The sequence below is a fragment of the Indicator indicator genome, chromosome 3 (assembly GCF_027791375.1).
Source record: "Indicator indicator isolate 239-I01 chromosome 3, UM_Iind_1.1, whole genome shotgun sequence".
Lineage (NCBI taxonomy): Eukaryota > Metazoa > Chordata > Aves > Piciformes > Indicatoridae > Indicator > Indicator indicator.
Window position 1 is genome coordinate 47,085,621 of NC_072012.1, and position 71,540 is coordinate 47,157,160.

The 71,540-nt window shown below is 43.9% G+C and overlaps 1 protein-coding gene across 1 annotated transcript; it reads left to right on the forward strand.

Moving 5' to 3' along the window:
• The first annotated feature begins 8,113 nt into the window (after positions 1 to 8,113).
• On the forward strand, positions 8,114 to 39,686 carry SLC6A15 (solute carrier family 6 member 15). Its single transcript, XM_054399416.1, has 11 exons — positions 8,114 to 8,402; positions 20,701 to 20,858; positions 22,317 to 22,443; positions 25,211 to 25,392; positions 27,016 to 27,126; positions 32,534 to 32,775; positions 32,887 to 33,079; positions 34,093 to 34,285; positions 35,112 to 35,271; positions 36,529 to 36,691; positions 39,315 to 39,686. The coding sequence occupies exons 1-11, from the start codon at positions 8,114 to 8,116 to the stop codon at positions 39,684 to 39,686; spliced, it is 2,190 nt and encodes a 729-aa protein (XP_054255391.1).
• The last annotated feature ends 31,854 nt before the right edge of the window (positions 39,687 to 71,540 follow it).

Below are 71,540 nucleotides of genomic sequence, written 5' to 3' on the forward strand. Positions count from 1 at the left end.
AATATGAAAGAGATGCAGTTGTCACTGAGGTCTGTATAAACTAGCCATATTTGTAGCAGGTGTGAATTTACTCTTGCATTTTTAAATAGTTTTGCTATAGTCTAAAGAGTTTAATTGTATAGAGACACTAGATTTAAAAAAAAAAAGTAACTTTTTCTAATGCTTTGAAGTCTCCTGTAGCCCAAAGATCTCTTAGGTTTTTGCAATGTAGTGTAGTTTTGGGCTTCCCAGCTCAAGAGACACAGGGACCTGCTGGAGAGAATCTAACAGAGAGCCAGGAGGATGCTTAGGGGACTTGAGCATCTCCCCTGTGAAGAGAGACTGAGAGCCCTGGGGCTGTTTAGTGTGGAGAAGAGAAGGCTGAGAGGGGATCTGATCAATATCTATCAAGATCTGAGGGGTGGGTGTCAAGTGGAGCCAAGCTCTTGTAGGTGTTGCGCAGTAAGAAGACAAGGAACAATAGGTACAAGCTTCAACATAGAAGGTTTCACCTCACCATGAGGAGAAACTTCTTTCCAGTGAGGGTGCCAGAGCACTGGAACAGGCTGCCCAGGGGGGTCGTGGAGTCTCCTTCTCTGGAGACTTTCAAGCCCCAGTTGGATTCATTCCTGTACAGAGTACTCTGGGTGATCCTGCTTTGGCAGGGGGATTGGACCTGATGATCTCTTGAGGTCCCTTCCAACCTCTAATGTACTGTGATAACAGAGGCATCGGATAAGCTGATACTTACTTACCTTATGATTTTTGTCCAGTTTTTCGGTAGGAGGAGCAAAATCCTGGGGAAAAAATTAGTTCCAAAGACTGAGCTTCATGTAGTATCAGAATTCTGTGATACTGTGATACGTGTAACATGCATTAGGATGTCATTAGCACATCTCTGAAGAATGCAGAGAAAGGGATGTTTCAGTGTACAGAACATAATTATCTTTCATTACAGTTGAATTAAGTACCTATTGAATCTGTATCTGTTACTGACTGGCTGTATTAAAGCAGTTAGGGCAAAATGCTGGATCATGCACTTCACACCAAAGAGCAGCATCGTAATGGGCTGCTTCAGTAGGCAGATAAAAATGGGCTTGACTAGGCAAAAAGAAGGCTATGGTGCATGTTCTTATTTCCGCCAAAGAACACAATGCTGCATTGCAGCAGGAATTCAGTCTGTGCTGTGAGTACTGTAACACAGTGTAACTCTTGCTGAAATAATTATCTGTACACAGATTCCCCCAGTGATAGCCATTCCTCACAGTCACAGCACTCCCACAAACCCTGGTGTTCTCCTGCAGTTGTCTTTCTCACACAAATGTTATGGTCGTAACCATCCCCCACATACTCTCTGCACCAGCGGCCTGATTCCTTTTTGTAGGCCCACAGCAATACTTGGCTTCTAAAATTTTGCTTTTCCTTTTTTCTGTATTGGTTGTTCCCATCATGCCTCCTTCTGCTAAGCTCATAGACTTGTATTAGAGATGCAGGTTTTGTTCACGGTGCAGAAGGTTCTCTTCTCTGCTTTTTTTCTCTAGTTGTCATCCAGTGATTTCATATAACTGGAAGCTTAGGCATAAAGATCAGTCCAGATCATTTCTGAACATCTGCCATGGTGAAAATCATGACTTCTAGTCTAGCAGTCCTTTGCTGGCTCATGCTGGTTTCTTCACTGGAAGTCAAGGTGGAGATTTCAGGAACCAAGAACGCAGGATGTAAGCTTGTGGGGCTGGACTGCTCCACTGCGGTATCACAGCCTGCCTTCAAAGCAGACATTACAGCAATGTGAGCTTGGCTGCAGCTTCATATTGCATTTTGCTACTCCCACAGCAGCATGTTGGTACGTTAACTGCTTCACTGGAGAAGAAAGCAGGAGTTCTGAAGAACAGAATGCATTAAAATTTGAATGTAGATAGTTTTGTCAAATCTCTGCGTTTTCATCAGGTGTAAAAGGAAGGTACTAAAAGAAATAAAGGACACTGGTTTGGAAAAGAATGCAGGGACTTTTCCTACCAAAAATCTACTTGATTTAGTATGTTGTTTCCAGCTACTTCAGACTATGACTTAATGTAACAGAACAAAGCCTTTTTCCTTGGGCTTTGCAGAAAGCGGTGTTGGTTTTGAGAAGGAATACAACGTGAAAAATAATTGTGTTTTAATTTGGCAAAAAAGCATTGCTAAATGTTCATTAATATCTAGTTGTTGCAATGTTATTGTGGGATGTTTGCAACGTGAAATTGCTTTATAAATGGCTTTTTCTAGGGACTTTTGCTGCAGCTGCAAAGAACATGGGGCAGTTGTAATCATATGTACGAATTCATAAGCAAGTGAGGTTTTTTTGTGCCTGTTTTTCTCAGCAGTCTTCATCCTCGTAACTTGAGTCACCATCCTCATAACTTCATTGTTCACTGTTCAACTATGCAGTTGAGAGAACTGGAAGTATGATTTTTGTCTAGTAAATGGTTGTATATTGGTGTGCAGATCTGTCTGACAGAGATGTGGCAAGAGGGGAGCCTGGCATAAAATTCATTACCAGTGTAACTGTGAAGGGAAGCAGGCAGCGTTGGACAAACCTAGTCCAACTACCTTACTAGGCATTGTGTAGAAGAAAGATTGGGAGAAAATGGCATGCAACAATCTTTTTTCTGTGTATCTTTTGGTGTTTCAAATAATGAAGTTCCTTTGAGTCTTATTGCAAATGCTTGCAGCTTGGTCAGTGGGGGCTTTACAGGTCTTATCTCTTGTGCCAGCATTTCTGAATGCTAGCCTGAAGCTGAGGTAAAAGTTGTATAGCAAGCCTAGATCTCCCAGGGAGCTAATTTGGGTCTGAATTCTCTGTTGCAAGGGATTATTATTGCTTAATCTGCTAATAATGTGGCAGCCTAATCAGGTTACTTTACTTCCATGTGCTGATGCATTAAGGGCTGATTATATTTCTGTAGAAGAAAATAACAAAATTCCCCACTGCGTTCTGAGAAAGTAACTTTGGGTCTGCAGTTTGCTTGATGTGTCAAAGACAGCTCAGTGTTTTATCTTTCAATATGAGTAAGAAAGACTTTAATATACCACGGACAGTATGAGTAAGATGTCATAAAAATGTCTGATCATCTTGAAAATGATGGTCAGAGGGCTGGAGAAGCTCTCCTGTAAAGACAGGCTGAAAGAGTTGGTGTGACATGCTCATCCTAAAGAAGGGAGAGCTCTGGCAGGACCTTACAACAGCCTCCCAGTATTTAAAGGGGGACTATAGGAAAGATGTGGAGAGGGACTCTTTATCAGGACCTGTAGCAACAGGCCAAATGGTTTTAAGTGGAAAGAGAGTAGGTTTAGATTAGATATTAGGAAGAAATTCTTTACTGTGAGAGTGGCAAGACACTGGAACAGGTTTCCCAGAGAAGCTGTGGATGTTCCATCCCTAGGAATGGTCAAGACCAGTTAGAATGGGGCTCTGAGCAACCTCATCTGGTGAAAGGTCCCCACTCATGTTGAGATTGGATGACTTCTAAGGTCCCTTCTAGCACATAGCAATGTGTAAAACAACCTTAACTGATTTGATTTAATGATTTTTTTTTCCAAAAGTTTGTTTATGCAGACTTAGGTTATTGATTAATGGTAATTCAGTGACAGAATAACTTTCTAAATATTCTTCTCACTGTACCATGTACTGTTCAGCAATTTCTGTTAAATTCCTTCAAACAATACAGATGCTTCTCAGATCAGTTTAAGATTAATTTTTAGATTTTTGTTTGTTTGTTTTTTAAAGAGATTTTACATAAGAAAGGAGAAACCATCTTTTATTTGTTCATTTCAGTTGTAGAAAAGTTTAAGATTAATTTTTAGATTTTTTTTTAAAGAGATTTTACATAAGAAAGGAGAAACCATCTTTTATTTGTTCATTTCAGTTGTAGAAAAGTTTCCTTCAGTAAATGTGATAATAAAAATTTCCCTTCATTGTCTTCAGCTGACACATGACATCATTTGAATTATGAAAAGGACGAGTGAAGCTGCCTGGAAATCAGAGTGAAGTCAATTGATCAGATTGCATGATCTAGATTTTAAGAAGAAAAAAAAACCCAACCCAACTCGATACAAAACACAACCCTCAAACAAACAGCTTTAATAAGGTTAAGTTGTATTTTAGACCTCTTCATCCAAAGTGATGGTTGTATCTAAAAAATACATTACAAGATTTAGGACTTGGGAGGTTAAAATTACTCCAGTAATGGCTGAGTCTACAGTACTGATTTCTGTAGGCCATTAATAAAGATGGTTTGTTAAGTAGATATCTTTTTAATGATACCTCAGAGAAGCAGCCCTGTCATATAATGCTGTATTGCTGCATAAAGCTCTGTAAAAGGTAGCTAGTAATGAACCAACTGAAAGAGCAGTTTAACAGAATTTGCCATAGTATTTCCTAGTTACTATTAGATGCTAATGAGGAACTTCAGTACTGAACTAGACCCAAATGGTGTGGGAACTTAAAATGACATTTTTAGGCGTGGAAGTGCTGAAGTTTAATACTGTGATAGTAAAAAACCCAAACTTGTTCAGTGCTTTGTGTTTACCCTAGCTGTGCTGGTGAGTTAGTTCACTAGGTGTTTCCCTATTCAGTCTTCACTTGGAAGCATTCATATCTAGACCTAGCTTAGGCTTAGTAGCTTGGTATCTGCCTTCTCTGCAGGTTTCATTTGGATCAAAGAGTGAGGCTTCTGTGAATATCTTGGAGTGTGTTCTGGAAGTGCTGAGCATGGGACCTCTGGACCCACACTTTGGTAGTGTCTGGTGAGGTAGGAGTCCTTATATTTTTGGGTACTGACTCCTTTACTTCCAAGATCAGATTGCTAATTCTGACAGTTGGGGATCACCTGTGGGTTTGTGATGTATCCTGAAGGACTGTCCTGCATCCTAGATGCAGTCTGTCCAGTTGGAACCCAACACCATTCTGCTGACCATTCCCCCAATGTTTTCTCAGGTCCCGTTAACTGCTACCAAGTCTGTTCAGTTACAGTGCTGTGGGTAACACCCTGCTAAATGCAAGGTTAATGAAAGGGGAATGAATATGATACTGTGCTAGGAATAAAAGTATCAAGCCCAGCTTATTTTGAAGTGTAATAATGCAATGTTTAATGCATGACTTGACAGAATGATGCAATTTCTGTTGGAATTGACTCATCTGTGAGAGTTCCAGATAAATCATCTTGCTGTGCTGCAAGTTACTGTATCTGAAATGATTAGTACAGGTATGACCTTTTAAAACATTTTAATAGTGATAGATGGCTTGTGCTTTTTGGACCAAAAATACCTTTTGCTTATTACAGTCAGAGAAAGATTTCAGACCTACAGATGAATTGTTGTAGTTTCACATGTGCAGCTCTTATATTAAGTACAGAGAGAAACTGTTTAATTATGATATAGTCCCTGAACTTATTACTAATTAACTGAGAAGATGCTCTAATTTACATCAGTGGAAAAAAAAGGAAAAGTTTGAGATGTGACTAAAAGTAGTGGTTGAAGTACTAGGTGCTGTGGCTTGTAGTCCTAAAGCTACATTAGGACTGCTTAAATGTTTCAACCACATGTTACAGGCATTTGCATTCTGGCTCTACCTACATTATCTCAGAGCTGAGAGCTACAGAACCGTACATGGACTAGAAGGGGGTGTAGACCTTTGAAGGTTTTATGACCCAAAAGGCAGCATAAATAAAAAGAGACCTGATTAGACAATGATTAGCCTTGGGTGTGTGGAATATGGTATTAGGATTTCTCTATTGTCTTAATTCTTTTTCCACATTCTGCTGTTCTGTGTAGAGCTGAAGCACCTTTTAAGGAGCTGGTATTAGTCAAAACAAAGCCTGGTACTAGTTCTACCACGTATCCAAAGGAAGGTTTACAGCACCCTGAGCCCTTCCAGAGACAGTGGTGAGAGTGAAGCATATCACAAGCCAAGGCTCTACCGTGCTTAAAAAATGTGGGCTGACTGCCAGAGCTGGAGTTGCTGAGAGGAAGCAGTAACAGGAGGGAGAGGGAAGGTGAGAAGGCAGTGACAGGAGTCTAGGGAGTGAATGAAAAGAGTTTATAGTGGAGTTCAGTAGACAACTAGAGTGAAGGTCAACTTCCAAATCCTTGGAAACTATTGAAAAAGGTAATTGTCCTGTCAGCTAGGAGGGTGGTAATGTTGTGGTGACAAGAGGTTGTAGTTCTGTTGTTGTGAAGTCTCATTTTGATATGCTGTGGGCTGGATTCCAGTGACTTCTTTTCTTCTGGACTGTCACTGAAGCAGCCAGGAGTTGCTGGATCTCTCAGTTACTGTGCTAACAGTCCAGTAGTAACTTGCAGTCCCCAGCTGTGTGTGAGTTCATTAGAACATGGTACAGCCTTCATTCTGTGCACCAGATGTTGCAGCAAGTCCATAAGCAAAAGCAGAAAGGTCTCATGTATGTCAGAGTAATTTCTGATTCCCATCAGTTAGCAGTTCTTGATTAGCCTTCTTGTCTTCCCTCTTTAGGGTTTTCATGAAGCTTAACACATAATCTAAATCCTCTTAAGACTCTTAATTGTCCAGATGGCTTTGCACTACTAGTTTGATGCCATGTGATTAGTGAAGAATTTCTCAAAAAAGCATTCCTCCCCAAAAAATCTTGTGGTTACCTTAGTAAGGCAGCTGCAAGCAAGTCTGTCTGTCTGTCTTTTTAAATGATTCATTGTGTTAAGCACGTATTCAGGTGCAGGCATTTTTGTGTCTGTAGAAACATGTTTGAAACAGCAGTTTTAGTTACAGCTTTTCAGATAGGTTCTTAGAAATAGGAAATAAACACATCAAAGCTCCTACGAGGTGAGCATCTCACCTTTGAAAATAGGATTGTGGTTATATAGTCTGTGATGAAGAATACAGGAAAATAATTCACCCTTGCTTTTGAAGCATTAGGTGCCTCCTATATATATATAAATCTTAACTGCTGCATGGCTTTCTGAAACGATTAGGAAAACTTAATCTGCTTTGTTTAAAATGTATTTTCCATAAATTCAAGTCTGGCTGTTAAGTCAGGAAGTAAATGTAATTGGGCTCCTAAATTTTATGTAAAGTACATACCCCATATTATGCCTGATAAGATGAATCTTGTTATGCCTTCAAAATACAAGCAATTAGCCTATCAATCTTCAGGAAATTACCCAAACCAACCCAAAACTCTCAGCAAGTAAATAAGTATGTTCTACATAAATCTTTTAAGACCAAACACTGAACTTAATTCCTACAATTTGTAAGTGGTTTAGCATCCATTTCTTCTAACTAGAGAAGAGCAGATTTAGATTGGACATTGGGAACAAGTTCTTTACCATGAGGGTGGTGGAACACTGGAATGGGTTGCCCAGGGAGGTAGTTCACAGGATCACAGGATTCTAGGCATTGGAAGGGACTTGTGGAGGTCTTTGAGTCCACCCCCCCTGCTAGAGCAGGACCATGGAATCTACCACAGGTCGCACAGGAACACATCCAGACAGGGCTGGAAAGTCTTCAGAGAAGGAGACTCCACAACCTCTCTGGGCAGCCTGTTCCAGTGCTCTGTGATTACTGGGCAGTCTGCTCCAGTGCTTACAGTAAAGAAGTTCTTCCTCATGTTGAGGTGGAACTTCTTGTGCTGCAGTCTACATTCTTTGCCCCTTATTCTATCACAGGGCTTGGAGATACTCAAGGTGAGGCTGGGCAAGACTCTGGGCAACCTGATCTAGTTGAGGACGTCCCTGCTTACTGCAGAGGGGGTCGGCTTAGATGACCTTTGGAGATCCCTTCCAACCCAAGCCATTCTATCATTCTGATTCTTTTTCTTCTCTTGTCAGATCATTGAGATAAGAAGACCTGGGTAAGCTAAAGCATATGATTTCTAATTTTTTTTTTCTGCACAATGCTGTAATACATTTTTTAATTTGCTCTTTTTATTTTTTTTTTTCACAGATCCTTTCAGTAGAACAAACATTTAGAAGCAGAAGTCCTTACTCGTGATTCTGTGGTATCCAAGGCGCATCAGGCACCATCCTCAGTTGATTCCTTCAGTATTTTTGGCCAGAGGGAGAGTTTTCTTCAGCACTTGTCCATCTCTGAAGTTGACTTCTTACTGTTTTTCTTGTATTACAAATGCCTAAGAACAGCAAGGTAGTGAAAAGAGAACTAGATGATGATGTCATCGAGTCAGTTAAGGACCTTCTTTCTAATGAAGACTCTTCAGATGATGCCTTTAAGAAGAGTGAACTGATGGTTGATGATCAGGAAGAAAAAGACACAGATGTTGAAGAAGGCTCAGATGTAGAAGATGAAAGACCTGCTTGGAACAGCAAACTCCAGTATATTCTGGCACAAGTTGGATTTTCTGTGGGATTGGGGAATGTGTGGCGATTCCCATATCTGTGTCAGAAAAATGGTGGAGGTAAGTCCTGTATTAGCTGTGAAAGATACCATGGGAAAACCTGCTCCAGCATGTCAGGGCTTTCTTTTAATTTCTGCCAGAGCCTATGAGGAAAACCACATATTCTTTTTATTTAGAGAGACACATCAGTTTTAAGTAGCAAGTCTTACAAGATTCCCTTTCCACATTTTAGGGACAAAATTCTTGATATGACCCTGACTAGTAGCTAAGCAAAACACATTTATGAAGGAAAACCACATATTCTTTTTATTTAGAGAGACACATCAATTTAAGTAGCAAGTGTTACAGGATTCCCTTTCCACATTTTAGGGGACAAAGTTCTTGATATGACCCTGACTAGTGGCTAAGCAAAACACATTTATGAAGAGGCAGAGTTATTTAGGACGTGGTTATTACTGTGTTAGTGTTCTTTACAGTACTTGGACAATAAATCAAGGCATTAAATCTGGATCCACTTAAAAGTCCAAATCCACTTTTAAATACCAAAGCAGTTTTCAGTTGTTATTATTTACACCTTAACTTTTCAATTGCTTTTAGCTCCTAGGCTATTTAATCACAGTTTACTTTCTGGAAGAAGAACAAAATAATGTAGGAGTGAAAAGGATTTTTTTTTTTTTCTGATAATGAATAATTGAAGTCATTACATTAAGAAAATGCATCTGTTTTGTGCTGTTATACAATTAACTACTGTCCTAAATAATGAGTTACTTTTCTCTTAGAACAGTTTTTTAGCTTTCCATTTATGATCTTGAATGTAGTATGAAGTAGGAGGCTGAAGACCTTCCTTCCTTGGTGAAAGATCTGCTCTACTGTACCTTACTATGCTACATTCATGCACATCCTATCGTATGTAATTACTTAGATGAAATCAAAACACACCTGTCACTTTTAATGGTAGAAAAAGAGAATCTGTACTACAAAGCAGAAAATAAAGAACAATGTTTTCATTCCTGCTGGGTTTTAAATACTGAATGACAAAAGTGATGTAATTGAGGAGTGTAGAAATGAGCCTAGAATATAATCAGAGTATAATCCTGTAATTTATTTGTTGGTTTTTTTTTTTTTTCTCTCAGGGAGTTCAAGCATTAAAAATCGAGTTTATACTTTCAAATATTCCATCTCCAGGATAAAGTCTAAATTCTTAAATATATACTTACTGTAAAATTTGGGGTTTCACTCTCATTTCACTTTTTTTTTTTTTCCTTCCTCTGTTCTGGAAAGTTGATTTAATAATTTGCATGAAACCTAAAATTATCTTTAACTGTATTAACTGAGCAAACGAATAGTTTCTCAAAAAACATGGTTTTTCAGTGAGTGACAGTCTCATCTAGTCTACCAGATAAAATACAGGTTTGATCATGTATCCCTGCTAGTTGGAAAACATAAATACAGTTGATAGCTAACAGTTTTTAAACCAAACTGCATCATAGCTTAGGTATAGCTATTAAAATGTTTAGTTTCTGTACCAATGCATCCTTAGTATGGTATCAAGATGTGGTCCAAAGGATAAAGCATTCCAGAAGTTTGTTTTGTGTAGTTGTATCTGCTTTGAAGAGTCTGTGTTTAGTGTAGTATTACTAATTTTTGCAAGCCCATTGGATTCTCCTTTGAAGCAACAGAAAAGATCTCTTGGTGGTGTTCTTAAGCTGCTGGTTTCCTGTTGTTAGGTGCTTTTAAAGTTACTGTGCCCGTGAGTGTGAATTTAATTCAGACAAGGTATAAATGTGTTAATTACTTCACAGTTTAGACAAAACCCCTTCAACCCTCAGGGATTATGGCATTTCATTAATCTAACTTGAAAAAATACGTACAGAGTCATTTCAGGTTGAAATGAAATGTTTTGTCCTGTGCTGTCATTGCAGGAACTTGCACATGTAACATAGTCTGTGGGCACAATGTTTTCTGCACGTAGCTGAAACAAGATTTATTTGGCTTTTAACAGTCATTTTGTACCATTTTAGCAAACAGCAGCCTTCAGAGCAACAGAGAAAAGCAAGTGGTCATTAGAGCTAACACTTTCTTGGTTTTCAGGTTAATTGTAATGCAAGATGGAGAGGGTGGCACAAAACACTGAAATGTGCAAAGTCTATTGGTGCCTGTGCAGATAGAGAGGTAATATTTAGGAGTGGGTATAAAGAATAGGAGAAGGGAGGTAAAAGTTTAAATGCATGGTGAAAAAGCCTACACAAATTTTACATGGGGTTACAGTTTTCTGCTACACATTATTTCTTTATGTTTCCCTCTAGGTAAAATTAGAGTGGGTTTCTGCAACCTATTCACAGAATCACAGAATGTACTTGATTAGAAGAGACCTTCAGGATCATCTGGTCCAACTTTTGACCCAGGACTGAAGGGTCAACACTAAACCATGTCCCTAGGTGCCAGGTCCACATACTGCTTGAACACCTCCAGGGATGGTGACTCCACCACCGCCCTGGCCAGACCATTCCAGCGTTTGAGAACCCTTTCAGTGAAGAAATATTTCCTAATATCCAGCCTGAACCTTCCCTGGTGCAGCTGGTAACCATTTCCTCTGGTTCTGTTGCTTGCCATCAAGAAGAGGCTGCCCCCTCCTCACTCCAACCTCCCTTCAGGTAGTTGCAGAAAGTAATGAGGTCTCCCCTCACCCTCCTCCTCTCCAGATCACACAATCCCAACTGTCTGACTTGCCTAGATCCCACTGTAAAGCTTCCCTACCCTCTAGCATTCTAAATATCAGTCAGAACTCTTCTGTAGTCTTTTCCTGAGAACACTTTCCTACAACTACCTGTTGAAGTCTGTGAGTGTAAGGTGAAGACCCTTTCTGTGGATTTTCATTTGAATTGTTTCAGTGAAGTGTTTGGCTAAATCCCCACCTTCATTTTGTCCAAACATTTTTTCATTCTCTTCTCCGTTCAAGGAACTTATAACTGGCAAATACATTTGATCAGGCAAGGAGAGTATATTAAGAAGTCATAAATGAATAAATATACTTTGAATTTAAGCCAGAAAATAAGTAAACATATAGTTACTCATTGGTTTCCCTCACAGGTTTCTTCCAACATTTAATGTTCCAAAGCTCCCAGTAAAAGATAAGGCAAATTCTAACCATGCAGTAATCTTCATTTTTGTCTTTTTTTTTTAAGCTTGTCTGACAGGAACAACAAAATTAACAAAATAAACATAGTAAAGACACAGGATAGCTCCAATAGATGTGGATTATTAGAGGATTTTGTGGGGAAAAAAAATTGGTTACCTCCAAGTTTTCTACAGGGATTGGGTTTGTGACTGGGCTGTGACCTGTGGTACACCAGCACTCCTGACTTCACAGTTCTGTACTGCTTCTGAGATACCACCTTTAAAGGTGTCTTGTTCACTGTTATGCTGCACTGATGCTTGGACCTCCATAGGTATCTTTTCAATCTGTTTCTGACTGGTCTGGACCACCAAATCAATTTCCTTTCCAATCACTGTTCCCGACTCTGGTCTGTACCACCAGACCAATTTCCTCCACTTTATTTCTTGAGATCCCTTAATAGTTTTTCCTATTGCTTTAATTCATATAAACTTAAAAAAAAATATTTAGGGCAAGTTCTACTACATTTTATGTTCAACTAGGTTACAGCTAGATTAGGTAGCTCTTCATTGGCTCTTTCCCAGGAAATGTTCGCCATGAAAGGGGAGAGAAGAGGCCAGTACAGAGCTGGGGTGAACTTCAATTCACATTGGAGAGGTAGTTGCAATGCAGGAAGTGTCAAGAGAAAAAAAGAAGCTGGGAGGAGACTGAGAACACTCCAGTGTGCTTGTTTTCTTTATTTGGGTTGAGGGGGAGAGGGGAGGCAAAGGAGTTTTAGGCCCTGTGAATGAGGGGCTGGAGGTGTTCAGTAAAGTTTTGAGGAACTCCATATGGATATCTTCACCTCCTTCACCTCTGTCCTCACCATAGATCCTTCTTAACCCTCACAGGCAATGCCCATTTGGTGCTTCAGGCACCTCTTCCATCCATTGCAACCTCACAGATAAAACCTTTTTTCTTCCTTGATGCCTTACCAAGGGTATTTGCATTGGAACTGGGTATGCTCTAACTGCACTTTCAAGAATTTCAGTATTTCTCATCCTGACACTGTAACAGTTTCTTCATTACTCTTTGCCTAGCTGAAGATGAGTATGTGTGTTTCTTCAGATAGGTGCAGTTCCTATATAGCAATTTCATAACCTGTGTTAGCATGCATTAGGTTCAGAGCTGCCTCATCTTCCTGTGATTGATAGCCTTGGCAGTAAACCACTCAGGTCTACTCAGTCTTGCCATGAGGCTAATAAATAGTGACAAATAGAAGTATATTTTCTGCTGCTCATTGCAGTCATCTAGTGAATAACTTGCATACCTTTCAGTTTTTTTCCAACAAAGGACATATTGAAAGTTTGTTCTGCCTAGTTGTAATTTCCCTTGATGATGAGCAGAGGTAAAATGGTACCTTCACAAATGGAAGTAACAAAAGCAAGCTGAATCAGCTGTTCTGCTGGATAAAGTGATATATGAGTGAGTGTTACTATGAAGACAAGTTACCTAAGAGATGATTCTAGTGTTGCAGCTGTTATTGGGAGTCTACAATCCACATCCAGGGATTTTCTGTTGCATTTTCCAGAGCATTAACTTCATTTCCCTGATCCTATTTTGTTTGGTGGTTGGTTATTCTTTTTTTTAAGGCCAGCCTCTTTAATATCTCTGTAACACAAAACTTCAAAAGAACTAGTAAGCAATGCTAAACAGATAAAAGCTGTGAGCAGCATAGGGAAACCTGTAGCAGATCATCTTGCTCTTCTGTTTTGAGAGGATTGACATGAGTGGAGTCATATCAGAAGTTTTTAGAGTTAAGTACCCTGAATTCTATAGTGAAACACCAGCAGACTGAACAGTTAAGTTCTTGCAGTCTTATAAAAAATCACAGCAGCTATTGCTGAGAACTTCTAAGGCAATAATAGGTCAACTGTTAAAGACTGAGCAGTCATTAAGAGCTACAGACTGCCTAACACAAGCAGAATGGTAGCAAAGCAAGAATTCCAGCACTTGAGTATGGAGTCACTGACTTCATTATTTAGCTCTTCCTCAAGAATTTGTAGTCTGTTCCTAGAATTCAGGATTCTTTTGTAAGTTCTGGTGTAAGGCTTATTATCAGACTCAAAATTTAATTGCGCTTCAGGGTGCTGTAAGTGTCCTTTTTATTCTAAGTGTAATTTTTCATTAAAATTTATTGGTGAAAGGGATTTTAAGCACAGTCTTGTAGGACAGACTACAAACCTACAGATAAACCATAAACAGTTTTAGCAGGATTTTTCTAATAAAAGTTTGTGTTTTGTCATGGTAAATAATTTCTCTTGTAGGACATCAGTAGACTGAAAACTCAAAACCCTTAATAGTGTTTCATTGCCCACTTCTCATAACCATGAAAATTTTGCCATTCAGCAGGGTCCAGCATCTGGGTCGAGACAATCCCAAGCAGAAATCCAGGCTGGGCAGTGACTGGCTGGGGAGCAGCCCGGAGGATAGAGACTTGGGGGTGCTGGTGAGAAGCTCAACATGAGCCAGCAGTGAGCACTTGCAGCCCAGAAAGCCAAGCAGAGCCTGGGCTGCATCAGGAGAAGTGTGGCCAGCAGGGCAAGGGAGGTGATTCTCCCCCTCTGCTCTGCTCTGCTCTGCTGAGACCCCACCTGGAGTACTGCATCCAGTTCTGGAGCCTCTATTACAAGAGGGCTATGGACATGCTGGAAGGTGTCCAGAGAAGGCCACCAGGATGATCAGAGGGCTGGAGCTGCTCTGCTATGGAGACAGACTGAGAGAGTTGGGGCTGTTCAGTCTGGAGAAGAGGAGGCTCCGAGGTGACCTTCTTGTGGCCTTCCAGTATCTGAAGGGGGCTACAAGAAAGCTGGGGAGGGACTTTTTAGGCTATCAGGGAGTGACAGGACTAGGGGGAATGGAATAAAGCTGGAAGTGGGGAGATTCAGACTGGACGTGAGGAAGAAGTTCTTCCCCATGAGAGTGGTGAGAGCCTGGAATGGGTTGTCCAGGGAGGTGGTTGAGGCCCCATCCCTGGAGGTGTTTAAGGCCAGGCTGGATGTGGCTCTGGCCAGCCTGCTGTAGTGTGAGGTGTCCCTGCCCATGGCAGGGGGGTTGGAACTGGATGATCCTGGTGGTCCCTTCCAACCCTGACTGATTCTATGATTTTCCTCTGAATATCAGCTTCTTGCTAGCTTTCTTTTAATCATGTGTCCAGTAAGCTGTAATAACTGGAATGTCTCTTCAAGGCAGTGCTAAAGCTCACCTTCATTTAATAAGAATTAATTCAGATACTGGAAACTTAATTAAAAGCCAGCACAGCAGCAGTCGAACCAAATCTAGAAAGTTACTGTATTTTACAGGTTGCATTAAGGATGACTAGGAGAAAAAAAGTTCTTCTGTAGTATCAAGATAGCAATGGTTATGTTGTCTTGCATTATGGCTTCTGAAATTATTTCAGAAGGAAGGAGATGGACCCGATGGAGCAGGTCCAGAGAAGGGCCATGAGAATGCTCAGGGGGTTGGAGCAGCTCTGCTATGAGGCCAGGCTGAGGGAGCTGGGGGTGTTCAGCCTGGAGAAGAGGAGGCTCTGGGGAGACCTAATAGCAGCCTGCCAGTACCTGAAGGGGGCTACAAGAAGGATGGAGAGAGACTGTTTGCAAAGGGCTGCAGGGACAGGATGAGGGGCAATGGCTTCAGACTAGAGCAGAGCAGAATTAGATCGGATGTTAGGAACGAGTTCTTTACTATGAGGGTGGTGGAACACTGGAACAGGTTGCCCAGGGAGGTGGTTGGGGCCCATTCCTGGAGATCTTCAAGGTGAGGCTGGAGAGGGCTCTGGGCAGCCTGATCTAGTTGGGGATGTCCCTGCTGACTGCTGAGGGAGTTGGACTGGATGACCTTTGGAGGTCTCTTCCAGGCCAGACCATTCTGTGACTGTATGATTTTCTAAGTCTTTGATCACTATGAGTCACATCATCTTATGGTTTGTTTGTTTTTCCCCAGATACTTGCAACAACTTAAATCAAACCCACTGTTTATATTTCACTTCTAGCAGTAATGTTGCCAAATGTAGAAATATCGTAATACCAAGGGAGACAATTTACCAGCTAGCCCACTATGGTGGTTGGTTAAAGGGAAAAACAAAAGGAAAAGGAAATTAAAAAGTAGCAATCAAAGCAGTGTCCATGCACTGATTTATTAAGATTTATTACTTCCTTCTACTGAGAAAACATGAGGTATTTTTTCTAGATTTTTTTTTTTCCTTCTTGAAGTTGAGGTGTGTTTTTTCATGCAGAAGTGTTTAAGGCCAAAATGTACCCAAAAATTGACTTTTGATATACCAAAATGTACCCAAAAATTGAATTTTGAAAATGTGGAAAGGAGACGTGGGGATCCTGAACTATACAGAACTGCACTATTCAGAAGGCTGATGGGCAGATGGATGTGGCAGACAATATAACTAACTGTAGGGTGGTGCTCAATGCCTGCCTGTGTAATTTATTCTTCAAATTCAAAAATTACCCACTTTTGTAACTCCAAGGACTCGTGCACTGGTGATTAAGAGATCTGCTGAGCTGTATCTGTGCTGATTCTGTTTTATGGTGAAGATGTCTTAAGAGTTCTTGGAGATATGTCTAGCTTCAAGGGAAGGCTGAAACAAAATACTTGTTCAGAGATGCCGTGGTTTCATGTGGACTCTGGAGTGCAGAAGCCCTCTGCAGCTGTGTTTAACAGCTGTATAATGCATAGATGTGTAATCCATCTATATCCAAATGATATCACACTGAAACTTAACACTGTTTTCCATTATGTCCTTCTTTTGTGGAGGGTCACAAGGTCAGAATTGGAGCTCAGCAGGTTTGAATGATCAGAGGACCAGTGCTTAAGGTACTATGCACAAGCCCTGCAGTATTGAAGTGAACTCTGCTGGCTGCTCACACCAGGGTTGTGTCGTGTGTGATGTCATGTGGAGGTTTAACACCACATTTATTTAACTCATTTACTTGAATCTAACTGATAAATGCATTGATACTGCACCATAAAACACCCACCTCAGCCCAGTCTTTAAACATGTGCTTAACTTTGCAGCCTTGTGATTAAGGTTGTGGACTGGGACACTGAAGAGCTGGGTTCAGTTCCTGCTCTAGTACAGTTCATCCAGTGGGATACAGGGTAAGTCACTTAGGCCCCAATTTTCTTGAGCTGTTTAGGTGCTCAGCTATGCAACACCTGTCTAATTGAGACCTCAGGTATCCTTTACAGTAGTGCTATATGAAAAAAAAAACAAAAAACAACTGTGTACTGTTTTCAATTAATTGTGTGATCAGCTTTTTTTAAGTTAGTGATGCCAAAGTTTCTCGTTTGCAATTTGAGTTATCAGCATACAAATCTCAACAGAAGTGTTGAGGGAGTGTTGATGATAAACCAAGGGGGTTTGGTGGTGTTACTCATCTTGCATATTCTGAAGACAGTTCCCCTTGTTCTGGAATGTGGTGGTTACTCTATTTCAGTTTCCCTCACATTTATTTCCTTCTGGTTTTGTTGTCCCTCCATAGCAAAAAGTAAGACTTTTATGTTCTTTCCATTTTATGCACATGCAAAGGGAACCAGAAGAAATACTGAGTGGGAATTGTGGTGGGTTGAAAATTCCACAGCCCCCACCTCCCAACATTAAATTGCCAGACCAGCTCAGTTGGAAGCAACTGAAAGCTGTATTTACAAGCAAAGCAGCAACCTACAATGGAATGCAATGAATATGTTCAAAATATACAGGATTTACAATGTTTACAGGTAATTACAATTAATGAACAGCACAGTGGACCCCCGCCCCGGCCAAAGACCAGGGGACCTACAACAGCTTCTCCCTTCCCTGCCTCCTCCCCTACCCCCCTGTACACAAGGGACAAGAGAGAGAAGCAGAGAAGTTCATAGCAGTCAAAACAATGCAGCCAAGGTCAAGCAGAAGCCAGCAGAAGCACAAAGTTAGCATCTCTCAGCCCCATGAAGCAAGAAGAGAGATTGTTTTGGTACAACTACTTTAAGTCCCTTATTTCTTCCAATGAGATTGTTTAGAACTACCATTATTTTCCTTTTTACACCCAATAGTGATTTATTTACATTCTACTACTTTCTGTTCAAGATCCGTGGAAATTTTTTTAAAGGCATAGCCTAAAACTACCACAAGGACTGTAGCTGCTACCTCAGTAGAAACAATACCTAAGCAGGCACTTTGTAATATGATGAAATGGGTAGACAGACCGTGGTGGTTAGCTCGAGAAGACTATTGTAGGCTCAAAGCTGAGAGATTGTTCAGAGCCTGGCATAGGTTTTGCCCCAGATGGCATTGTTGCATGTCATTATATGAAAATAGAGAAGAAAAGCAGCCTACAGACTGAGGCAAATAAGATCAATGTTCTTTGTCTGGTCCACTAGTAGTTTTTCTCAGATTTTATTTGTCTTTTTTTTTTCCTGTTCTTCATAGAGTCAGGATTGTGGTTATTCCATTCTTGGGATCTGTTTAAGATCTTTAAAATGGAAGGTGATGTCCAATTTGTACATATTTCATGAAAAGTGAAACAGGAATGGATAGGAATTGATAGGAACGGATAGGAATTGATAGGAATGGATAGTGCCAGAAAATCTAAGGCACAGCTTAGGAAAATGTAACTTTTCTAAACTAAACTGCAATCCATGAGATCAGCTGCCTGCTAAGGATATGAAATGACAGTGGATTTCAATAGACTCCTAAAAAAAACCCTAGAAAGTTGATGCTGGATGAAGAAACTTCAAAAGTAGGACTTCGCTGGAGTTGAGGATAAATCCCAAATTGCTTTCCAAACTTTGCTCAGCTGCTCTCTCATCAGAGATGAATAAACTGATTATACAACTTAATAGCTCTGGGTCTAAGCTTTCGCAGCCTTTAGATCTTTGCTATAGAGCTTGCTCCACCATGCTGCAGTCTGCATCTCTCCACAAGTGCTTTTCTTTAGCCTTACAATGGCTGCAATCACAAGTCCTAAGCTCTTTGAGTTAGTTGGCCAGCACAGTACTCTATATTGTAGCATGGGAGCCAGGCGTTAGAAAATTAGATTCTATGCTGCTAATTGCTGATGTCTAAATGTTTTGTTAGCTCTAGTACTAAATACTCTGTAGCACCAGGGAGAAAGTTGGACTCTGAACTTGTCAGTGTGTTTAGTGTAAGGATGTATTTGCTTGCAGTTAGTTTTACGGAAAGAAATGAGCATTTCTCATTTTGAGCATTTCCTCGTTTGAGCATTTCCTGAGAATAAGACCTTAAAAAAATATATATATATATATTCATATACGTATTTCTGCTGGGCAGTTTCCAGCCATTCTGCCCCAGGCCTGGGGCAGTCATGGGATTGTTGTGACCCAAGCACAGGAGCCAGCATTTGTCCTTCTTGAAGCCTATACAGCTGGCCTCAGCCCATGGAATCAGCCTGTCTAGACCCCTCTGCAGAGCCTTCCTGCCCTCCAGCACATCAACACTGGGTTGATGATCAGGGGGCTGGAGCTCCTCTCCTATGAGGACAGGCTGAGAAAGTTGGGGTTGTTCAGTTTGGAGATGAGAAGGCTCTGAGGAGACCTTCTTGTGGCCTTCCAGTATCTACAAGGAAGCTGGGGAGGGACTTTGTAGATTGTTGGATAGTGATCGGATTAGGGGGAATGGATCCAAACTAGATTGGACAATAGGAAGAAGTTCTTCCCCATGAGGGTGGTGAGACACTGGAACAGGTTGCCCAGGGAGATGGTGGAAGCCTCATCCCAGGATGTTTTTATAAGCCAGACTGGATGTGGCACAGGGCAACCTGATCTAGTGTGAGGTGTCCCTGCCCCTGGCAGGGGTTTTGGAATTAGGTGATCCTTGAGATACTTTCCAACCCTGACAATCCTCTGAGATTCTGTTTGTGATACATATATAAACTAAAGGTGAAGTAACAGTTGCATTTTAAATATGTATTTTAGTAGATTTAGTGAGTACTGCAAGATCTGGATCTACAGTACTCCATTTCCACCTCATGTCTGTGATCTCTGTTTGGAGCCTGGGGTAATCGAGTCAGGGCAGTGAAGTCCAGCCCTCCAGGTGACAAGCAAACTGAGTCCTGCATTCCTCTGCTATAGGAATAGAGAATTCCCTTGACAGGACAAGGGGTAATGGATACAAACTACAGCACAGGAGGTTCCATCTCAACGTGAGGACTGTGAGGCTAACAGAGCACAGGCTGCCCAGAGAGGTTGTGGAGTCTCCTTCTCTGGAGACTTTCCAGCCCAATCTGGATGTGTTTCTGTGTGACCTGTGCTGGATTCTATGGTCCTGCTCTGGCAGGGGGGTTGGACTCGATGATCTCCAAAGGTGCCTTCCAACCCCTAACATCCTGTGAGGCTGCAAATCAAGTTATGAATGGGCACCAAAGAGTCACCGTTGGTTCTGTCTTGCCTGTGGTGCACGGTTTGAGAGGCAGCTGGCAGTTTCACATCCTCTATCTCACATTGTCCCACAACTGCAGATTCATATGAAAGTTCATGCCTTAACAGACAACCTTAAGTTTTCCTCCATCAATTTCCACAGTTGCTATTCCAAAAGCCTTAGGGTTTTTGAAACACCTTACTCTCAGAAAGTCAGTTCCCAAAATGCAAGGTGTGTCTGGTCCTGTTGCAGCAGTGTGTTTCTTCCACTCTTTCCCAGTTAAAACTTATTTCCACCTGCAACTCCAAATCCTTGTTCTCTACGTTGTGAAATTCCCCTTTCTGAGCACCTGAGGTGCACACAATCAACAGTCTGCTGAAACCTCTTAAGATTCAATGAAATTTGGAATATCTTATGCACAGTATTATCTGCATTTACTTTATGAATTCAGTCTTTCTGTCTGTTCCAAGTCAAGACATGGAGTTTTTTTAAGAGATGTTAATCCAGCTCCTGATGCCTCGTTCTATTGCTAAAATGTTAAATCAAATGGCCCAAATTTTACAGGAGCAAACAACTAGTTCAGGTAGTAATTCACTTTCAACAAGGTTTGCCTCGATGGTACAGTGCTTTAGAAATTCAGTGGCTCTGGGGTTTTCATATCTTAGAAGTTGTGTGGCAAAGATTGAGGTAAGATTACTCTTCCCACATGTGATCAAACAAGCTCTGCAGTGAATGATGCTAATTCAAATTTAAAGCTATTGGAAGATTTCTTCTTTGTTGTGTGAAGTTCTAATTCTCCTTCCACTCTTATCTATACTGTGTTCCTTTTACAGGTGCCTATCTTGTGCCATACTTAATCTTGCTACTAATCATAGGAATTCCACTCTTTTTCTTGGAGCTTGCTGTGGGGCAGAGGATCCGCCGGGGGAGTATTGGTGTGTGGAATTACATCAGCCCCAAGCTTGGAGGAATTGGATTTGCAAGCTGTGTAGTAAGTTTTTAACATCAGTTGCATGGTTTGCTTTCAGTCTGTGTGATTCACACTTTGTTTTGATGCAGAAAAAGGCCTCTGATTTGTAGCTGGGCATCAAGGTCAACTTAACCATGTTTCAGAAGATCTTCAAACGTTAGTTAAGGCACTAAAAAATGTTGATGCAGTTGTGTCAGTAAACCCAGGCAGTTTGTGTTCTGTGATAAGGTTTGAAATTGGGGATTAAGGAGCAGAGTAGCCTTCTGGAGGAAAATTGCCTATAAAATCACAGAATGTTAGGGCTTGGAAGGACCTTGAAAGGTCATCCATTCCAACCCCCATGCCAGAGCAAGATCACCTACAGTAGGTCACACAGGAACTCATCCAGGCAGGTTTTGAGTGTCTCCAGAAAAGGAGACTCCACAACCCCCCTGGGCAGGCTGTTCCAGGGCTCTCTGACCCTCGCAATGAAAAAGTTTTTCCTTATGTTCACATGGAACCTCCTCTGCTCCAGCTTTCCCCCACTGCCCCTTGTCCTGTCACTGGACATCACTGAGCAGAGCCTGGCTCCATCCTCCTGACACTTCCCTTCACATCTTTATTAACGTGAATGAGGTCAGCCCTCAAGTCTCCTCTTCTCCAAGCTAAAGAGACTCAGCTCCCTCAGCCTTTCCCCATAAGGGAGATGCTCCAGTCTCTTTATCATGTTTGTGACTCTGCACTGGACTCTTTGAAGCAGAAAGTATAGGAGTTACATGAATAAATACAAGATGAGCAAAATATTTACAATTGAAAATATTTAAAATATTTATTTATTTAGATTTAGATTAGCAGGTTTTTCTGTATCAGTATGTGACCCTAAATTTTCTGTAACCCAATTTCACACTTGTTTAACACTTGATCTATTTGGATTTGTGTACAGGAGAGACAGATGAGAATAATTTTTTTCTTGGTTGTTTTTTTTTTTCTTATTGATAGCTAATAAATTCCTCTTGTCTGAATATAACATCTTCTTGTCTCTTGTTTGAAAACAGTTTAAAAATTGTTGCCTGTTGTGAGAGCTCTCACTGCTTGACAATCAACATCTCTTTTTTTGTTGTGGTTTTTAAGGGTGAAACAAATAAAGGAAGACCTCCAAAACTTCCTTGTTGTACTCAGTCCACCCTGTTACAGGATCAAAAATAATTTTTTAATCTATGCCAGGGTTGACTATACAATAAATGAAGAGGGAGCTTTAATTTAGATGTTAATTTGTACTCTGCACTCTTTAATGAATTAAACAAAGAATGCTTAGATATAAAAGGTAGAAAATTTTAGGTAGTTTAATGGAGCAAGCCATTCAGTTCTTGCTTGAGTTAAAATTAGGTTCAGTGGCTGATGTGCAGAAATAGGCAGTTCAGTGCATTTATTTTTTTCAATGTAATCTACAAATGTAGTTAATAAATGCAACATTTTCATCTTTTTGGTTTTTTTTTTTAGGTATGTTTCTTTGTGGCCCTATACTACAATGTCATTATTGGATGGAGTCTGTTTTACTTTTCCCAGTCATTTCAGCATCCATTACCATGGGACCAGTGTCCTTTAGTTAAAAATGCTTCTCATACCTGTAAGTCTATATTAATGTTCTTAAAAATTTAATATCAAGTAGATAGAATTTGAGATTTTCAACAACAACAACAACAAAAAAAAAAACAGCAACAAAAAAAGAGAAAAATAACACCACAATTCAAAGAGATATTTGTGGGGGAAAAGTGTTGTATGTAAAGCTGGTTCTGTATCTTGTTAGGATGTCACATTATAATACTTGGGGGAAAATACAACAGAGAGACCTCATCAAAAGTGAATATATTGCATTTGGAAAGGAACATCACTGCCAACAGCATTTTAAAGTGTCATGAAATTAAGAGTGCTGCTTAGTGGAGTGAACAAAAATTTCTGATTGCTTTTTTGATGTTGATACTGCTTTTCATGCTTACTTGCTGAAAAACAAAGGTGGAAGAAAGAATATTTCTACATTGCAGTTGGTAGGGTATTTCCTGACAGAAAGCACTGCATTGTTAACAAAGAAAATGGAAAACTATAAACAACTAAATGGATGTGATAAAAGCATGGTTTGCTTTGTAAAGCAACAGAAATGAGATAAGTGATCATAGGTTTGTTGCTATAATGAGATGGTTTGACATGAAAACATTATACAACAGCATTAAGGTTCTTTATTCCTTTTTTTTATTATAATAATTACATCCTTTGCATTATCCTTACTATTGAAAGATGAAATATTTCTTTTAATGTCAGATCTTAATTATCTGTTGTGGGGTTTGTTTGTTGGGTTGTTTTTTTTTTTTTGGATTTTTTTTTTTGTTTGGATTTTTTTTTCACCACTTTAATGAAGAATATAACCAGGGACATTTGAAAAGTTGTACAATGCTTCTATAGTGTCTTTGTTAAGAGTTGCTTGCTTCAGTTGTTTGAAATAATCAGTATTTGTGAATGCTGGCACACAGTCCAACTGATTGTATTTCATGAGCTATTGTTCATTAATCAAGTCATAGAATCATAGAATCTTAGAATGGTCCAGGCCAGAAGAGACCTCCAAATGTCTGACCTCCCTGCAGTCAGCAGGGACATCCCCAACTAGATCAGGTTGTCCAGGGTCTCGTCAAGCCTCACCTTGAATATCTCCAGGGAAGGGGCCTCAAACACCTCCCTGGGCAACCTGTTCCAGTGTTCCACCACCCTCATAGTAAAGAACTTCTTCCTGATACCCAATCTTATTCTGCTCTTCTCTAGTTTGAAGCTATTGCCTCTTGTCCTGTCCCTGCAGGCCTTTGTAAAGTCTCTCTCCATCCTTCCTGTAGCCTCCTTCAGGTACTGGCAGGCTGCTATTAGGTCTCCGTGGAGCCTCCTCCTCTCCAGGCTGAACAGCCCCAGCTCCCTCAGACTATCCTTGTAGCAGAGGTGCTCCAAACCCCTGATCATTTTCTTGGCTCTCATCTGGACCCTCTCCATCAGGTCCATGTCCTTTCTGTATTGAGGGCTCCAGAGCTGTACACAGTACTCCAGGTGAGGTCTCACCAGAGCAGAGCAAAGTGGCAGAATCACCTCTCTGGATCTGCTGGCAGTGCTGCTTTTGATGCAGCCCAGGATGTGATTTGCCTTCTGGGCTGCAAGCTCACACAGCCTGCTCATATCCAGTCACAGTCCTTGTTTACATGCTCTTATCCTGGCTAAATATTGAGACATAGTGTGTCAGCCTAACTTAAGCAGAGGTGATCCGAACGAAGCTTGAACAGGGAGAAGTATCACATTTGATAACATCCTGTAACTTTTGAAAGTTTATCATCACAGAATCATAGAATGGCTTAGGTTGGAAAGCACCTCCTTGATCATCTACTCCAACCTCCCCACCATGGGCAGGGACACCTCTCAATGAGACTCAACTGCTCAAGGCCTCACCCAACCTGGCTTTGAACACCCCCACAGAGGAGGCATCCATAACCTCTCTGGGCAGCCTGTTCCAGACTCTCATCACCCTTGTACTGAAGAATCTCTTCCTAAGATCCAATCTGAACCTACCCTCCCTCAGCTTAAAACCTTTCCCCCTTGTCCTGTCACAAGACACCCTTATGAAAAGTCCCTCTCCAACCTTCCTGCAGGATCCCTTCAGGTATTGGAAGGCAGCTGTAAGGTCCCCTGGAGTTTTGTCTTCTTTAGGCTGAACAACCCCAGCTTCATCAGCCTATCCTCATAGCAGAGGTGCTCCAGCCCCTGGATCATCTTTGCGGTCCTCCTCTGGACTCACTCCAATAGCTCTGTGTCCTTCTTATGATGGGGACACCAGAGCTGGATGCAGTAATTGAGGTGGGGTCTCACAAGAGCAGAGGGTGGTGGAACACTGGAACAGGTTATCTAGGCAGGTAGTTGAGGCTCCATCCCTGGAGATATTCCAGATCAGGCTGGACAAAGCTCTGAGCAACCTGATGTAGTGGAGGATATCCCTGTTCATTGCAGGGGGTTTGGGCTAGATGACCTTTGGAGGTCCCTTGCAATCCAAACCTTTCTGTGATTCTATGACAAGGTCTGCCTATGTTTAGCACTTCAGTGAAAAGTAAGTTCTGCCTAGGACTCAGATTGACCATATGCAGAAGAACAGTTACCCAAAATGGTGTTTTAAAAACTTGTACCCAGAGCCTTTCACAAATATCAGACACCTTTTATGTTAGATGATGCCTTAAGGCTCCTTGTAAATTTAGTTCCACAGTAAATGGTGACACAATTACAAACATTGGGAACTGGCAGAACGTTGTTATGAAATGTTGGAAAACTACTCCTTGTCCTGAACCCATTCTGTGCTTGCTAACATCTCTTGACAGTTGTGGAGCCTGAGTGTGAGAAAAGTTCTGCAACCACTTATTACTGGTACAGAGAAGCACTGAATATTTCTAGCTCTTTGTCTGAAAGTGGGGGTTTAAATTGGAAGATGACTATCTGCTTGCTGGCTGCCTGGGTCATGGTATGCCTAGCCATGATCAAAGGCATTCAGTCTTCAGGCAAAGTGAGTACACTGTTTACTTAAGTGACAATGTTTTGCTTTGAAACCTTCAGCAGCAGTTTTGTTCACCACACCCTCTTGTTTCCTCTCTTGGTGAAATCTGTAGGAGCAGGTTGGGAGCTGTGACTCACCCGAGTGTTCTGTATAATCTCAAGATGAGGACTCTCAGTAGTTAAGCATCAAAACTGTAGTTATTTTAGTGGGAATTGTAGTAATTTAGTGGGAATTGAGATCTGAAGAAGAATCAGTTCTTCTTGTGCCTCAGCTTGATTGTGCAGCATAAGGAATTAAGGTTTCCATGTATGATCGTAGTGCAGTGAGGTCCTCAGAATGCTTTCCTGTTTATTGTTACTGTCCTTGGTATCTAGCTTCTGTCATTAACACAGATGCTTTTTTCAGGGTTCTGCATTGTTTCTTTTGATTAATGTCTAACCACCCCTTTGCATCTGAATATGTCACCTTGACTTCTTTCCTTTACCTGCAGCCAGCTGGACTGGCTCGTGAACGATTAGCGAGCTCTGTTGATCTCAGTGGGATTTACAGATGAAAAATAATCTCTTCTAATAGAAAAATTCTTTGCTAATAAAAAGTTTGGCACTGAGGTGAAATACTTGATCATGATTTTTATTTTGTTTTGTTTTGGCAGTAAGCATTACTTAGTGACTTGAATCCTTTGGTTCTGTACTTTCCATTGACTCTTGCCATTTCTCCCTCCTGAAGATGGAATGCTGCCTGTCTACCATACTGTGTACTTGAATCAAAGAGCAGTTGTAAAGCTGTGGTGGGTTGAAATTACCCCCATAACTAATTTGAGAGAATTACCCCCCCAAAATAAGTTGCCAGGCTAGCTCAGTTTGGGATGGAAGCAAATGAAGCTCTGTTTACAAGCAAACTGAAATGCAATGAATATGTACAAAATATACGATAGATGTACTATATATATACATGCAATTTATAAATGACACAGAAACTCCTCAGAACCCCCTTGGGATGGATCCAGGGGACTTGTTCACCTCTTCCCCACTCCCTCCCTCCTTCCTGTTACCTCACACAGTAGTCAAACCAGAGATAGCCCTGGAAAGGCCACGGGAGAGAGAGAGAGAATTTGCAAACAGAAGCAACAGAAGAAGAGAGCAAGAACTGTTTATACCTCTGCTCTGTATTCCCATTAGCAATCCAATAAATTTCTGTAGACCTTATCATTATTTTCCTTTTTTATCCAATGGTAATTTACTTTACTTTCAGTCTTTGCAGTCAGGGCCTGGGCTAAAGTTCCCCCTTCAAACTGTAACAGAAGCCAAGCGTTTCTAAACCAGTCTGCTTCTGTCCTGGGCATGGTTTCATTGAACTCACACTGCATTTCCCTTGAAGCCCAGCAGTTTGTTGTCAGTTACTCAGCACCTTGGCACCTGTATAGCTTTGATACAACGCAGATTTTCATTTGGAATTGTGTGATTTTGCTTTGTGCTGCAGAGACCAAGGGGGTTGGGAAGTGTTCTGCCTATTTGTTAACAGCCTATGATTATCAAATTCAGTCATATATCCAAAAGATACTGAGCAGTGCATGAAGCAGCTGAGAATAAAGTCCATGGACATCATGTTAAATTTCTTCTTAATGTTTTTCAGATCATGTATTTTAGTTCCCTTTTTCCTTATGTGGTACTTTTATGCTTTCTGATCAGAGGACTGCTCCTTAATGGGTCAGTGGATGGAATTCGCCACATGTTCACACCCAAGGTAGGTGCTTAGTTTGCATTTGCAGTGTACTGAAAACTTCAGTTGCAACTTGACCATTTGTGAATGCTGTCATTTAAGCTTGCTTTCTTCATAGGACATTTGGCCATTTTTTCTGTTTGATTCGCTTGCAAAATTGTTTGTTGACCTCAGTGGCACAATACGGAGCCCTAAAAGGGTCTAAATGTTCCAAGGGTCTGTGTAGTTGCCACCTCCCTTAGGTGAAAGGCCATGAGGATGATCAGAGGACTGGAGCACCTCTCCTATTGAGACAGACTGAGAGTGTTGGGGCTGTTCAGTGTGTAGAAGAGAAGGCTCTGAGGAGACCTTGTGGCCTTCCAAGTATCTGAAAGGGGCCTACAAGAAAGCTGGTGAAGGACTTTTTAGGCTGTCAGGTAGTGATAGGACCAGGGGGAATGGAACAAAACTAGAAGTGGGTAGATTCAGATTGAATGTTAGGAAGAAGTCCTTCCCCATGAGGGTGGTGAGACACTGGAACAGGTTGCCCAGGGAGTGGTGGAAGCCTCATCCCTGGAGGTTTTGAAGGCCAGGCTGGATGTGGCTCTGAGCAACCTGATCTAGTGTGAGGTGTCCCTGCAGGGGGTATTGAACTGGATGATCCTTGAAGTCCCTTCCAACCTTAACAATTCTATGATTCTAAGGTTTACCAGAGTTGGATGCCTTTACAAAGCTAAGCAACTGAAAGTGCTGTTTACAGGGTTCAGGATGTTAGGAGAGGTCCAAATAAGGAAAACAGAAGTGAATCTTAAATCTTGCCATTCTCTAGGACTGAAATGCCTGGTTCCAGGGTGCCACAGTGACATGCCATACCTTGAACACTGCCATGGCTTTACATAGTTAACTTGTCCCTTTGAAAAGGGGGCAAATTTGATCCTTTGTAGAAATAAACTAATTCTGTTGGCATAGTAGTCCAAAAGTACAGGACACCTGTCTTTAATACTAGCTTAAGTACTCACCACTCAGCTTTTCTTGCCATATTTCTTCTTCTTGTGCCAAAAGCAGCACATCCAAGAATACATTTTTCACTTTTAACCTTTTAGCCAGTAACGTGTCTTACAGAACTTTAGATTCTGTAACTACAGAGATGAGAAGGGATGTTATGAGTCATTGTTTAGACTGAAGATTGAAATTCTACCCACATCCATCTCAAATGCTTGTAATTGTATCTATACTACAGTGTAGTTAGAGCCATACTCAGGAATGAGTAATGCTGGACTTCATATTGTGTTATGAAATAGACTTCCAGACAAGACCATTTCATAATACAGTTGAACAGAACAAGAGTGATATTTCAAAAATGAAAGCCACATAATAAGAGAGGAGCTGGACATGAGCAGATAGTGTGAGCTTGCTTCCTGGGCTGCATCAAAAGATGCATTGCCAGCAGATCCAGAGAGGTGATTCTACCACTTTGCTCTGGTCAGACCTCACCTGGAGTACTGTGTCCAGCTCCAGAGCCTTCAGTATAGAAAGGACACGGAGCTGATGGAGCAGGTCCAGAGGAGGGTCACAAAAATGCTCAGGGGGTTGGAGCACCTCTGCTATGAGGACAGGCTGAGGGAGCTGGGGGTGTTCAGCCTGGAGAAGAGGAGGCTCTGGGGAGACCTAAGAGCAGCCTGCCAGTACCTGAAGGGGGCTACAGGAAGGATGGAGAGAGACTGTTTGCGGAGGCCTGCAGGAGAGGCAGGACAAGGGACAATGGCTTCAAACTGGAGGAGGGCGGAATTAGATTGGATGTTAGGAGCAGGTCCTTTAGCAAGAGGGTAGTGGAACACTGGAACAGGTTGCCCAGGGAGGTGGCTGGGGCCCCATCTGTGGAGATACTCAAGGTGAGGCTGGACAGGGCTCTGGGCAACCAGATCTGGTTGAGAATGTCCCTGCTTACTGCAGAGGGAGTTGGACTAAATGACTTTTGGAGGTCCCTTGCAACCTAGAATTCTATGGTAAAATCAATTCACATAGTAGCTAATGTCAGATGGCAGGATGTTGCCAGTTTTTTGGTTCCAGATGTTTTGAGTCTGTGGACAATTGTCATCCCATTAAAATGACCTTGCATTGTGACCTTGCATCTGCTTCCCTCACTGCCTCCTCTTCAGAGAGTCCTGCTTCTGCATGAACTTGCAGGCTGCTCAGACAAATTTAGGAAGTTTGAGAAACAGAGAAATGTGATGGTTAGTGATGAAGAGGAAGTCTATAGCAGAGGTGGAAAACAGACTTCCTGAAGTTGTAATTTGGTCTCTCAACCACCCTGTTTATAATCTCTATATTTAGAGAAGTACCACTAGAGACTGAAAGAAAGTAAACACTGAAACTCCCCTGCTATACCAACATCTCTTTGCTATCTCATCTTTCATGAGTTAGATTTACAATAAGTTGCAGCTGATGCTTACTTTAGGTTATAACTTAATTATGCAGTTGTTTAAAGTGTCAACATAAGCAAACTTGAAAGAAAAACGGTTTTAAATTTCTTCTACTGGTTTCCAGTTCTGTATCTTACAATTAAAGTTGGAGTTTAAATTTGAGATTAGGAGGCCTGTCTGCCATATGTATAATGCAAATAGAAACCTTTAGAGGTATTTTCATTATAATCTCTGATTGATTCTGTACTTGAGCACTGATTTGGATTCGCAGGGTTGTATGAATCTACCTGAAGAAATTCAGTCTCCCCAACCTGTTGTTTGCATTCTCTGCATTGTGTTAGCAGTTTATGTGGGGCAGGCAGAATAACTGATACAGGTTGAAAATTATTCAGGTGGATATTATACACATGAGAGGGGAAGGGGAAACATCTTTTCAGCCTTGATTAGTTCAGCAAACAACCACACTGATGACAACAGATTCCATCAGAGGAGTTGTGCCAGCACAGCAGAGGATTGGCAGACCTAGGGGTGGGTGTGAGAGCACAGGGCTAATGAACAAGGGGAGAGCTTTTTTGGTAGACACTTGCTGAGCAAAGCAGAAATTCCAAATAATGCCCTTAAAGAAAATCCTAAAGAAAGGTCTATGAAAGAGAGCCACGTGGATGATTAGGGGACTTGAGCTCCCTGTGAAGACAGACAGAGCCCTGGGGCTATTTAAAAGTCTTGAGGAGAGAAGGGGATCTGATCAATGTCTATCAATAGCTGAGGGGTGGGGGTCAAGTGGAGGGGGCCAGGCTCTTTTCAGTGGTTCACAGTGATAAGCCAAGGAAGAATGGATACAAACTTGAACATAGAAGATTTCAGCTCAACATGAGGAGAAACTTCTTTCCAGTGAGGGAGACAGAGCCCTGGAACAGGCTGCCCAGGGGCGTTGTGGAGTCTCCTTCTCTGGAGACTTTCCAAACCCACCTGGATGCATTCCTGTGCAGACTACCCTAAGTGATGCTGCTCTGGCAGGGGGGTTGGACCTGATGATCTCTGGAGGTCCCTTCCACCCTCTGCTTGATACTGTGAGACTGTGAAAAGCCCACTGAAGTTAACTACTGCAGCGAAACCAGAGAACTGTACAAAGCTTAAATACACAGGCCCCAAAATTTCTCAAGAAAACAGCTTAGAAAAGGCAAATCGATTAGAAACTGATTTTGAAATGCTAGGCAAGGCGTATCTGAGAGCACAGTGCCTTTGATGATGCCAAAGGATAGGCTGCAGCCAGCGTTTGGAGACTTCAGCTCTTGTCGATGGCGCTGGGCAAGAGTACTCCTCGAGCGCCCTCTAGTGGCCAAACTCTGCGATGCAGGCAGACTGAACGACCTGCGATAGCTCCTGGTGCGTTGGAAGTAGAACCGAAAGGTTAAGGCAGAAACAGGGTTTTTTTCACTTAAATACTTTCTTTCTTCTCCCCCCTGCCCCCTCCCCCCATATTCTATTTTAGCTATTATAAGTGAATGAAGAAAGTATCTGCTACCTATCTATTCTAATACTATACCTTTATGGGAAACTAAAAATCTTTCAAGATATTATGATAATAATAGCAGAGTGTTGGGGTGTTTTTTTTCTGCTGAGCAAGACAGTCAGTCTAATGATGCTGACATCTGTGCTGATGCTTTTTATGTCTACTGTTTCTGTTAAGGCTAAGGTTTAAAAAAAAATGCAGATTGCATGCACAGATGTAAGGTCTTTTACTGTTAAATAAATGGAGGCCCTGAATCAAATTGAGAAATCTTAGAATCATAGCATGGTGTGGGTTGGAAGGGACCTACAAAGTTCATCTGCAGTCAGCAGGGACATCCTCTACTAGATCAGGTTGCTCAGACCCTTGTCCAGCCTGACCTTGAGAATCTCCAGGGATCGGACCTTGACTGCGTCCCTGGGCAGCCTGTTCCAGTGTTCCACCAACCTCATGCTAAAGAACTTGCTCCTAACATCTAATCTAAATCTCTTCTCTCGTTTCTAAACATTGCCTCTCATCCTATCACTTCAGGCCTTTGGAAACAGACCCTCTGCAGCCTTCTTGTAGGCCTCCTTCAGGTAGTGGGAAGCAACTATTAGGTCTCCCCAGAGCCTTCTCTTCTCCAGGCTGAACAATCCCAACTGCCTCAGCCTATCCCATAGGAGAGGTGTTCCAGTCCCCTGATCAGTTTCACATGTACCTCTTTTTTTTGTATAGATGCAGACAGGTGATGACTCATCAAGTTGAAACAAAGATATTTCTAGTAGTATGGTTATCTCAGTGAGCAACACAGCTCAGTTATTTTGATAGAAAGCTTAGCTGTACTTCAGATCCATGACCCATTTAGGGTAAATTCAAAGCATCTGGATTAAGGGAGATTTGATTCATGGACTATACAGCTTGTGGTGGCCAGCATTTTTCTCCTGTGTTGTGTTTTGCTTTACCTATTTGCATGTAATAGAATTCCATGTAAGAACCTGTACCTCCTGTTCACTTCTTCTCTTTGAGAAGTAACAACAAAGCAACTTTCAAAACAGTTAACTGCATTTATGTGAGGATTGACCATCCCAAAATACAGCTTAAGCCTAGCAAGTGTCCATACTGTGAAAAACAAAAAAAAAAACAGCCAGTAAATGCTGTATTTAAAAAAAAAAAAAAAGAGAAAAAAAAGATGGATATTTGTGCTTATTTCTGGATGTAACTAGCAGTTATTTCAATTGTGATATAGCTTCAGTAGTGTCTCATTGTAGGGAGCATACTTGGTAGCATGTTTCTCTTTAAGGATTCTGTAATATAAAAAAAATATAAATACAAAAAAATAAATAGAAATTCTGGGCCATAAGCTTGCTCAATTTTAGGTTTCACCTTCAGCTTTCATTTTTGTCATAATGAAACTGTTTGTAGTCGAGCATTTTATGATGTAGGTTGTCTTCCTGTTTTATTTTCTTCTGTTGTCTTTTCATATAATAGAAATAAATGCACTTTATAGCTGACATATATTATATCTAATTTCAAACAGCTTGAAATAATGCTGGAGCCCAAGGTCTGGAGAGAAGCTGCTACTCAGGTGTTCTTTGCCTTAGGGCTTGGATTTGGTGGAGTCATTGCCTTTTCAAGCTACAACAAGAGAGACAACAACTGCCATTTTGATGCTGTACTGGTGTCCTTCATCAATTTTTTCACTTCTGTGCTGGCAACTTTGGTGGTGTTTGCAGTTCTGGGCTTCAAAGCCAATATCATAAATGAAAAATGTGTTATCCAGTATGAATATCCATTTTCTTTTTTAAAAAAAAATAATTTTAATGGTATATTTAAGTTAGGAGTTACCACAGATCATTGAGTTTTATTTCTCTCTTCTGTTGTGTTTTACAGAAATTCAGAGAAGATCTTAAAACTCTTGAAAGTAGGCAATCTGAGCCAGGATATGATACCACATCATATCAATTTCTCCAGCATTACAGCAGAAGATTACAATTTAGTTTATGACATTATTCAGAAAGTTAAAGAGGAAGAGTTTGAGTCTCTTGGTCTGAAATCATGTCAAATTGAAGATGAACTTAACAAGGTGAGAGTGATAAGTGAATCTGAAATGCAGAGATTCTGAGCAGATCAGTATTTGTAAGCCTGAAGTAAACTGTGAAGTACACTTAGAGTACCAGTGCAGTGTACCTATGGGCAGTGTGATCATAGAGAACATGGTTCTGTGCAGGGCTGCATTTCAGCTCACCTGAGGGCTTTTGAGTCTCATACCTTAATTTAGTCTTGGCTGATTTGTAACACATCATAGAATGGCTTAGGTTGGAAGGGACCTCAGAGGTCATCTACTGTAACCTCCCTGCCATGGGCAGGGACACCTCACACTACAGCAGGTTGCTCACAGCCACATCCAGCCTGGCCTTAAAAACTTCCAGGGATGAGGCTGACACCACCTCCCTGGGCAACCTGTGCCAGTGTCTCACCACCCTCATGGGGAAGAATTCCTAACATCCAATCTCAACCTACCCATTTCTATTTTTGTTCCATTCCCCCTAGTCCTATCACTCCCTGACACCCCAAAAAGTCCCTCCCCAGCTTTCTTGTAGCCCCCTTCAGATACTGGAAGGCCACAAGAAGGTCTCCTCAGAGCCTTCTCTTCTCCAGACTGAACAGCCCCAACTCTCTCAGCCTGTCCTCATAGGGGAGGTGCTCATGAAGAAACTTTCTCACAGTCAGACATTGGATAATCTCCCCAGGGAAGTGCTGGGCCATCTTGTCTAGACCATGCTTCTGCCAAGAAAGGTGGAACAAGATGATCTTTTGAGATCCCTTCCAAACTGGTATTCTGTGATTCTGTGGAAGAAGTGTGTCATTAATGTTGACCAACTTCCATGTTCTCAGCCAAATCCAATATTTCAGTAGACAGTAGTAATAAGTTGGCAGATTTGGAAGAGTCACATATTAGATATGCAAGCAAGATCCCTTTTCACCTTCAAGATTTAATCAATGACAATTCATACTTACCCAGCCAGGGTACCAAACTACCAAAAAAAATTGCTCTTAATGAACAATAATGTGGATTTTTTTTTTTTCTCTTGACAGGCAGTTCAAGGAACTGGTTTAGCTTTTATTGCCTTTACAGAAGCAATGACCCATTTCCCTGCTTCTCCTTTCTGGTCAGTCATGTTCTTCCTCATGCTGGTAAATTTGGGACTTGGAAGTATGTTTGGAACCATTGAAGGCATCATCACACCCATTGTTGATACCTTCAAGGTCAGGAAAGAAATTCTTACTGGTGAGTGAACTGTCTTCTCACTAGAGCAGGGACATCCTCCACTAGATCAGGTTGCTCAGAGCCTTGTTGATCCTGACCATGAATATCTCCAGGGATGGTACTTCAACTATCTCCCTGGGCAACCTGTTCCACTGTTCGACCAACTTCATGGTAAAGAACTTGTTCCTAACATCCAATCTAAATCTGCTCTTCTCCAATTTCAAACCATTGCCCCTCATCCTATCACTCCAGGCCTTTGTAACCAGTCCCTCTGCAGCTTTTTTGTAGCCCCCTTCAGTACTGGAAGGTTGCTATTAGGTCTCCCCAGAGCCTTCTCTCTCCAGACTGAACAACCCCAGCTCCCTCAGCCTGTCCTAGTGGAGCTCCATGCCATGAATGATCTTCAGAGAAAGTTTGTTCAACCTTTACATATTTTCTGGAATTAGAGTCTGAAACTTTGGTTCTTTTCTAAGCTCTCAAAAGCGATCCAGTGACCCAAATAATGCAATGTGTGGTGTTTAGCTTACCAGTTCAGGTGACTTTAGCCTTGTGGTCATGAGAAATAGTCACTTGCTGGTTGTCTCTGCTGCTTAATCAGGACTGCTGTAATATGGCAATTCCAGTAATTCTTATTTCATCACTTCTCCCTTGCATAGGGAATGGGTAAGATTCCTAAAGCACTTCAAATCGAGACCCCCCCCCCTTCTAGAAAGCAAAATGTTCTCAAGTTTTGATTATATGAAATAATGCATTAAAGTGTATCTTTGCTGTTCCAAGCTCTCTTTATTTCCTCTTTGGCTGTGGAGCTTTTATGATTTACAGTCCAGGTTTCTGTCCTCTGTTCCAGTCATCTGCTGCTTGGTAGCATTTTTCATTGGCCTGATCTTTGTGCAGCGCTCTGGGAATTACTTTGTGACGATGTTTGATGACTACTCAGCTACTCTGCCCCTGCTAATTGTGGTCATTCTGGAGAACATTGCAGTCACAAGAATTTATGGAATAGACAAGTGAGTGAAGGAAGTGGATCTGTCCATATTAACAGTAATTATGACTGTTTTAATCATACTGCTTGAAGTATTTGAAATGTACATGTAAATGGAGGTAAGTAGAAAGTGGGTCAGTGAATTTAATCTGGTTTTAAGGACAAATTTTGGAGCAAGATGATATAAGGCATCAGGAGAGTGCACTGAAGCCCAAAGCATGATTGCAACAGATCTAAAGTCACAGAATCACAGAATGGTCTGGGCCAGAAGGGACCTCCAAAGATCATCCAGTCTGACCTCCCTGCAGTCAGCAGGGACACCCCCAACTTGATCAGGATGCCCAGGGCCTCATCAAGCCTCACCTTGAATCTCTCCAGGGAAGGGGCCTCAACCACCTCCCTGGGCAACCTGTTGCAGTGTTCCACTAAAAGAGAGGAGGGTGCAGTAAAAGAGGCAAAATTAGAGAGTTAAAAAGGAGGCTGGATGTACAAGTATGAGGAATTTATATAGAAGTAAGATGGCAAGTGAAAGGATTCAGGAAGTAATAGCTATGATCTAAGCAGCCCATGAGGATGAGTATTCTGAGCAGACCCTGCAGTGTTCCAGGCAGCCTGAGTAAGGAAGAAAGCAAACTCTTAATGGCAGTGACAATAAGAAAGTTTCAGTTTATGAACTAGCTTTGGTTTGGAGTGTTGTAGCAATTAGTTGTCAGAAAGGAAGTAAGAGAAAATGATATTAAAGAGCAGGGTCAAAACTTAGCTGGAAGCAGTACAGTTGTCAGTGAAGGTAAGTAGCCTTCTCTCAGTGATGGCTGAAAAGAGCAACCCTCTAATTTTTTTACATCTTGTGACTGAAATCACCAGAATGTGTTCACTAAGTGACTCCTCATAGAGGAGGTGCTTCAGCCCTCTGATCATCCTTATGGCCCAAGTGCTCCATGTCCTTGGGGGCTCCAGAACTGGATGCAGTACTTCAGGTGGGGTCTGATGAAAGCAGAACAGAAGGGGGAGAATCACCTCCCTCATGTATGATTCTGTGAGTTTAAATGTCTTTCCAGCACAATGCTTCCAAAGAAGCATTGTACTAAGTCTCAGTGCTGTGTCGTGATACCTTCTGTTCATCAGCTCTGAACTAGGAACACAAGCTCAGTTTTTCAGTCCATTGCTGCCATTTCTAGCCTTGCATCTTTTCAGTGTCTCCTCAAATCAGGTGCTATGTATCCATGACAGCACTTGAAGCCCCAGTGTCTGCACTAACAATAACCTTTCATTCCCTTCACAGATTTATGGAGGATCTGAAGGACATGCTTGGGTTTTCTCCAAGCCAGTATTATTACTACATGTGGAAGTATGTTTCACCTTTGGTATTGCTGTGTTTGCTGGTAGCTAGCATTGTCCAAATGGGATTAAGTCCCCCTGGCTACAATGCTTGGATTGAAGACACGGTATGTATATCACAGACACAGTCATCATCATCATCATCATCATCATCATCATGAAAGAGTGGTCAGGCATTGAAATGAGCTGCCCAGGGAGGTGACTGAGTCCCCAAGCCTGGATGTGTTTAAAGGTGGTTTGGATGTGGTGCTTAGGGATATGGCTTAGGGGTGAGCCTTTGTAGAGTAGGGTTCTGGGTTGGACTTGGAGATCCTGAGGGTCTTTTCCAACCTGAATGTTTCTGGGATTCTGTGGTCTGAAGTATTTTGGATTCATAGATTCACAGAATGGTTTAGGTTGGAAGGGACCTTAAAGATCATCTAGGTCCAACCCCACTACCATGGGCAGGGACACCTTCTACTAGACCAGGTCACTCAAGGAGGTCACATCCAACCTGGCCTTGAGCACTTCCACGGAGGGGACATCCACAGTCTCTCTGGGCAACCTGTTCCAGTGTCTCACCACCCTCACTGGAAAGAATTTCTTCCTGACATCCAGTCTAAATCTGCCCTCCTCAAGCTTTAATCCATTCTCTCTTATGACAACAAGCCTTGGTGAAAAATCTCTTTCCAGCTTTCTTGCAGGCCCCCTTCAGGTACCAGAAGGCTGCTCTAAGATATCCCCAGAGCCTTCTTTTCTCCAAACTGAAGAGGCCAAATTCTTTCAGCCTGTCCCCAGAGGGGAGGTTCTCCAGCCCTCTGATCATCTTTGTGGCACTTGTCTGGACCCTCTAGCAGTTCCATGTCCCTCTTATGCTGGGGCACATACATATACATGAGAAAGCAGAAGATATGCAATTGGAGATTAAAAATCAGTATAACTAATGACATGTCTTTTATCTCAAGTAATATTACTGTAAAACAAATGCTTTTTTAAGTTTTTGAATAGTTTTGCTTATATTTTAAAGTGCTTGATGTGAGCCCTTCATGCTTTTTGTGACTTCTGGTTTGTGGATGTATGTTCAACAAATTCTTAAGGTTGGAAGAGGTTGTTCAGTTTTATTATCTCTTGTTGTACTTCAGAAAATGGGTGATAACACTGGATAAGTAATTTCAGATATCAGTTTTTTATGTGTCATTAAATAGTGAGATTTAGTCAATGTCACACATTTTCCCCTTTGGGAACTCATATTGCATTGTAAGTAATAGCTGCAATTAATACCTGTCTCACAGAATCACAGAAACATTCAGGTTGGAGAAGACCCACAGGATCACAGTATATCAGAGGTTGGAAGGGACCTCCAGAGATCATCAGGTCCAACCCCCCTGCCAGAGCAGGATCACTTAGGGTAGTCTGCACAGGAATGCATCCAGGTGGGGTTGGAAAGTCTCCAGAGAAGGAGACTCCACAACCCCCCCCGGGCAGCCTGTTCCAGAGCTCCGTCACCTTCACTGTAAAGGAGGGGAGAAAGAAAGTATTTAAGTGAAAAAAACCCTGTTTCTGCCTTAACCTTTCGGTTCTACTTCCAACGCACCAGGAGCTATCGCAGGTCGTTCAGTCTGCCTGCATCGCAGAGTTTGGCCACTAGAGGGCGCTCGAGGAGTACTCTTGCCCAGCGCCATCGACAAGAGCTGAAGTCTCCAAACGCTGGCTGCAGCCTATCCTTTGGCATCATCAAAGGCACTGTGCTCTCAGATACGCCTTGCCTAGCATTTCAAAATCAGTTTCTAATCGATTTGCCTTTTCTAAGCTGTTTTCTTGAGAAATTTTGGGGCCTGTGTATTTAAGCTTTGTACAGTTCTCTGGTTTCGCTGCAGTAGTTAACTTCAGTGGGCTTTTCACAGTCTCACAGTATCAAGCAGAGGTTGGAAGGGACCTCCAGAGATCATCAGGTCCAACCCCCCTGCCAGAGCAGCATCACTTAGGGTAGTCTGCACAGGAATGCATCCAGGTGGGTTTAGAAAGTCTCCAGAGAAGACTCCACAACGCCCCTGGGCAGCCTGTTCCAGGGCTCTGTCACCCTCACTTGTAAATAAGCTTCTCCTCATGTTGAGGTGAAATCTTCTGTATTCAAGTTTGAACATCACCAAGTCCAACCCAAGAACCCTACTGTACATGGTTCACCCCTAAACCATAGCCCCAGGCACCACATCCAAACCACCTTTAAACACCTCCCTGGGCAGCATGTTCCAATGCATGACCACTCTTTCCATGAACACTTTTTTCCTAATGTTTAATCTAAACCTACCCAGTGGCAGCTTGAGGCCATTCCCTCTTGTTCTATCACTAATTACCTGTGAGAAGAGACCAGCACCAACCTCTCTGCAGTGTCCTTTCAGGTAGTCGTAGAGAGCCAGGAGGTCTCCCCTCAGCCTCCTCTTTTCCAAACTAACCATCCCCAGCTCCTTCAGTCTCTCTTCATCAGATTTATTCTCCAGGCCCTTCTCCAGCTTTCTTGCCCTCCTCTGCACTGCTCCAGCACCTCCACATCTCTCTTGTATTGAGGTCCTACTCTACTCCATGTCAGAGAGACAGCAATCCTACATCTCCATGACCATTCGGATTTGACATCTTTCTTGGTGCCAGCTCTCGAGGGTGCAATTGAAAACTGCAGGCTTTGGTGAGAACTGCAGGTTTGCTCTTTTTTTTTCAGTAAAGATGTATTAGTGCTATCTCTCTTGGGTTTCTCAGGCTACAGAGGAGTTCCACAGCTATCCAACGTGGGGAATGATTGTCTGCATATCTCTGATGGTGTTGGCCATACTGCCTGTCCCGATCGTCTTCCTGGTGCGCCGTTGCAACCTGGTCGATGACAGCTCTGGGAGTTTGGCATCTGTGTCCTACAAAAGAGGACGGATAATAAAGGAACCTGTTAACCTGGAGGGGGATAACACAAGTCTGATCCATGGGAAGAGTCCAAGCGAAGTGCCCTCTCCAAATTTTGGCAAAAACATATATCGGAAACAGACTGGGTCACCAGCTCTGGACACCGCTCCCAACGGACGGTACGGGATTGGGTACCTGATGGCAGACATGCCTGATATGCCAGAGTCTGATTTGTAGCTGCAGGAAGAAAAGAAAAAACAAACCATGCCATTTGTTTCCTCCTCTCTCGCTGACTACGCCCCTCCAAGGAGAAGTGGTCAGCTTCACGTGCTAGGGTGTGATCTCAGGTGCTCCGTCGCGGCAGTCTTGATAACGCCATGACTGTACGTACAGGTTGAGAGAGCTCCCTTGGGGGTGAATTCTCTGGGGGTTCTATGTGCACTGAAGGGAACACATTCACTAATCCATGGCAGGCTATGCCTGCCAGCATAGCCAACATTTCTTTTTTTTTTTTTTTTAAATTAATTTCTAAATTTAAAGTTTTCTATCTCTGAAGCCCAGGTCTTACCCAAAGGGTGAAATGTTTCTGAGGTAATACCACTGGACAAGCCCAGCTCTCACTCAAATGATAAAATGTTTCTGAGGTAATATCACTGAAAATCCTTGTGTTTTTCTCTCCTCTCCTTTTCTCTCCTCTTCTTTTATTTTCTTTTTCTCTCTCCTTTTTCTCTCTCCCTTTTCTCTCTCCTTTTTCTCTCTCTCCTTTTTCTCTCTCTCCTTTTTCTCTCTCTCCTTTTTCTCTCTCTCCTTTTTCTCTCTCTCCTTTTTCTCTCTCTCCTTTTTCTCTCTCTCCTTTTTCTCTCTCTCCTTTTTCTCTCTCTCCTTTTTCTCTCTCTCCTTTTTCTCTACACTTCTTTTTCTTTTTTCTTTTCGTCATGTTTTTTGCTTGTTTTGGTTTGTTCTGTTTTATCCTGTTTTGGTTTGGGTTTGGCTTCTTCTGTCTTATTATGGTTTGTTCTGTTTTGTTTTTTGTTTTCCTGCTTTCAGGTTAGCCCCCCCCAGTATTCAAAGTGAGCTCAGAAGTGGTTCACCAAATCCCTGTTTGTGTAAACACATGTACATACCTTATGTAGATATGCTGTACTTACTTTATTAGCACTGATAATTACTTAGGCTATTAGCTGAGTAAAAAAAAAAAAAAACAAACAAAAAAAAACCTGCAAACTATTTTCTTATGTAATAGCTGTATAGAACAATAGTATTAGAAAAACCAAGGAGCAGACTTACAGGAAGGTGAGGCAAGATTCCCTGTTCACTGGGGACTGCATAAACTGTGGCTGTATATTTTGTGTAAAATAATTTGCTTTTTTCAGTGTGAAAATAATGTTAGAGTGAGTCACTCCAAGAATCTTAAGGATTGTGCAGATTCTGCATTTTTTTCTATGCTGTGTGCCTAAAAAATAAAAAGGAATCTTGATATTTATTGTGGTTACAAGATTACATATATATTATATTTATATAATATCCTTGTAATGTAAATATGTATATTGTTATGTATGTAATCATTTCAAAAGCTGAAGCAAAATGGCTTTTTTTTTGTTTTTTTTTTTAATTAATCTCCCTTAGATTTGCTTCTGTTTTATGCAGATGATTTTCTTCAGTCAGTAATTGTTAAGAGCTGTATGGCATTACATTTTAACCTATGAATAAAGAGATTGGCAAGTCATTCCCCTGTGCTTTCCTAACACACTTAAGCTGCAACACAGCCTGCTTTGCCCTCAGCTGGCTTATTACAACATTTACCATCTGAACAGAGATGCTGAGAGAACCTGCAAGCAAAAAAAAAACAAAACAAAACAAAACAAAAATCCAAGGCCATATCTTAGAATCATAGAAATAGAGTCATAGAATGCACCAAGTTGGAAGGGACCTTTAAAGGTCATCTTGTCCAACCCCCACCCTGCAGTCAGCAGGAACTTCTGCAACTAGAGCAGGTTCCTCAGAGCCCCAGACAACCTGGGCTTCTATTAACCAACCATTCCATTCTATTAAATAAGGATTTTGTACACACAGGCTGGATGTGGCTCTGAGCAACTTGATCTAGTGTGAGGTGTCCCTGCCCGTGGCACGGGGGTTGGAACTGGATGATCCTTGAGGTCCCTTCCACCCCTAACAAGTCTAAACTGGCATGACACTCTGGAAGATAATACATGATACATTTCTTAGCTTCAAAAAGCTCTGAAGTGAGGTGTAAATTCTGACTTTGCTACCTCTAGTAAGCAAAGGGCAGAACATAGTTACATTGTCCCAACATCAGACAAAGAACCACATTCACAGAATGGTCCTGGCTGGAAGGGACCTCCAAGGGTCATCCAGTCCAACCACCCCTGCAGTCAGCAGAGACATCCCCAACTAGATCAGGCTGCCCAGGGCCCTGTCAAGCCTCACTTTGAGTATCTCCAGGGATGGGATCCCAAGCACCAATTCAGTTGAGGTAAATGCAAGTCTTAGAAAGTGTGTGCTTCAAGAGTATGATTTGGAGAGTGTGGGAAAGCTATGACACAAATGAAATGCAACAGGTTGCCCAGGGCAGTGGTGGAAACCCCATCCCTGGAGGTTTTTAAGGCCAGGCTGGATGTGGCTCTGAGCAACCTGATGCAGTGTGAGGTGTCCCTGCCCATGGCAGGGGGGGTTGGAACCAGATGATCCTTGAGGTCCTTTCCAACCCTAATGATTCTACGAAAAGGAGCAAAATCCTAGACAAAACATCTTAGCAACTTGATACCAAGTTTCTCAGGCGTAACTCTTGCCTATGAAGGATAATCCAAGATAATTTTCCATTTCCAACCTGAGAGCTTTTGAAGTAATTTCCACTCATCAAAAAGTCAAATTAGTAGCATTAGTTGAGAAAAAGCTGTGTACAGTTATCAGACATCTTCAATTTGTTAGAAGTTGTGCGCATAACACAGGGCTGAGAGCAGTTCTCTGAATTGCAATGTCAGCATGTAGCAGGGAGCTGCTCACTCTGCAGCATGTGTGTAATGCATTGCTGTTGGACTCAGGGCACCCATGTCCAAATGATTCTCAGATGCACAGATTGCATTGGGTTGGAAGAGACCCTCAAAGGTCATCTTGTTCAACCCTCCTGCAGTGAGCAGGGGCACCTCCAACTTAGATCAGGCTGCCCCGGGCCACATCAAGTGTGAGCTTGAATGCCCTCAGGAGCCAGGGCCTCAACCACACCCCTGGACAACCTGTTCCAGTATTTCACCACTCTCATTGTAAAGAACTTCCTCCTTAAGTCCAATCTAAGTCTACCCTGCAGCAGTTTCCAAACCATTGCCCCTCATCCTATCGCTACAAGCCCTTCTAAACAGTCCCTCCCTAGCCTTCCTGTAGGTCCCTTCAGATACTGAAATGCTACCATAAAGTCTCCCCAGAACCTCTCCAAGCTGGACAGCCCCAATTCTTTCAGCCTGTCTTTGCAGGAGAGGTGCTCCAGCCCTCTGATCATCTTTGTGGCTCTCCTCTGGACCCACTCCAGCAGGTCTGTGTCTCTCTTCTGTTGGGAGTCCCAGAGATGGACACAGTGAGGTCTCACCAGAGCAGAGTGACAGAATCACCTCCTGGCCTGCTGGCCATGCTGCTTTTGATGCAACCCAGGATGTGATTTGCCTTCTGGGCTGCAAGTGCACATTGCTCATGTCCAGCTTCTTGTCCACCAATAGCCCCAAGTTCTTTTCTGCAGGACTGCTCTCAATTTTATCATCACCCAGTCTGTATTGATATCAAGGATTGCCCCAACTTAGGTGCAGGACCTTGCACCTCGCCTTACTGAACCTCATGAGATTCTTCTCAGCCCTGCTCTCCAGGTCTCTCTAGGTGGCACCCATCCTATCCTTCAGTCTTGTCAACTGCACCACTCAGCTTGGTGTCATCTGCACACTTGCCAATGGTGTCCCCCAGTCTCACCATCTTCACTGATGAAGACATTTGTCTTCATCACCCATCTCAATCAGGTTATCAAGCCATTGATCACTACTCTTTGGGTGCAATCATTCAGCTAATTCCTTTTTCACTGGACATTCCACCCATCAAATCCATATCTCTCCATCTTAGAAGGATGTAGTGGGTGACTGTGCCAAAGGCTTTACAAAAGTCCAGGTAGATGACATCTATTGGTCATGTAGTTACACCACCATGGAGAGCCACTAGGTTGGTCAGGCAGGACCAGGGCTTGGTGAAGCCATGCTGGCTGTCTCAAATCACATCCCTGTACTCCATGTGTGCCAGTGTTGCTTCCAGGAGAATCTGTTCCATGATCTTCCCAGGCACAGCGCTGAGGCTGGCAGGTTGCTGATTTCCAGGGTCCTCTTTTTCACCCTTTTGACGAATGGGTGCAATGTTTCCCTTCTTCCATTCTCCAGGGACTTCACCTGAACTGCCAGGACTTTGCAAATACTACAGAGGGTGGCTTTGCAGTTACATCAGCCAATTCAGAGAGTCACAGAAAGGTGACTAAGGTTGGAAAAGACCTTCAAGATCATCCAGTCCAACCTATCACCCAACACCATCTCATCAACTAAACCATGGCACTAAGTGCCTCAGCCAGGCTTACTTCAAACACTTCCAAGGACAGTGACTCCACCACCTCCCTGGGCAGCACATTCCAATGGCCAATCTCTCTTGCTGGGAAGAATTTCTTCCTCACACCCAGCCTAAACTTCCCCTGGCACAGCTTGAGACTGTGTCCTCTTGTTCTGGTGCTGGTTGCCTGGGAGAAGAGACCAACCCCCACCTGGCTACAACCTCCCTTCAGGTAGTTGTAGAGAGCAATGAGGTCTCCCCTGAGCCTCCTCTTCTCCAGGCTAAACACCCCCAGCTCCCTCAGCCTCTCCTCACAGGGCTGTGCTCCAGACCCCTCACCAGCCTTGTTGCCCTTCTCTGGACACCTTCCAGCATCTCAACACCTTTCTTAAACTGGGATGCATCTCATCAGGCCCCATAGATTTATGTATGCTGAGGTTCCTCAGGTGGTCCTGAAGTTGGTCTTCCCTTATGGCAGAGCAGCAGCAGCTTTCCACCATCCTGTCACATCAGGCCACTAAAGTAAGTGACAGCTCAAGATAGTTGTCATGCCTCCCTCTGTGCCTAATCCATGGAGTGCAGAGGTCTGTTGTAGTGGCTGACCTGCCTGCTTTAGCTATGCAAGAGATGGATGGCCAAAGGTCTACTGCTCCACAAGACCTGGCATGCAGAATGTGAACAAGATCTTAGTTTCCAAGTGCAATGGCTACTTCTGTTTAAGCCTCACAAAGGCTACTAATGCTACTCAAGCAGCCTGCTGAGGGTTATTCTCTAAGGATTAGGCTCTGGCCAGCCTGATGTAGTTTGAGCTGTCCCTTCCCATGGCAGGGGGGTTGGAACTGGATGATCCTTGTGGTCCCTTCCAACCCTGACTGATTCTATGATTCTATGATTCTATGATTCTGGTAGGGGTTATGCCTTGTTTATGCCCTTTTGCCTTTCTCCTCGTACACTTTTAACAAGTGTGTAGAATTTCCACTCATTCCAACCACTGCTTCTCAGTCAGCTGCTTCCTAATAACTCAAATTAGCATTTCTGAGCAGTTTTTTTCAGCTTTGAGAAAGCCCAGGATGCATGTTCTGTCTAGGCCAGATGTTCAGTGTGGTTTTGACCACGATGGAACACCCTGAAGTGCAGAAGTGTTTCAGCATGAGGGTGGTGAGACACTGGAACAGGTTGCCCAGGGAGATGGTGGAAGCCTCATCCCTGGAGGTTTTGAAGGCCAGGCTGGATGTGGCTCTGAGCAACCTGCTGTAGTGTGAGGTGTCCCTGCCCATAGCGGGGGTGGGTTAGAACTAGATGATCCTTGAGGTCCCTTCCAACCCTGACATTTCTGTGATTCTATGATTTAAATTGCCTTGCTAGATCTGTGGTTTGAGGAAAAGGAAGAGGGAATCAGGAGCAAAAGCTGTGATTCGCTTCCTTTGCCACTGGATGGTGCTCACATTTCATGTGTGTCGGGAATAATGGCTTGTCCAGGAGCTTTTCAAAAGGGCACAAGGATAGAATCAGTCAGGGTTGGAAGGGATCACAAGGATCATCCAGTTCCAACCCCCCTGCCATGGGCAGGGACACCTCACACTACATCAGGCTGGCCAGAGCCTCATCCAGCCTGGCCTTAAACACCTCCAGGGATGGGGCCTCAACCACCTCCCTGGACAACCCATTCCAGGCTCTCACCACTCTCATGGGGAAGAACTTCTTCCTCACGTCCATCCACGGATGTATTTTTATTCTCTACCACATCAGAGAAATTTTCAGAATGATCATGACCTTGCTCAAAATCAAAACTTGACTAATATTCTGTATCTTTAGCTGCTTTCATTGATATTTGGTTTAGGGCTTGCTTTTTTTTTTTCCCCCTTTTTTCTTTTTTTTTTTTTTAATATCCAAGAAAGAAACATGCAAGAAACTTTAATGCAAGTAAAACCAGCAAGACACTGTCAATATTCCAGAGCCAAGCATCACAGAATCACAGAATGTTAGGGGCTGGAAGGGACCTCAAAAGATCAACCAGTCCAACCCCCTGCCAGAGCAGGAGCACCTAGAGCACATCCAGGTAGTTCATCAATATCTCCAGAGAGGGAGACTCCACACTGGGCAGCCTGTTCCAGTGTTCTGTCACCCTCACAGGGAAAACATTTTTCCTTCTCCATGTTTCCACGGAACTTCCTATGGCTCAGCTTCCACTGTTGCCCCTTGTGCTGTCATTGGGCATCACCCAGCAGAGCCTGGCTCCAGCCTCTTGGCACTCCCCCTGCACATCTTGATCACCATGAATGAGGTCACCTCTCAGGCTCCTCCTCTCCAAGCCACAGAGCCCTCAGCTCCCTCAGGCTCTCCTTGTAAGGAAGATGCTCCACTCCCTTTATCATTTTTGTGAGTTTGTGCTGGACTCTTTCAAGCAGTTCCCTGGGTCTTGAGAGCAATGAGAAGTTTCTTGGTTCAATATTCTGCAATCAGTAATTTTCTTACATGCTTTTCCTCCTCCCCCCCACCAGATGTCTTATTCTCAGAATCACAGAATGTTAGGGGTTGGAAGGGACCTCCAGAGATTGAGTCCAACCCCTCTGCCAAAGCAGGATCCCCTACGGCAGGCTGCACAGGAGTATATCCAAGAAGGTTTTGAAAAGTCTCCAGAGAAGGAGACTACATTACTTGCTATTCTAATTTCTTAAATTACTGAGTTGATTATGTGGCAAAATAATTAGTGGAATAAGGGAATCTCAGATTATATTAACACTAACATTAATAATAATATGAAATGCTTCTGGCTGGCATCATCAGTAAATGCTGTAAGCTGCAAGGAGGGAGATGGGAGCTGAGAGGGCAACAAGGAGCACTGAGAAGGGACAGTGTTTGAAGGAGTGACTCCAAGTCTGCAACTCTTCTTCTGAGGAAAGCAACTACTGTGATATCTGGTGGTGTTTAAAAAGTACTGTGGCTGCTACAACATATATGAGCAAGCAGTGTGCCCAGGTGGCCAAGAAAGCCAAAGGCATCCTGGCTGGGGTTAGGAATGCTGTGTCCAGCAGGAGCAGGGAGGGGATTGTCCCCTGGGACACATCTGTGGGGAGGCCACACCTTGAGTGTTGTGTCCAGTTTTGGACACCTCAATCCAAGAGAGATGTGGAGGTGCTGGAGCCAGGGCAGAGGAGGGCAAGGAAGGTGGGGAAGGCTCTGGGGAATAAATGTGATGAAGAGAGACTGAAGGAGCTGGAGATGATTAGTTTGGAAAAGAGGAGGCTGAGGGGAGACCTCCTGGCTCTCTACAACTACCTGAAAGGAGGTTGTGGAGAGGTTGGTGCTGGTCTCTTCTCACAGGTCATTAGTGATAGAACAAGAGGGAATGGCCTCAAGCTGCCACTGGGTAGGTTTAGGCTGGATAGTAGGAAAAAAATTTTCGCAGCAAGAATGGTCAGGGATTGGAATGTGCTGGGCAGGGAGGTGGTGGAGTCCCCAAGCCTGGCTGTGTTTCAAGGTGGTTTGGCTGTGGTGCTTGGGGCTGTGGTTTAGGGGTGAGCCTTGTAGAGTAGGGTTCTGGGTTGGCCTTGGTGCTCCTGAGAGTCTTTTCCAACATGAACTCTATAGGTGGAATAGGCAAAAAATATAAAAATAAGAAAGTGTTTTCCATCACTAGAAGTTCAAGGGCAAGTGATATTCTCTTAACTAAAAGAAGAACTGATTAGCAAAAATTAAAAGGGTATGTAAAGAATAAAGGAATTCTTCAAAGCAATTCTAGTTGGATTTCATGTTTGTGATGCAAGCATAAAGGAAATACATGCAAAGAGTCAGGTTTGCAATCCAAAGAATAAAAATTAAGACAGACATTCAAAGGCTGATAAAAGAGGGTGGAACTGTAATGGTGCTCATTAAAAGAAGGAAGAAGGAAAAGAAAGATGCTGCAGTATAGAGACTCACTCAATGAATGACAAAGTGAAAATTGAAGAGGTAGTAGGTGACCATAAAAACAAAAAATATAAAGGACTTCAGAAAGAAAATGGATCTTGGTGGCTATGTGAAGTATGATGTAATCAAGCCTTCAGAAGACATAGCCCCCAGGCAGATAGAGCTGGTTAAAGAGAGTTAGGAATCAAAGGTGGTTAAAGTTTTGTCAGCAGGGGAGGGCAGACAGAGAGGAGGAATTAACCAGGACAGAGAACCCTGGTCTGAAAAGAAAGACTTGGGCTGTGTCAGAATCCTTTCCTCCTAACTACTTAAGTGGCTTTGAGGTGCTGAAAGGTTTGATTATTTCTCACAAAGCATTTTGGAACTAGGGAAAGATGTTAAAGACCTGCAGCTCCCCACAATTATTTTGTTTTAGCTGTCTGATATGAAGACACAGCTATGAGTGTGAAATAACAGGCAAATTGTGTCATCAATTTAGGGCTTAAGGAGAAAAATAGTTACTCAAAAATAGTTAACATACACAGTGTATGAGGTGAAGAAAAGTGAGAGCATGTGACTAAAAGCTCTGAGTTGGAGACCACTGTGTTACTGTGATTTAACTTTGCTGTAAATCTCCTGGGCATCTGCCTGGCTTTGAGGATATGAATAGTCCAAATCATTACTCTCAAACAGATTGGATGCTAGGAAGAAGTTCTTCCCCTGAGGGTGTTGAGACACTGGAACAGTTTGCCCAGGGAGGTGGTGGAAGCCTCATCCCTGGAGGTTTTGAAGGCCAGGCTGGATGTGGCTGTGAGCAACCTGATCTAGTGTGAGATATCCCTGCCCATGGCAGGGAAATTGGAACTGGCTGATCCTTGAAGTCCCTCCCAACCCTGATAATTCTGTTATTCCATGAAATTAGCCAAAAACTCCAAGCCCCTAAATGATAAACATTTTACTGCCTGGTCCCTGGAATGGAAACCAGATACTCAGCCCCCCACATGTAATACATCTGGGCAGTGTTCCAAAATTACAGATCTAAATGGGCAGCATTTGGTGTGGGACTTCAGTGTGACAGAGGCCCTTGTTCTCAAAGAACAGGAGAGACTGAGGCATTTGGGGGAGACTGCTGAATCAGAGAGATGAGACCTTAATATCTGTGGATCTTTCACAGAATCACAGAACATTAGAGGCTGGAAGGGACCTCCAGAAATCATCCAGTCCAACCCCCCTGCCAGAGCAGGATCACTTAGGGTATTCTGCACAGGAATGCATCCAGGTGGGTTTGGAAAGTCTCCAGAGAAGGAGACTCCACAACCTCCCTGGGCAGCCTGTTCCAGTGCTCTGTCACCCTCACTGGAAAGAAGTTTCTCCTCATGTTGAGGTGAAACCTTCCCTGTTCAAGTTTGAACCCATTGTTCCTGGGCTTATTCCTGTGCACCACCCAAAAGAGCCTGGCCCCCTCCACTTGACCCCCACCCCTCAGCTATTGAGAGACATTGATCAGATCCCCTCTCAGCCTTCTCTTCTCCAGACTAAACAGCCCCAGGGCTCTCAGTCTCTCTTCACAGGGGAGATGCTCAAGTCCCCTAAGCATCCTCCTGGCTCTCTGTTGGATCCTCTCCAGTAGATCCCTGTTTCTCTTGAACTGGGGAGCCCCAAACTGGATGCAATATTCCAGCTGTGGTCTCAGCAGGGCAGAGAAGAGTGGGAGAAGAACCTCCCTAGCCCTACTGGCCACACTTTTCTTGATGCACTTCATGGAAATTGAGCATTCAGCTGTGTTCAAGTAAAAAATATTTTGAATTTTAAAGTGTTAAATAACACATGTGCTGTACTTGATGAAGAAGCCATGAATGTGCTGTTCTCCTCTAGGCAACAAAAAATATAGAAGTCAAACTGCAAGCAACATAAGTAAACATCTAAGCATCATAGATAAACATTACCTAGAGCTCTACATATACATATGGATATACATAAACATATATCTAGCTACAATTCAACTGCTTTCTGGGAAGAGAGCAAAAGAGGCATGGAACAGCTGTCACCTAAGGATCTGTCTTTCCTCCTCAAGCAAAATTCATTTTCAAACAAGTTTAAGATTATTCCATGAGATTTTTCCATGAAGAGCCTTACAAGTGGCAAATAGCTAAAAGAAAAATTAATCAATGTGTATAAATATCTGAGGGCTGGGTGTCAAGAGGGAGGGGACAGGCTCTGCTCAGTTGCACCCTGGGATAGGACAAGGGGCAATGGATAGAAACTACAGCACAGGAGGTTCCACCTCAACATGAGGAGGAACTTCTTCACTGTAAGGGTGACAGAGCACTGGAACAGGCTGCCCAGAGAGGTTGTGGAGTCTCCTTCTCTGGAGACTTCCCAGTCCCATCTGGATGTTCCTGTGTGACCTGTGCTAGATTCTATGGTCCTGCTCTGGCAGGGGGGTTGGACTTGAAGATCTCCAGGGGTCCCTTCCAACCCCTGACATCCTGTGAAAGTCACTAAAGAAAGAGCTTTTGAATTAGACATAGGAGAGCTCCTGAGGCATGCTTTGGAATTACATAAGAAACTGTAAAACCTTCCCCAGACTTCAGAACCTCTATGTGTCAGCTTAAATGAGGCTTCCATAGACCTCCTTGATGTCCCAGCAAGTGCTAGGTCTCTCATACATCTTAATTCACATGTTGTTATAAGCTTCCTTTTGATTTTCATTCCTCTCTGTTGCCCCAGGATTTTTTCAGATGGTTCCCATTTTCATCAGAGACTGCACAAACAGCTGTGCTGGCACAGTGGCTGTGGTGGTGTGGAGACAGGAAGGAAAGGCTGAGAGTGGAAATTGCTTAAACCTGCACTGCCACTGAAGAAAGAAACACAGAATGTCTATTTCAGCCTTGTAAAGACTCAGCTGTCTCTGTGGAAAAAAAAAATGTATAATAAACAACTAAACAATAGGAAAAACCCCACAGTCTCCTGAGGGATTTACAGAGAATCATAGAATCAGTCAGGGTTGGAAGGGACCTCAAGGATCATCCAGTTCCAACCCCCCTGCCATGGGCAGGGACACCTCACACTACATCAGGTTGCTCACAGCCACATCCAGCCTGGCCTTAAAAGCATCCAGGGATGAGGCTTCCACCACCTCCCTGGACAACCCATTCCAGGCTCTCACCACCCTCATGGGGAAGAACTTCTTCCTCGCATCCAGCCTGAATCTCCCCACTTCCAGCTTTATTCCATTCCCCCCAGTCCTATCATTACCTGAGATCCTAAAAAGTCCCTCCCCAGCTTTCTTGTAGCCCCCTTCAGATACTGGAAGGCCACAAGAAGGTCACCTTGGAGCCTTCTCTTCTCCAGACTGAACAGCCCCAACTCTTTCAGTCTCTCCTCATAGCAGAGCAGCTCCAGCCCTCTGCTCATCCTGGTGGCCCTTCTCTGGACACCTTCCAGCATGTCCAGATCCCTCTTGTAATAGAGGCTCCAGAACTGGATGCAGTACTCCAGGTGTGGTCTCACCAGAGCTGAGCAGAGGGGGAGAATCACCTCCCTTGCTCTGCTGGCCACACTTCTCTTGATGCAGCCCAGGCTCTGCTTGGCTTTCTGGGCAGGAAGCTAAAAATTAACCAATGAATGGGGAACAGATAGGTCTGTATAGCCCCTTAAAAATGATGGTGACACTAAATCATGAGTTTATCACAATCCTCAAAAACCAACAGCAAGGATTGAGTTGTGAATCCTCCCACAGCCTTTTCCTTCTGTGTTTGGAGATAACATTTCTAGGCTCCCATATCTGTCTTTCCCCGCTACACAGTCACCAACCTGCAGGACTCAAAGAGTTTGGTGAAGTACTTGGAAGCAGCCTAACAGCATGTATCATGTACACAGAAATTACATTCTAACTATTGGCATTGGGTTCCTTGATTGCCTTTGTAGTTTGAATGCAGAGGAGCTGAGTCAGTGTTGCTGTGCTGGACAGAGAACAGCTCTGCCAGTCCTGCACAGGTCAGGACTCTGGTTCAGGTCCCACTCTGACTGTGTGCGCAGGCTGCATCTCTTTGTGCTGCTTGTGCAAAGGACACAGGGATCTAATTCTCATTCTCTGAAACACTTAAATCATTCTTAGGTGAGATACCAGTTGTGGGATCATAGAATCATAGAGTGGTCTGGGTTGGAAGGGACCTCTGAAGGTCATCCAGTCCCTCTGCAGTCAGCAGGGACATCCTCAGCTAGAGCAGGCTGCCCAGAGCCCTGTTGAGCCTCACCTTGAATATCTACAGGGATGGGGCCCCAACCACCTCCCTGGGCAACCTGTTCCAGTGTTCCACCACCTTCATAATAAAGAACCTGTTCCTAACATCTAATCTAAATCTGCTCTCCTCTAGTTTGAAGCCATGATGTTGTGATATCCAGAAGCAACAGAACAAATCTAGCACTTTGGTGAGGAGTAGCTGAACAACTCTAGCAATTTAGGGAGGAGGAGGGTGTTTTTATCTTCCTACCCTCACTGCTTCCCACCTTGGCATTCATCAGACCTTCAGGTCCAACTGATCAGCCCAGCAAAATTTTTATTCCAGTTTAGTTTCATTTAGGTTATGAGTTAAACCAATTCATCACAGGGTGAAGTGACTGCAAGCACAGATACAGGATAGAGAAGGAAAGAAATAGACAGATGGAGTGGCATGGGGGATAGAACTCTCTCTTTTGGTAGCAATGAAATTATTATATTTGCACAGTCATAGAATCGTAGGATCACAGGATGTAAGGGGTTGGAAGGGACCTCCAGAGATCATCCAGTTGGTGTGGGACTTCAGTGTGACAGAGGCCCTTGTTCTCAAAGAACAGGAGAGACTGAGGCATTTTGGGGAGCCTGCTGAATCAGAGAGATGAGACCTTAATATCTGTGGATCTTTCACAGAATCACAGAATGTTACAGGTTGGTAGGAACCTCCAGAGATCATCCAGTCCAACCACCCTGCCAAAGTAGGATCACCTAGGGTAGTCTGCACAGGAATGGATCCAGGTGGGTTTGGAAAGTCTCCTGAGAAGATGACTCCACAACCTCTCTGGGCAGCCTGCTCCAGGGCTCTGTCACCCTCACTGTCACTCTCATGTTGAGCTGGAACCTTCTGTGTTCAAGTCTGTCTCCATTGTTCCTTGGCTTACCACTGTGCACCACCCAAAAGAGCCTGGCCCCCTCCACTTGACCCCCACCCCTCAGCTATTGATAGACATTGATCAGATCCCCTCTCAGCCTTCTCTTCTCCACACTAAACAGCCCCAGGGCTCTCAGTCTCTCTTCATAGGGAGATGCTCAGGTCCCCTAAGCATCCTTGTAGCCCTCTGTGGGACTCTCTCCAGCAGATCCCTGTCCATCTTGAACAGGGGAGCCCAAAACTGGATGCAATATTCCAGCTAATACCTGTCTAGGGCAGAGTAGAGGGGAAGAAGAACCTCCCTGGATCTGCTGGACACATTCTTCTTAATGCACCCCAGGATCCCATTGGCGTTCTTGGCCACAAGGGCACATTGCTGTCCCAATGTTTTCTACTGCATTTTGACATTTACCCAATAATATATTCTTGACAGAATGATTTTATTTATTTGTTTTAATATCAATAAATAGGGAGACTGATATGCCTTCTAATATTCTGAGGCAGAAGTTTAGGCACCTAGCTTCAATCTAGGTAAAGGACTGATTATGGGTTACCACTAATATTTGAAATGGGTGTTGGGTTAATGGTTGGACTTGATGATCTTCAAGGTTTTTTCCAGCCTAAATGATTCTATGAATCTACAATTCTATGATCTCATGACTCATTCTGTGCTCAGTTGGCTGAGTCTGCTTCAATTTCTGAATATTCAGTGAGAAGCACAATACTAAACCTGCTACTGATAGTCCTAGTCCCAGAACACTTTATGGAAAACTTGGAAAAGATATTAATCCTGGGATCAAAGGAGGGTAATTAAAACTAAAGAGTGTTTAGTAGAAATATATGGATATAAACTACAGCACAGGAGGTTCCACCTCAACATGAGGAGGAAATTCTTCACTGTGAGGGTGACAGAGCACTGGAACAGGCTGCCCAGAGAGGTTGTGGAATCTTTTCCTTTGGAGCCTTTCCAGCCCCATCTGGCTGTGTTCCTGTGTGAGCTGTGCTGGATTCTATGGTCCTGCTCTGGCCGGGGGGGTTGGACTCGATGATCCCTTCCAACCCCTAATATCCTGTGATCCTGTGACCTATTTCACAATTATCTAAAGTTTCTTTACCGTGTGTGACAGGCATACATACAGCATACAGGAGAATGATTTGCCTGTTTCATATACAAGAAATTTCTTACTTGTTTCTACTGCATCTCATGCACACAAATTATTCAATGAGCAACACTGAGGGTTTTGCAATTTCATAACTGAAAGACTGCAGAGGATAGTGCTTGTATCAGAGGGATACAAATGAGTTTGAAGACAATATAATTAAGTGAAAAAAGGTGTTCTGTTTGATGTGGGATTTTGTTCATCTTATTCAGGTATCTCTCTCGGTTAATTTTGTAAGCATTCATTTGTATCAGCTGGTAGGGGAGACTCCTGCCCTAACAACAGACTTAAGTTTCTAAAGCCTTGTAAAGTACTCTTCTCTGTTGCACCCTGTGATAGGACAAGGGGCAATGGATATAAATTGCAACACAAGAGGTTCCACCTCAACACGAGGAGGAACTTCTTCACTGTGAGAATCATGGAGCACTGGAACAGGCTGCCCAGAGAGGTTATGGAGTCTCCTTCTCTGGAGACTTTCCAGACCCACCTGGATGTGTTCCTGTGTGACCTGTGTTATATTCTATGGTCCTGCTGTGGCAGGGAGCTGGACCTGATAATTTCTTGAGGTCCCTTCCAACCTCTAACATCCTGTGATCCTATGAAAATACAGAAGAGACTTTCCTGAGCCACTAGATTCAAAAAATAAAATAAAATATTTTTTTCAATGGATGAATACAAAATTCTCTCAGTGCTGTCCTTTTTTACTGTGATGGTTTGACACACTGACACACTACTGACACACTGACACACTACTACTACACACTGACACATCTACTCTCAGCACAGGTCTCATCTGTGTGGTTTGGAACAGTTGTGTACTTTAATACTGCTGATATACATATTCATGGCTATAAAGAGCCTACGTTAATTCTGTAATTCAGTAGAACAGCTCAAGCCCCATATATGTCTTTTAGAACTCCATTCATAGTTTTAATACACTGGGAAACAATTGGCTGGGAGCATGATCATTAAGTAGGAAAGGGCAGAGGAGAGAGGACTAGCCTGGCTACTGCTTCTACATTTAGTCGTAGTATTGTCCTGAATCTTGTCATGGTCACAAGGTGATGAAAAACAGCCTGAAAAGTGCTGCCAGGCCACCAAAGTTAGATGTTTTTTGTCTGTGGTGTAGTTCCTTCAGTCTTGGTGGATGATCTTGATGTCACATGAATGAGTCAGGGACAGTACGGAAACCACAGGTTCCATTACTGAGGTTAGGGCTGTAGCATGAAGTCCTTTCTCTTCCCTTCCCTTCCCTTCCCTTCCCCTTCCCTTTACCCTTCTCCTTCCCTTTCCCTTCCCTTCCCTTCCCCTTCCCTTCCCTTCCCTTCCCTTCCCTTCCCTTCCCTTCCCACTTCCCCTTCCCTTCCCCTTCCCTTCCCTTCCCTTCCCTTCCCTTCCCCTTCCCTTCCCTTCCCTTCCCTTCCCTTCCCTTCCCCTTCCCTTCCCTTCCCTTTCCCTTCCCTTCCCTTCCCCTTCCCTTCCCTTCCCTTCCCTTCCCTTTCCCCTTCCCTTCCCTTCCCTTCCCTTCCCTTCCCTTCCCTTCCCCTTCCCCTTCCCTTCCCTTCCCTTCCCCTTCCCCTTCCCCTTCCCTTCCTCCCTTCCCCTTCCCTTTCCCTTTTCCCTTTCCCTTCCCTTCCCTTCCCTTCCCTTCCCTTCCCTTCCCTTCCCTTCCCTTCCCTTTCCCTTCCCTTCCCTTCCCTTCCCTTCCCTTCCCGGCAGTCCATCCCAGTCTCTAATTCCCCTTTCCATCAGGAAGTGCTTCCTAACACCCAACCTAACCCTCCCCTGGCACAGCTTCAGGCCATGCCCTCTTGTCCTGTCCCAAGTTGCCTGGGAGCAGAGCCTGACCCCCACCTGACTACAGCTTCCCTTCAGGCAGCTGTAGAGTGTGACAAGGTCCCCCCTGAGCCTCCTCTTCTCCAGGCTATGGTCACCTATGGTCACAGGGAGCCAATATTCAATCTCTTTTTCATCCAAAACCCTTGCAGGCAGTGGAGGGTAGAATCTGCTGTCCAGCTTTTGTGCCTAAGGGATCACTTACTTACTTCTGACCAGCCCTACTCTAAAACACTTGTCATAGGAGAGCAGGTTCCAGAAAATGCTGGATGCAGCTGTGCCTGCTGTAGAGCACAGCAGCCATGAATGATTCCCACCAAGCTGCTGGAAGTGCTGCTTGGTTATTAGTTGTCAATTGGCCACAGCTGGCCCAGGTGGCCCTTTGCAAGGTACTTGTCAGGAAATAGCTGCCAGGACCCGGATCCAGTGGGAAGCAAGAACAATCAACTGAAATCTTGGCATTTCCCAGGACTGAATAATTGGTAGAGACTGGGAGGGATAAGGGAGAGATGGAAGAAAAGCACAATGTGCAAAGCTTACAGAAGAAAGCTTTCCACCAATTTTCTAGCAAAGCTGTTTCTTGTGTAACATCCCACTGGATCTGAGTTTGGAAAGGGAGATTAAAATAAACTTCTTTATGTTCTGTGAAAAGATCACTGGGGGGGGGGGGGGGGGGGGGAAAGGTGATTTAAGAGGAAGGAAAGCTGAGCACTTTTCCCTAGCCACCCATCTGTTCATCATATGAGCAGAGAGGGGACTTCTCACCCTAGAGGAAGAGCTAAAATCCAGGAGAAATTGCCAGCACTTTGCCAGTGCTAATGAGAGGGAACCTAAATGTTTGGAGAGCTTTACAGCCAGAGGAAGAAGGTGGCACAATAATCTGAGGCTGACAATGACTGTGTTTATGCAGTCCCTTGAAAAGCCTACCCAAATGATTTGAGAGCTAAAAATGAATGCTTCTGAGTACTTTCATCACCACAGAACAATTTTAGCATCTTGTTAATTGCATATTTTGCAGGGACACTTGCTTTTGGCTCAGGAAAAGACCACAGAAGGCAGTGTGTGTTGTTGATGTCGTCTTGTTGTCCTGGGTGACTTGCTTCAGGAGAGAGATGCTTCTCAAAACAGTTTTCAGGCAAAATCTGACCTTCCAGCTGCCTAATACCTTCCTGACAGCTCACACCAGAGCAGTCCAGGCTTTGAGGATTTGCTCATTCAAGGCCTGGATGGAAAAATTTAATTCAGCTATTACCCTCATTTTACAGATGGAGATGTGTTAATTTCCTTTCCCTAGCTTCCAATCCCAGTTTGTGTAAGAGCAGAGGGCTTCAGTTCTATGCCTTCCCCACAGGCACCTTGTCCTTATTAAAATTTCAGTGGGTGGCAAAGTTAAGATTTGCAGCACAACATTGCTTGATTTGGCTATAATGGACTCAGTTCACTGCATTAACTTCTAGGGTGGCTCTTCCTTCATGCAGGGGGGGAAAAAGGTGAGCTAAAAGCCTATGCTAGTTTTTTCAGTAAGGTTTTAAGAACAGCAATGGAAGGTGGAAAGGGTTTGAAATATACAGGGGAGACTCAGCTGGCAAAGTCTGTTGTACAGACACTTACCTTATGTCTGTGATCATGGAATCATATCACAGAATCACAGAATCAGCCAGGTTGGAAGAGACCTCCAAGATCATCAAGTCCAACTGACCACCCAACCCTAACTAATCAATCAGACCTTGGCACTAAGTGCCTCAGCCAGGCTTTTCTTAAACACTTCCAGGGACAGTGACCCTACCACCTCCCAATGGCTAATCTCTCTTTCTGGGAAGAACTTCTAAGGTCAAGCCTAAACCTCCCCCTGCACAGCTTGAGACTGTGTCCTCTTGTTCTGTCACTGGTTGCCTGGGAGAAGAGACCAACCCCCACCTGGCTACAACCTCCCTTCAGGTAGTTGTAGACAGCAATGAGGTCTGCCCTGAGCCTCCTCTTCTCCAGGCTAAACACCCCCAGCTCCCTCAGCCTCTCCTCACAGGGCTGTGCTCCAGACCCCTCCCCAGCTTTGTTGCCCTTCTCCAGACACATTTGAGCAACTCAACATCTTTCTTGAATTGAGGGGCCAAGAACTGGACACAGTACTTAAGGAACCTCTGGAGATCATCGAGTCCAACCCCCCTGCCAAAAGCAGGATCACCTAGGGTAGAATGCACAGGAATGCATCCAGGTGGGTTTGGAAAGTCTCCAGAGAAGGAGACTCCACAACGCCCCTGGGCAGCCTGTTCCAGGGCTCTGTCACCCTCACTGGAAAGAAGTTTCTCCTCATGTTGAGCTGAAACCTTCTCTGTTCAAGTTTGTCTCCATTGTTCCTTGTCTTACCACTGTGCACCACCCAAAAGAGCCTGGCCCCCTCCACTTGCCCCCCCACCCCTCATCTATTGATAGACATTGATCAGATCCCTTATAATACCAGTTAAGGGATCCCTTAAAACTCATTATTACATGCACAGCACTGCTGAGCACAGACCCACAGTTATAAAGCCTTAATAAGATTATGGCTTAAAGGTATATGGTTTCTTTGATCTTGTAAATTCTACTTAAGTTTATAGAAGGAAACCTTTGACTTCAGGAATTCTGTTATGAAGGTATCCCAATTATGTCCTTTTTGCTTTAATTTCTTTGTGTTTGGGGTTTTTTTGTTGTTGTTGTTGTTTTGGGGTGGGTTTTTTGTTGTTTTTTTTTAAAAACCAATTCTAAGAAAAGGATGTTCTAAAGGCTGAAATAGTGAAACCTTACTCGGTACTCCAAAGAATGGAGAGAGAGCAGGGATTTGTGCAGTCAAACCTCCTCTGAGAGCTTGACTAGACTGCTTTAACTTGAAAACAATAATACACTTAAACAAGAACCTGAACTCCTTCCCCTAGGGTTTCCTGCCCTGCTTGAAGAGACAATTCACATTTTTCACCTCTCTTAAAAGAAATCAGACCCACATGACTCAGTGATTATGCAGTAATTACCTTGAATATTTATGCAGGATTTCAGCAGAGAAACTTAGAATGAGTCTTCAGAAGGATTACTAAAGTTTAGTCTGTTTATTCCTGCTTAAAAATGTCATTTACTTGCTGCTGGAATGGCTTCTCCTCAGCTTGAGGAAGGTTGACCATGAGCCAGCAATTTGCTCTGGTGGCCAAGAAGGCCAATGCCATCCTGGGATGGATTAGTAGGTCGAGAGAGGTTCTCCTGCCCCTCTGCTCTGCCCTGCTGAGGCCACATCTGGAATATTGTGTCCAGTTCTGGGCCCCTCAGTCCAGCACAGAGCCACAAAAATGCTGAAGGGAGTGGAAGATCTTCCTTATGAGGAGGGAAGCTGAGGGCTCTTTGACTTGGAGGAGACTAAGGGGTGACCTCATTCATGTTTATAAAGATCCCTCAGGGTGAGTGCCAAGAGGCTGGAGCCAGGCTCTGCTGGGTGATGCCCAGTGACAGGACAAGGGGCTATGGGTGGAAGCTGAGGCATAGGAAGATCCACGGAAACATGGAGAAGGAAAAATGTTTTCCCTGTGAGGGTGACAGAACACTGGAACAGGCTGCCCAGGGGGGTTGTGGAGTCTCCCTCTCTGGAGATATTCAAAACCCACCTGGATGTGTTCCTGTGTGATCTGCTCTAGGTGACCCTGCTCTGGCAAGGGGGTTGGACTGGGTGAGCTTTTGAGGTCCTTTCCAACCCCTAACATTCTGTGACTCTGTGAATTTCATCAAGATTTTTGTGCTACTTGCATTCTTGTTCTTACTGCAAATGATAATTGGCACATGTGCCTTTCCATCAAGGGTTGGTTGAACCCCACTCGCAGGGGTGAAGGCTGTATTTTATGTGAGAGCAACAGACTTCATCTTGGTGTGTCTAAATGTGGATGTTAATCATGGAACAAAGATTTTGATTAAAATAAAGAGTAAACCAGATTTAAAAGGGGAAGGTCCTGGCTTTGCATCACTCTCCATGAGAAGGCAAACAGATTTGTTATGTTTTGTCTGCTTCAGTCTTTCTGACATAATTCCTCTTTGCTTATTTGGGTTTTTGGTGGTTTGTTGTTTGTTTTGGTTGGGGGAGGGTGTGGTTGTTTTTGTGGGGGGGGTGTTTTTATTTGGTTGGTTGATTGGTTTTGGTTTGGGTTTGGATTCTGTTGTTTTGGTTTGGGTTTTCTTTGCCTACAAGAGAGATGGGGAGGGCCTTTTTAGGGTGTCAGGGAGTGATAGGACTGGGGGGAGTGGAGCAAAACTAGAAATGGGGAGATTCAGATTGGATGTTAGGAAGAAGTTCTTCCCCATGAGGGTTGTGAGACACTGGCACAGGTTGCCCAGGGAGGTGGTGGAAACCTCATCCCTGGAGGTTTTTAAAGCCAGGCTGGTTGTGGCCGTGAGCAACCTGCTGTAGTGTGAGGTTGGAACTGGATGCTCCTTGAGGTCCCTTCCAACCCTGACAATTCTGTGATTCTATTTGTTTTTTTTCTTTAAAAGATTCAAGACCACATTTGCATCTTCTAAATTAATCTTTTTTGGTGTCTCCTTCAATGAGTAAGCATTTGTAAATTATTTCACATTACTTTGTCTTCTTTTTCTTTTTCTTTTTCTTTTTCTTTTTCTTTTTCTTTTTCTTTTCCTTTTTCTTTTTTCTTTTTCTTTTTCTTTTTCTTTTTCTTTTTCTTTTTCTTTTTCTTTTTCTTTTTCTTTTCTTTTTCTTTTTCTTTTCTTTTTCTTTTTCTTTTTCTTTTTCATTTTCTTTTTCTTTTTCTTTTCCTTTTCCTTTTCCTTTTCCTTTTCCTTTTCCTTTTCCTTTTCCTTTTCCTTTTCCTTTTCCTTTTTCTTTTTCTTTTCTTTTTCTTTTTCTTTTCTTTTTCTTTTTCTTTTCTTTTTCTTTTTCTTTTCTTTTTCTTTTTCTTTTTCTTTTTCTTTTTCTTTTTCTTTTTCTTTTTCTTTTTCTTTTTCTTTTCTTTTCTTTTCCTTTTCCTTTCCTTTTCTTTCTCTTGTTTTTCTTTTTCCTTTTCCTTTTCCTTTTCCTTTTCCTTTTCCTTTTCCTTTTCCTTTTCCTTTTCCTTTTCCTTTTCCTTTTCCTTTTCCTTTTCCTTTTCCTTTTCCTTTTCCTTTTCCTTTTCCTTTTTTCTGCAATTAAATGTCTGTTTTTCGTACCCTCTTCAGCTCTATCCTGATATATCCACCAGAAGTCTGGGATGACTCACGTTCTTCCTCGCTGACAGCTCTGTTGTAACTCCAAAGTGTACAAGGGAAAAAAAACGAAACAAAACAAAACTTTTCTTAGGTTTTGTGTAGTGGAAAAGTTCTGTTCCTTTGATGATTCCCATCCCCCCACTGCTCCCCCCCCCCAGCTGTACAGTTCTATACCTGTTAATCACATGTGCCTGCCCTTTTTTGGAGCTCTCTAGTGCTGTCACAATGTGCTGCTAAATTAGTGACCTTACATTTCTTTCTCTCTCTCTTTTTTTTTCCTTTTCAATCAGGCTTTTGTGGCAGAGCTTGCACACAAAGCATCTAGGACTAGGTGCCACGTGGCAAGGGCTTTCCTTGTTAGCTGTGCTGGGGAGAACTCTGCTCTCCAGCTCAAGCCTGGTGCTGTTTAATATGAGAAATGGGGATTTCTTCTGCTTGGTTGCAGCAGAAGAAGCCTAAACTGGCTCAGTCTAAAAGATGAAAGCACATGGCTGTGCTCTTGCCCTGGTAAGTTAGTCTGTGGCAAGTGTTGAAGGGGAACTATCTTTGGCTAATCCTTCTATTTTATTTTTTACCCTGTCTACTCTGTTTTTTTTTTTTTTTCTCAATTTCCTTCTTTTCTCTCACATATCTCTTTGCTTGCTTTCTGGGTTCTTATATTCCTTTTAACTCTATTTGTTTTCTCTCTTTTTTTAACCTTATCCTTTTCAACTACATTATCCCTCTTCCCCTCTGCTCTCTCTTTCCTTCCTCTCTGTCATTCCATGCCATCCCTTTCTTTCCTCTCTGTCATTCCATGCCACCCCTTTCTTTCCTCTCTGTCATTCCATGCCATCACTTTCTTTCCTCTCTGTCATTCCATGCCACCCCTCAAACCTGTCTTGTTCTGGTTTTCTTATCCCTACACCTAGTCCCTCAAGCCTGCTCTGCTGCTCTAGTTGGCAGCTGATATCTGTCAGGCAGCCCAACCAAAAACTGCAGCTAACCACAGGCTTTTAATTTTTTTTTTCCTCTTGTAAACCAACTGGGCTAATAATAATTGCAGTTTTGTCATATTTGCAGTGGGAAATGTTTTGTGAGCAAACTTTGGTCGATCACAACCTGGCACTGGAATAAGCACCTCGTTTAGGTCTGGGGGACACTGAATAAATTGGCCTTAGATCTTTTGCTTTCAAGCTGTGTTTGAGCCCTGTTGTGTAATTGCCATTTGCATGCCAGAGGGATTGTGTAGGGGTGATGCACACATCAAAGTTGCATTCATCTGGGCTTGGGTGCATTAACTGTGCTCAGCACTGTAATTTCAGGAGACAATGCCACATTTGTAAGATGAGCTGAAACTCCAGCAGCACTTGAGCAGAAAGGCAATGTTGATGCAGCCTGGTCCTCTCCCAGGAGCAGGGAGTAATTGGGGTGGGAGGTGTTCATGTTATGCACACAAAAACCCCTTGGTGTGTTTCCAAACCAGCATGAAAATACTAACTGAAACTCAGGTATTTCAGTAGTGTGGCTCTCACCAGGAGGAAAGAAAGTGCTGCAAGGAGAGGATCACAGAATCATAGAATGGTCTGGGTTGGAAGGGACCTTCAAAGGTCATCCAGTCCACCCCCCTCTTGCACTAAGCAGGGACATGCTCAACTAAATCAGGTTGCTCAGAGCCCTGTCAAGCCTCACCTTGAATATCTCCAAGGATGGGGCCTTGGATATTTGCTTTGTGTGCTGCATGGGGAAATGAAAGGTAAGTGGCCACAGGCCAGAGGGAAAGGCAGGAGGGGTTGGGGTGATGTTTCACACTCCTGTTTGTCTTCTCATTCATTTGTTGTTGCATTTCCCTTTCCAAGGGCAGCCCTGCTTGGGCATTTCACAGAATCATAGAATCAGCCAGGTTGGAAGAGACCTCCAAGATCATCAAGTCCAACCAATCACCCAATCTCATCTAATCAACTAGACCATGGCACTAAGTGCCTCATCCAGGCTTTTCTTAAACACCTAGGTGATCCTTGAGGTCCCTTCCAGCCTGGTATTCTATGAATTCTATGAATATACACCTCCAGGGATGTCAACCCCACCACCTCCCTGGGCAGCCCAATCCAATGGCCAATCTCTCTTTCTGTGAAGAACTTCTTCCCATACTGAGAAGAATTTCTTCCCATATTGAGGGAAAAAACCTTCCCAACCCAACAACCTCTGATTTCACCTGTCCCTTTTATGTAAAAAATGTGGTACACACATTGCTAGGCAAATGTTGTTTTTTTTCTCTGCTATCTCATCTTGGTCTTGTCTCCATCCACTTTCATCCTTTCATCCTTTTCCTGTTCTGACCCAAAGTCCAGCATGCACGATGGCAAAAGATGACCCTGCTCTGTCAGGGGGATTGGACTGGATGATCTTTCAAGGTCCCTTCCAAGCCCTAACTTTCTGTGATTCTGTGATCCTGAGGGTTCTAAGGTTTACAGCCTTTGAAAAGTATGGCTGTGTGTGAGGCAGGTCATTTATGACTGTTGCAGAATGAGGCCAAGCATGGTCCAGTTGTGCCCCAGCCTTACAAAGCTGTTTGTAAATGCAAAGGTGTTCAGTAAAGGATATGCACAGCAAGGGACTAAATTGTTTCAAATTCTGGATGTCTTCTGGTACAGATATGGGGGGAAAAAAGTTTGGGCTTGGGCACTATAGGTCATAGAATCATAGAATCAGTCAGGGTTGGAAGGGACCACAAGGATCATCCAGTTCCAACCCCCCTGCCATGGGCAGGGACACCTCACACTACAGCAGGCTGGCCAGAGCCTCATCCAGCCTGGCCTGAAACACCTCCAGGGATGGGGCCTCAACCACCTCCCTGGACAACCCATTCCAGGCTCTCACCACTCTCATGGGGAAGAACTTCTTCCTCACATCCAGTCTGAATCTCCCCACTTCCAGCTTTATTCCATTCCCCCCAGTCCTGTCACTCCCTGATAGCCTAAAAAGTCCCTCCCCAGCTTTCTTGTAGCCCCCTTCAGATACTGGAAGGTCACAAGAAGGTCACCTTGGAGCCTTCTCTTCTCCAGACTGAACAGCCCCAACTCTCTCAGTCTGTCCTCATGGGAGAGGAGCTCCAGCCCTCTGATCATCCTGGTGGCCCTTCTCTGGACACCTTCCAGCATGTCCATATCCCTCTTGTATCAGAGGCTCCAGAACTGGACACAGTACTCCAGGTGTGGTCTCACCAGAGCAGAGCAGAGGGGGAGAATCACCTCCCTGGCCCTGCTGGCCACACTTCTCCTGATGCAGCCCAGGCTCTGGTTGGCTTTCTGGGCTGCAAGTGCTCACTGCTGGCTCATGTTGAGCTTCTCATCCACCAGCACCCCCAAGTCCCTCTCCTCAGGGCTGCTCTCAAGCCAGTCCCTCTCCAGCCTGGATTTGTGCTTGGGATTGCCTCCACCCAGCTGCAGGACCTTGCACTTGGTCTTGTGAACCTCCTGAGGTTGGCTTGTGCCCACCTCTCCAGCCTGTCCAGGTCCCTCTGGATGGATCCCTTCCCTCCAGCCTGTCTGCTGCACCACACAGCTTGGTGTCATCAGCAAACTTGCTGAGGGTGCACTCAATGCCTCTGTCCATGGCACCAACAAAGATGACATGCTTCTGAGTTCCAAGAACTGAACTGACCTGTGAGGTTCATAAAGAACAGAAGAGGTCTGGGGGAATCATTCCTGCTGAACTTGTCTGACACAGATGGTTTTATCTGTTGTCTTCAACTTATCTCCTCACAATGTGTGAAACTAGCACACAGAGAGCAGACACAGTGCATACCTGCCTGTGATCTTCCTACAGATCCCAAACATGCCTCTCTGTGTCCCTTCATTAAAGGCCATTACAGACTCACACTGCAGGCTCAGTGGCACCTGAGAAGATCATCAGGTCCAAATCTCTGCTCAGATCAAGGCCAGCTGGAAGCTGCATCAGGCTGCATGGGACAAGTGTGAACACCCCCAGAATGGAGACTCCACTCCTTCTCTGAATCACATAACCACAGAATGATAGGGATTGGAAGTGACCTCTGGAGATCATCTAGTCCAACCCCCCCTGCTAGAGCAGGTTGCACAGGATGGTGTTCAGGTGGGTTTGGAATGACTCCAGAGATGGAGACTCCACCATCTCTCTGGACAGCCTGTTACAGTGCTCTCCACCCTCAAAGTAAAGAAGTTTGTTCTCATGTTTAGGTGGAACTTCCTGTGTCCAGGTTTGTGCCCATCAATTCTTGTCCTGTCAGTGGGCAGCACTGAAAGAAGTCTGGTCCCATCCTCCTGACACCACCCTTTAAGTGTCTCTAAGCATTAATAAATTGCCCTTTCAGTCTTCCCTTCTCTAGGCTAAAAAGCCCCAAGTCCCTCAGCCTTTCTTCATAGCAACCATCTTCTAGACCCATAATCATCTTCACAGCCTTTTGCTGTACCTTCTCAGGCAGTTCCTTGTCCTTCTGTAGCTGGTGAGGCCAGAATAGGACACAGTATTCCACATGAGAGCTCACCGTGAGAGGAGCAGGTGAACCTCCCTCAACCTGCTTGCCACACTCTTCTTGATGCACCCCAGGATGCCATTGGCCTTCTTGGCAACAAGGGCACATGGATAGGACTCAGGGGATGGAAAAAAAATAGAAGTGGGTAGATTCAGATTGGATGTTAGGAAAAAGTTCTTCACTATGAGGGTGGAGAGACACTGGAACAGGTTGCCCAGGGAGGTGGTGGAAGCCTCATCCCTGGAGGGTTTGAAGGCCAGGCTGGATGTGGCTCTGAGCAACCTGATCTAGTGTGAGGTGTCCCTGCTCATGGCAGGGGGGTTGGAGCTGGATGATGTTTGAGGTCCCTTCCAACCCTGACAATTCTATGATTCTATGACTGCTGGCTCATGGTCATCCTATTGTCCACCAGGGCTCCCAGGTCTTTTTCCACAGAGCTGCTTTCCAGCAGGTCAGCCTCTAACCTGCATTGATCCATGGAGTTCTTACTCCCCAGGTGTAGCACTCCACATTTGCCTCTTGTTGAATTGCATAAGGTTACCCTCTGGCCAACACCCCAGCCTGTCCAGGTCACTCTGGATGGCAGCACAGCTTTCTGATGTGTCAGTCAGCCCTCTCAGTTTTATGTCATCAGCACACTTGCTGAGGGTACACTCTATTCCTTCATCCAGGTCACTGATGAATAGATAGAATGGGATTGGATCCAGTACTGATGCCCAGGACTACACCATTTGTTAACCTCTTGTGTGGCAGCTTTAGGCTGGTGCCCAGGAAATTTCTCTACAGATTGAGTAGAAAGTGCTAGAATGTAAATAAATTACCACTGGATGTAAAAAGAATGATAGGGTCTAAATAACCTCATTGGGCTGATAACTAACATAAAGTTAGCTGTATAAACTAACTTTTGCTCTCTTTTCAGCTTCTTCCCTCCAGCAGATACCAGCTGGTGGCTTTTGCTTGGCTGTTGCTGATCTTGGCTGTGTTTCTTTGTTGTGGCTGAGTCCTAACAAGCTACTCTCTGCTCTTCTCTCTCTCTTTTCCCTTGTACAGGGTTGGGGGGAAGGGAGCAGAGAGGGGGAAGCTATTGGTAGCCCCTCTGGTTTTGTGCTTGGGTTGTTTATAAATTGTAAATGTAGGCAAATATTGTATATTTTATACAAATTCATTGCATTTCATACTTCTGGATTGTAGGTGTGCTTGTAAACAGAGCTTCATTTGCTTCCACTGAGCCAGTCTGGGATTTTATTTGGGGGGGGGGGGGTAATTGTCTGAAATTAGCTGGGGGGCAATTTCAACCCCCCACGTCTAGCCAGAGTCTGTACCATTGACCAGACTCTGTGCCACTGAACATCTGACCCAGCGTTTGTCCATCCCCATGGTAAATCCTTTCCCCCCCCTTTTACTGAATTACAGAATCACAGAATTAACCAGGTTGGAAAAGACCTTCAGGATCATCCAGTCCAACCTATCACCCAACACTTCTAATCAGCTAAACCATGGCACTAAGTGCCTCAGCCAGGCTGATTTTAAACATCTCCAGGGACAGTGACTCCACCACCTCCCTGGGCAGCACATCCCAATTGCCAATCTCTCTTTATGTGAAGAATTTCTTCCTAACATACAGTATTCTTTGTTGCAGCTTCTGTCTGCCAGTTCTTTTTGTGTTGCTGGGCACCTCCTAGAAGAGTCTGATTCCATCTTCTCTATCCCTTCCCTTTACTTGTAAAAAAATATGTGCTGTGTCTCATGATTGCCACTTCTTAAGGCTTAGTACCCAATTAGCACAGGCTCACAGGATGTTAGGGGTTGGAAGCAACCTCCAAAGATCATCGAGTCCAAACCCCCTGCCAGAGCAGGACCATAGAATCCAGCACAGGTCACACAGGAACACATCCAGATGGGGATGGAAAGTCTCCAGAAAAGGAGACTCCACAACCTCTCTGGGCAGCCTGTTCCAGTGCTCTGTCACCCTCACAGTGAAGAAATTCCTCCTCATGTTGAGGTGGAACCTCCTGTGCTGTAGTTTATATCCATTGCCCCTTGTCCTATCACACTGAACAGAGCCTTTCCCCTCCTGTCACCCAGCCCTCAGGTATTTATAAACATTAATTAAATCCCCTCTCAGTCTTCTCTCACTTCTGCAAAGGCTCACTGGTGGTAGAGGTATTTATGCAAGCCAGGCAATTTGGAACTTGCTCAGGGTCTGCAGTAAAATGCTCAGCCAAAGGGTTTTGATAGTAAAAGGAACCTTTCTTATTTTTATAATATATTATATATATATATATATATTTTTTTTTAATGGGTAGGTCACCATTGGGTGGCTGAGAAATCTTTGTTGTTCCTTTCCCTCCCATCAGCCACACTCCTATCCAGGCTGAATAAATCCTTCATCGACATTCTTCGCTCAGGGTCCCTTTGATGTGGTTCCAGCAGCTTCAAAGGCAGGAGGCATCCAAACTGCTGCAAGTTGAAAAGGCTGAGAGATGGGAGCCCAAAGAGCAGTGAAGCAGCCTGGCAGTGCCTCACAGGACTGCAGATGCACATGCACCAAGCCACAGAATCACACAGAACTAACCAGGTTGGAAAAAACCTTAGAGATGATCAAGTCCAACCTATCACCCAACACCATCTCATCAACTAAACCATGGCACTAAGTGCCTCAGCCAGGCTTATTTTAAACACTTCCAGGGATGGTGACTCCACCACCTCCCTGAGCAGCACATTCCCATGGCCAATCTCTCTTCCTGTGAAGAATTTCTTCCTAACATCCAGCCTAAACCTCCCCTGGCACAGCTTGAGACTGTGTCCTCTCCTTCTGTTGCTGGTTGCCTGGGAGAAGAGACAAACCCCCTCCTGGCTACAACCTCCCTTCAGGTAGTTGTAGAGAGCAATGAGGTCTCCCCTGAGCCTCCTCTTCTCCAGGCTAAACACCCCCAGCTCCCTCAGCCTCCTGGGCTGTGCTCCAGACCCCTCCCCAGCCTTGTTGCCCTTCTCTGGGCATGTTCAAGCAACTCAACATCTTTCTGGAATTGAGGGGCCCAGAACTGGACACAGCACTCAAGGTGTGACCTAAGCAGTGCTGAGCACAGGGCAGAATGACTTCCCTGCTCCTGCTGGCCACACTCTTCCTGATGCAGGCCAGGATGCCATTGGCCTTCTTGGCCACCTGGGCACACTGCTGGCTCATGTTCAGCTGCTGTCAACCAGTGCCCCCAGGTCCCCCACCTCCCTGGGCAGCCCATTCCAATGGCCAATCTTCTTTTTGTGCAGAAAGTCCTTCTGATCTGCTTTGCAACATGGCAGCACTTGAAGTGTCTTTCCTAAGGGTCAGGATGAAGGGAAAGTTGGTGGCAGGGTGCTGTGGGTGGCACTGCTGCAGCTGGCACCCAGTAAGTGTTGGGAGCACTACAGCACAGGAGGTTCCACCTCAACATGAGGAGGAACTTCTTCACTGTGAGGCTCACAGAGCACTGAACAGGCTGCCCAGAGAGGTTGTGGAGCCTCCTTCTCTGGAGACTTTCCAGCCCCATCTGGATGCTTTACTGTGCAATCTGTGCTGGATTCTTTGGTCCTGTTCTGGCAGATGGGTTGGGCTTGATGATATTCGAAGGTCCCTTCCAACCCCTAACCTTCTGTGATCCTGTGGGAGTGCAGTGGGACCAACTATCTGCACTGTGAGAGGGTTGATGCTGGAAGGAACAGCACCCTGTGCAGCCCGGCTCTGGTGAAATCAGTGGTGATGTGGAACCAAGGCATCAGCTTAGCATGCTGCACTAATGGCTCCAGAATAAGGTAGAGAAAGTGAGGGATGGCAGAGACTCGTTGGCCCCTGGAGCAGGGTCATGGTTACACTGCTGGGTCTGTGACACTCACTCCCCAGGTGATGTCTTGGGGATGTATGATACCTGTAGGTCTTGTTGTAGTTTGGGAGTTGGTTCCTAATGTTGCTAATCCCAGGGTTTGGTACCCTCATGACTGTGAACAGGCTCTGTCTACTCAGAAGCTGCATCCAAGGAATGTATGGACAGCTGGAGAAGGCAAGGCCAGCAGAGAAGATAGACAACCTGATGGCCATGAACAAATTTCCTGGATGGAAAATGATACCTCCACAGAGTGCTGGCCATTTGTGAGTGCAGTATCTCCTTATGGAGGTCCAGGGGAGCCCTGCTTGGCAGGTGAATGGGTACCTGGATGCTCCAGCATCAAAGCCACCATCTCCTTCCAACCCCTATGCTGGCTACAGCATACTGATGTCTCCACAAGCCAAGTCTTTCTCCCTGATGAATGTGTAAATGAAAAGCTGGGCTGAACTTGAGTGTAAAGCTGGCTGCAAAGTGGCTGTAACAACTAAATGGAATTTCAGTGCCAGGAGAAATCAGTAAGTGCTGGAATGTGTCCAGAGAAGGGCCACGAGGATGATCAAAGGGCTGCAGCACCTCTCCTATGGAGACAGACTGAGAGAGTTGGGGTTGTGCAGTCTGGGGAAGAGAAGGCTCTGAGGAGACCTTCCAGTATCTGAAGGGGGCTACAAGAAAGCTGGGGAGGGACTTTTTAGGGTATCAGATAGTGATAGAACTGGGGGGAATGGAACAAAACTAGAAATGGGTAGATTCAGACTGGATGTTAGGAAGAAATTCTTCCCCATGAGGGTGGTGAGACATTGGAAGAGGTTGCCCAGGGAGGTGGTGGAAGCATCATTCCTGGAAATTTTCCAGGCCAGGCAGAATGTGGCTGTGAGCAACCTGCTGTAGTGTGAGGTGTCCCTGCCCATGGGAGGGGTTTGGAACTAGATGATCCTTGAGGTCCCTTCCAACCCTAAGAGTTCTATGATTCTATACTTATAGATTCTATACTCACAGCTGCATCTCTGGCCTCAGCAGGTCTCCCTTTAACAACTGTGTTCTGTGTGCCTGGACCATGCTTTCCTTCAGGCTCTGGCTTCTTCCTTGGCTTGGGCCCCTTTGGCTTCAGAACATGACTCACATTTTTGAGTTCATACTAAACCAAGCTCTGTGGATGAGGATACTTTCTGAGTAGAGTGACTGAGGAGTGTTTGATGAAATGGCTCTTGGAGAAAATGATGATTTGTGAAAATCGTTTTTTCCCCCCATAAGAGCGTATTTTTATATAAATAGAACTACTAGAAGGAAGAACTTACTAAATTCCAGAAGAAAAGAAGTAGACCTTTCCCAAGAAGTGGAGAATTCAAGGATGAATGTGAGAGAGCTTGATTAGTTTTGTGCTTTTCATTCCAAATTGTCTTCTTTCATCCTTCACTCCTGGAATCTGCTGCAAGGTTTGCCGCAGCCCCTGCTGAACTGTGGTGTGGACAGACTTTGTCTTCCTCAGCTAGCATTCTGCCACCTTTCAAGAGAATAAAACTCATTGTAACAACAAAAATGCCCAAGTAAGAAACCTCAAACACTTTGAGGGAGCCACCCCAGGGGTGTACAATATCCAGTTGAAGACCTCGCTGAAAACTGAACGGATTATGACTGTTACATGTGGTTGAGCTGGACTGATGGTGTTAAAACTCCTCACAACACAAAATAAATCTTGAGTTCCTTCTGTCAGAGCCTGTGGCTTGGTGTTCACACATTCTAGGCTCCAGTTAAGTGATTTACTGTACAGTTTAATGCTTTTCAGCTGTCACAAGCACAAAGAAGATCCCTTGCACGATCTGCCAGGCAATGAACGCAACACTTGTCCAGGGTGGAGTCTGGCCAAAGCCAATGTGCCAAGATGCACAGGAGCAATCACACAACCCTCT

Coding starts and splice junctions, on each gene's coding strand:
- SLC6A15 (XM_054399416.1), top strand. CDS start 8,114: ATGCCTAAGAACAGCAAGGTAGTGAAAAGAGAACTAGATGATGATGTC. Junction 25,393..27,015: donor GCATTCAGTCTTCAGGCAAA/GTGAGTACACTG, acceptor AATGTTTTTCAG/ATCATGTATTTTAGTTCCCT. Junction 27,127..32,533: donor GCCACATGTTCACACCCAAG/GTAGGTGCTTAG, acceptor AATTTCAAACAG/CTTGAAATAATGCTGGAGCC.